The sequence below is a fragment of the Nicotiana tabacum genome, chromosome 22, assembly GCF_000715075.1.
Source record: "Nicotiana tabacum cultivar K326 chromosome 22, ASM71507v2, whole genome shotgun sequence".
NCBI lineage: Eukaryota > Viridiplantae > Streptophyta > Magnoliopsida > Solanales > Solanaceae > Nicotiana > Nicotiana tabacum.
The window spans coordinates 54,517,106-54,589,194 of NC_134101.1; the positions used below are offsets into that span (position 1 = coordinate 54,517,106).

Here is a 72,089-nt window from a genome sequence, read left to right on the forward strand (position 1 = left end):
CAGCAGTTTCATGGTTCCAAAATGCGTCGATCCTGATCTGAATTACACCCGAGCCCTCGGGGTTCCAAACCATATATGCACACCAGTCCAAAAACTTAATATGAATTCGCTCGCGCAATCAAAACACCAAAATAACACCTAGAACTACGAATCGGACCCCAAATCAAATGAAATTTTTAAGAAAATTTTAGAATTTTTATTTTTACAACCGAACGTCCGAATCACGACAAATCAACTATATTTCTCACCAAATTTGATAGACAAGTCATAAATGACATAACAGACCTATGAAAATTTTCAGAACTCGAATTCAACTCCGATATCAATAAAAGTCAATTTGTGGTCAATCTTTGAAATCTTTAAGTCTTTAGGCTTCTAGTTTTTGCCAACTGGCGATAATTCAAGTTAGGGACCTCTAAATTAAATTTCGGGCATACGTTCAAGTTTCAAATCATGATACGGGCCTACTGATCCGAGTCCGTTTGCTCAAAATATTGACCAAAGTCAACTCAGTTGAGTTTTAAGGCTCTATTTCACATTTTAATCAATTTTTTAAATAAAAACTTTCCGAAAAATTATAGGGACTGCGCACGCAAGTCGAGAAATGATGAATAGTACTTTTCGAGGTCTTAGAATACAGAAATAATTATTAAATTTAAAGATAACTTTTTGGGTCATCATAGAATGTTGGTTCGCCCCAATGGCCACATGTGAATTAATATCAATTGGATCTACGACCCGAGTTCCAACGGGGTCAACGAGTAGCCTTTTATCCCCGGGCGTCAGGTTGTTATTCTCACCTTGATGGCCAGCTTCGTTATCGATAGGTAGGGCCATTAATTGAGGGTTCGTCATTTTTAACCTGAAATCAAAGATATTTCCAAGATCAAGTGTAAAATAGTGCGTTTTGCAGGGATTCATACCAAATAACCACTATTATCCTTAGCCCCACGGTGGGCGCTAAACTCTTTACCCGAAAAATAAATAGAGTTGAATTTATACGTAGTTTTAAGGATACGTGATATAAATTGATATAAATCGCGAAAGATATATAAATAAATATCGAAATTAGTTATTAAAAAAATGAATACAAACCGAATGAACTAGTTGGCCTAAGCCTTCAAGTTTTATCACCTCCAAATTGAGTGAAGAACGATTGATAAAAAAAATAATATGACTATATATCAAAAGTCAAAAAGAATAATATTTGATCTCTTTGCTATGTATCTCAGAAAGAATAATGTCTAAATGAATAAATGAATGAATATGTGTCTCAACTCCACCTATTACAAATGATAACCACTCTTAATATAGTGGGGGAATCCCATTTTGGATATAATTAAAAATACATAGTGGAGATCCCATGATAGATTAATTAATTAGCTTTTCCTTGATTCAAGTCGTGATTTCCGTCGAGATTCTCTCCCCAAATGCGGCTATAACGGCTTTTTTGTTTCTTGGCTCGATCTCAATCTTGGCCGATCTCAACCTTGACCGGTCTCTGGATCTCGAGCTCAACCTTGATTCGATCTCGATCTTGGCCGATCTCGGTATTGATCGGTCTCTGAGTCTCGAGATCGATCTTGACTTGATCTCGATATTGATCGGTCTTTAGGGTTCGAGCTCGACAACCGAACTTCGTATAATGGCTCGATATTACAATGAGGAACATTGGACCATCATGTTCCAATCTCGATTAGTCATACGAAGGGCAGACTCAGTTTTAACCGTATACAGATAGTAATACGTTAATGTTTTTGACAAAAAGTTTGCTGGAATATTTGATAGCTGTTTAGGTCCATTTCGGATGATATTTATGGGGTAGAGAAACACAAGGGGCATGTAAATGATAGTGATCAGGCCTTTATCAAGAAGGGAAAGTTTGTGCCATTTTTTAGTAGATGGGGTAGGAGAGAAGGGTTTGATGATTTTCTTGGAAATTGCTTATGGCATTCTTGATGCACTCGACATTTCAAGATTAATAACCCTTTCTCATCGGTTCTTTACCTCTAAGCTAGCTATATCATACTTATATTACAGGCACAGGCACGAAAGGTGTTATCGAAATATCGTTCGTTTTTTTTTATTCTTAAAATGTTATTTTCGTACAAGGCAAAAAAGTCATTTGAATTATTTATCTAATATTTAGGAATATACATTAATTATTTTCAAATATCTATGTTTCGCAATCAATTAGATTTTGTGTATTATATCCTTCCTAATTTGAACTAATTATATCCTTCATAATTTTGTTGTTGTGATACTAATATTGTCTCCTTTTTGTCCTTTTATCTTTTTTTTTTTTTTGAGCCGAGGGTCTTTCGAAAACAGCATCTCTACTCCTTCGGGGTAGGGGTAGGGTCTGCATACTCACTACCCTCCCCAGACCCCATTAGTAGGATTTTACTGGGTTGTTGTTGTTGTTGTTGTTGTTGTTGTTGTTGTGGTTCTAACATTTTAACAAAAATAATTTGTACTATTTTTTGGAGACTTTAATGAACACAGAATGTTGTGAGAAAAATTACTTTCTTCCCAACTTTTTGTTTATTTCTTTTATTTATTTTGTTACTAATTTAATTATTTTAGACTAAATTATATTAGAAATAAATTTATTAATTAAAAAATAACACAATAATGAACAATAAATATATGAACTTTACATACTAAATATCAATTATTCTTATGCCGTCCTATGCATTTGAATTTGAATCTCCTTTTCCTAATATAAACATGCAAAAACAATGATAATTTTACTTGAGTCACAAAAATAAATCTATAAAAAAAACTTTCTTTTATGTATATTTACCTTTGTCAACTTTCTTCATTAATAAAAGAATAATGTTAAAAAGATTTTAAGAGCCCTTAGTATTTAATTTTTATTATTAGTTTATAAGGTAAAATCTTTCCTACCAAAAACAAAGAAGGTAAAATCTTAACTAGCTTTCACATTTGAAAAAATAGTAATTTAAGCTACTTTGCTAAATTGTAGGAATAGTGATTTAATTATTTTCATAATATTTAAGAACAGTCACATAATTATTTTTCTAATACCTAGGACTTTGATCTGGAAAATTATGTTATTTAATTGGAGTCCTTCATATAAACTACATTTAGATTTAGGGTATTAAATTTCAATCACTTCAGAAGTATCTTTTTTTAATATTAGGCTTACGAGTATCTTTTGTTATAAAATTTTAGTAGTCCTTACTTTCCTTTTCACTTATTTTTTTCCAGGTTTAGGAGTCTTGTTTCAAGGTTTACATGTATTTCTTTTAAATAACAGAATAGTCATTCAATTATTTTTCTTATATTTAAAATTTTTATATTAACTAAATTTTTTGTTAATAATTCATGCATGGGAGTAAAAACAAATATCTAGCAATAACAAACATAGTAATCTCAAAAGTTTATTAATTCTATTTTTTTTAAATTCGAGTATCAAGCTTAACTAAGAAAATATTTTAATTTTAAGAATATAAAAGAAAGAGAAGTGTTGGTAAGATTCAGTAACACTAATGGTTATACTAACATAAAAATTCATAAGTGATATGTCATAGAGATTTTCTTATTACTCTTAACATAAAATTCTTATTGGATAAAAATTATAATTATATTTAAATATTTAAAACTTGGGATGAGCTAATATTAAGAATTGAATCAACAAAAATAAATTATTCTCTTTAACGTGAAGAACAAAAAATTAAGCTCTTAAATTAATTAACCAAAGGAAATCTGTAAATTAACTAATTTGCAAAAAAATCAAGTCGTTCTTTTCGACATTCATCATATAATCAGTTATAATATAGTATTAAGAATCAAATTGTAAAAGTACAAATGTTAAATTATAAGGATGAAATATTGGAAGACAAAAAATATTTTACATGAGTTGACATTAATTATTTTAATTTATTTTGATATTCATTTAAACAAATGACAATTCCTTTTTTTATATACTTAGTTATTTATTTTATCTAAAATGACACTTATTACGGAAGAAAAATATAATGCTAAAACCTAAAGTGACATAAATTGTTGGGCAATTTAATTTTGGTTTTCTCGAAATACCTTTTTGTATTATAATTACGAATTTATCCAACATAAATTGTCCTTACACAGGGTAAAAAAAGGTGAACGACATTTAGCTAAGAGTTCGTGTTTTTAATATAGTATAAATATAGATAGATAGATTAAGTGTTGTAAGAGTATTGTGAATAAATTCATAACTTGGGGATGTAGCTCAAATGGTAGAGCGCTCGCTTTGCATGCGAGAGGCACGGGGTTCGATCCCCCGCATCTCCACTTTTTAATCTAATCTTTCGAATATTATTTTTTAATTAATTAATCCAAATTGGTATTATTAGGACTTGGAAATTTTGTGTTCCTTTCCTAGTAACTTATTGTACTGTGCTTCTTTTTTATAAAAAAAAAAAACTTTTTATTGAAGTTTGGAAAGAAAAAAAACTGATTGAATTCAAAAAAAGAGTATTTTGGAAGTGAATTTTCTTTTATAGTTAGAAATTGCTACTAAAGTTCTCAGCAAATTATATAGTGAAGATAATGGTATTGAATGGTGGAACATCAGATAAATGTTATTTTCTTACGGTGATAATAAATTCTAATCTAAATATATTTTGAATTTTGATTATTTGAAGCACTTTATTTTGCCAAAGAGATGAATCATACATTTGATTGAAAATTTGTTTTAACGAGAAATTAAGACACCAGATTGGAAGTTGGGATGAGGAGATTGTATAAATAACAAGGAGGGCTACCAGCAAAATAAGAGGTGATATGCTAGTGTTTTTATTTCACCTGGACAGAGAAAACCACAAGAGATTTCAAGGAAAGATGACTGTCTGCACTTAGAGGATTAAAGACATTATATTAGATAGGGTGTAACTCTAGAGTCCAATTGAGCTAGCGGTTGTAAATACTTATACTTGTTAAATAAAATTTTGGACAGTTCAAAAAAAAAAGAGAAATTATCGGTATTCTCATTTAAATACCGAAGTTTATTTATCAAATAACTTGCATGCACCGAAGGAGAAACGGGAAATGGCGCTCGACAAGAATCCAACGTTCAGGAACCGCCCGATCAGATCCCATCCAACGCTCCTCATTTCAGAGGTAAAAAAAAATGAAAATAAGACCGTTAAAGTAAGCGGCATGTTAAGCTACTATAAAACTCAGACGAATCACCTCAATTAACCCCTCTCTTTGCATTCACAATCTGTGAAAAAACCCAAAATTCGTAGAGCAAAAAAGATTATTAGAAATAGATAAGCAAGAAAACTAAAAAAGAATCAAGAATTGAAGAAAGACATTGAAATGGCTAACAGAGACGCAGTTCCAAAAACTTTACCCAAAGGTGAGTGAAAATAGTCTTTTTCGTCATCCCCTTTCTTCTATTGATGCATGCTCCATTGGGTATTTTTCTTGCATGAGGTTTCTTTATTGTCAATTTTTTTTTCATGTGAAATCTATATTTCCAATTAATTGTCTGTTGTTGTTCTTGTTGTTTCTTTTTCTGGGATTCGTAATGAAAAATTTTATTTGTTTTTTGTTATTGCAAATAGTCATTTTTGAATATTTCACTGTTCACACAAAATTTTGACGTGTTGATTGATCATAATTATGAGTATCAATATTTCTTGCGCGTTTTTAGTTTGGTACCTATTGATATGAGTAGTAATTGTTTAAATGATCACTGGTAACGAAATTTTAAGAATTGTGAAAACTGACTGTCCTTTTATTTATGATACATGTAAATCTTCGTTTTATTTTCTTGTTCCCAGAATTTGCTTTTGGGCCAAAGAACTCATTATCTTGGTCAAGGTTTAGTTTCCTTGAGTTGCATATTATTAGTGAGTTTATAATCTTTACTAATATGTGAGTTTGAGATATTTAGTAGTTGGAGAGGGAGAATGTAAGAAGAAGAATGTACAAGCAGATGGAAGAAATAGGCGTGCTTTGGGAGATATTGGGAACCTTGTCACTGTTCCTGCTGTTGGAGCAAAGCCTCAAACTAAGATTTCTCGCCCCATCACGAGGTAGAACTAAGAATTTTATGCATTTTGGTTTCTTCTTTTATAGCCGACCCAATTCGTTTGAGATTGAGGCGTAGTTATTGTGTCTTGTTGTTGGTTTTCTCTTGTATAAGGCCGTGTAACGTAAATGAAAACATTCACTATTCAGGAGGTTTGCTGCAGACTTAATAGTTAAGGGACAAGCACCAGTGGAGAAGAATAAGGTAGTTTACATCATTATAGTGCGGATAATAGTTCTTGTAAAAGTTTTGAAGGATAGCGCTTAGATGGTTTATTATCGTCTTGGTTTGTTTGTAGAAGAAGCCTCCAGTAGAAGTTACCAAAGGAGTTCCAGCAACGAAAGCTGGTGTTCCGACAAAAGCAGAAGCGTCTAAAAAGGTTTCTGTCAAAGCAAAAGCTGAAATATTTACTGTTAAACGCCGTGATGAGGATGTGAAAACCATTGAAGAGGACATCCCCTTGAATAGAAGAAAAGTAAAGAAGAGTGGAAAGACTCTAACTTCTGTTCTAACTTCAAGAAGCAAGGTTGTTCTTTTACCTCTTCTTCCCTTAGCTGAAAAAATGTACTAAGCAAGATCTGTATACAGTAAAATTGACCAATTTTTATCTTTCAGGCTGCATGTGGACTCCCCACCAAACCAAAGATACAGATTGTTGATATTGATGCTGCTGATGTTGATAATCACTTGGCTGTTGTGGAATATGTTGACGATATTTACAAATTTTACAAGCTTACAGAGGTATGGTGAATATCATCTGTCTTTATGTTAACGTTCGTGTGACTTTACCATTATAGTGGGTAAAATTCAGTTACTTTAATTTGAAAATTAGTTTTGTGACTTTATTGTTGTAATGGATAAAATTCACTAATCATACGTGAAATATATCCTGTTATTTTGACGATTTGGCTGATTCAGGACGAGGGGCGACCATGTGATTACATGGATTTACAACCAGAGATCAATTTCAGTGTGAGAGCAGTTGTTGTGGATTGGCTGATAGAAGCACACAAAAGGTTTGAGCTGAGTCCTGAAAGCCTATACCTCACAGTTAACATAATGGACCGTTTCTTTTCAAAGGAGACTGTCTTTAGAAGGGAACTTCAGTTACTTTGCATCAGCTCAATGCTTATTGCCTGCAAATATGAAGAGATTTGGCCTCCTGAGGTATAATATGAAGTATATTCTGAAAATGTGATTAATATGTTCATTCAAATTTATCATAATCTCGGATTCTATGCTATTTATGTACCTGCAGGTTAATGACTTCCTAACAATAACAGACAATGGTTATATCAGGGACCAGATACTTGTAATGGAGAAAGCAATCTTGGAAAAGCTGGAGTGGTATTTAACTGTTCCAACAGCATACGTCTTTCTGGTTCGATACATTAAAGCTTCATTTCCATCTGATCAGAAGGAGGTATTGATCTATTCTCAATGTGAATTGTGCTACTTAAGCAAATAAAGACAGCCCGGTTTAGCTGATATAAGTGTTTTCCTTTTTTGTTTAAAAGATGGAGAATATGACATTTTTCTTGGCTGAGCTCGGGCTGATGAACTACAAGACCGTGATATCTTACTGCCCGTCAAAGCTTGCTGCTTCTGCTGTTTATGTTGCTCGTGCTACTCTCAACAAGAGTCCTAGATGGACCGACACACTGAAGCACCACACCGGCTACTCAGAGGACCAGCTGATGTAAGAAAATAGTTTAAACAATTCCCATTCGGGATTGGTAACTCCCTACAGATTTAAGCACTAATTGGGTTTGTATTGTTTGAAACAGGGAATGTGCAATGGAATTAGTTAGGTTCCACTCAGGTGCTGCTGAAAACAAGCTGGGTGCAGTTTATAGGAAGTTTTCAAGTCCAAATAGAGGTGCTGTTGCCCTCCTTCCCCCCTGCAAGAGATCTTCTCTGGAAGTAAGATTGTGAATGTGTGAGATCATGTCAGCTATCTGATCTCTCTGTTTTGAAACCTGAAAAATTCATACTACTTTTATATGATTACTTACTAGTAAAGTCATGTGCCCTTTTAACATGTATAGTTCTGTGGATATTGAATTTTATTGCTTGGTTTCAATAATACCACTTTTATTCTTTGGTCTTTCTGTGTGTAAAATATCCACTTTTATAAGCGGGTAGCCTCTTTAAACTCCACGATAAATATTCTTGACGAAAAGTCCGCCTAATCATGATAGCACACAGAAGCTACCCGGTATATATTGCAACCTAACAGAAACTTTGGGTCGGCAACAGTGGTTCGCTGACATCAAAGAATATATTGAACATCAAAAGTGTATAAGCTCCTTCTCCAGAATTATTTGTTCATCACTTGCATCAAGTATTGTTGAGAGCCTCCATTAATTTCTCTTAATTAAAAAAAAAGGAGGTCCTGAACATGAGCAGGGTTAGGAAATCGGAGAAGGTTGTTGCCTTGCTCAAAAATGGACATGTATTCTTTATTTTGCAGGTTGACAAGCACTTGCATTCCACCATCAGGTGCTGCACTCATTGACACAAACAGCTTGCCGTATGGAGCACTTGCAAGGCTTACTCTACTAGGCTTCCCCCATCCAAAATCTAAATCTTGGAATGGTAAGTTACACATGCTACTAGAGTATTAATCACAATTCCTTTGGTGAAAGGGCTGCTCATCTCTTGTACTTTATGCATTTAGAATCTCCAAAACTCGCTCACTTTCTTTGAGAGTCTCTGCTGTAGAGATTTTGTTTGGACTTTCCTTAAACCAGCTACTAACTTTGGCAACCTAAGATCTCCTTCGTTGTTAATGTATTGGTGTGGGAAAGGTTGTGACCATATTCCCAATGGAGCTAGGTGGTAGTGGTGGTGAAATTACATTTCGTAGTAGGACCAACTAAGATGGCACTGCAATCAGTAGCTTAGCCAGGAATCTCGCCAAGGGTATTCAAACTTTAAAGAAGTCAGTAAAAACTTTTTCGATGAATGGGTGCACCAAAATTTCTGAATCGAACTACTCTACATTTAGCTAAATAATAAAAACACTTGTAATAATCTTATAAATCAAAACTAATTTACTGATAAAAGTAAGCATAAAACCAAAGGAAGAGAGTGGAGATATTTTTGCATTTTGATTTCAAGTTGGTGCAGACCATGATAGCATCCTAGGAAGCTCAAATCTATTCAAGGACAAGAATAAAGCTTTGGAATCTCAAATAGAGCCTTTAACAAGATGTCAAGCTAAAGAGTTGCAAAACAAGGTCATTAAACTTCAAGTGCAAATAAAGAAGTTGTTAATTAGGATGGAGAGCTCAAGGATAAAGGATATAAGTTGTCTAGGTATTATAATTATTTTATGGTCCAAATTTATGTCCAAGAAAAGGTGGATAAGATCCCAAAAGACATCCTCCGAACAAAGGTCCAGATCAGGCCACTATTGGACCTATTTGGAACCTAAAAATGTGTCCAAACTTGCAGCCCAATAAGTCCTACATGAAGCCACGTTTTTATAACATAAAAAAGACTTACTTTCTACCCAAGAAAGGCTCAATAGGCGTGATAGAAGTTGGGTACAAGTTGGTGCCAAGTTTCTTGCAAGTTGCCTTCAAGATTTTCAAGATCCTATTCATTATTGGTTTGGGACTTTCAAGATTCTATCCAAGATTGGTTTTAACTTATTTTCATATATTTTGGTACTAGATTTATTGCTTTCCTAGGTAATTAAGGTTATGTTTTCCTTTTCCTAAGATTGTTGGAGTTACTTTCCAAGATTGACTTGGTTTTTGTTTCCTAGTGTTTTTCCTTTTCCTAAGGTATTTGGACTTGTTGTCCAAAGTAGTTTAGGACTTTATTTCCTTGTTTTTAGGTAGGAATTTCGTGACCCCCTCTCTATATAAAGGGGTGTCATCTTTGTTTTTAGATTTTAGATTATTATAGACAATATCAATAAAAATTGTGAGATTTTTCTTGCACTCTTGTGTGTGGCTACTCTTGGATTTATTCTTCAACCTTCAAGACTCAACTTAAGGTGGTAAGATTAAACTCTTTCGAAATCTTAGATCACTTCTAGGTATTCAAGAAAGGTGATAAGTTTAGGCTTATTGTTGTTCTTGTTATTCTAAAGGGTCGGGTTTCACAATCTATCTCTTGTTTTTAATTCTCTACCAAAGGTGATTGTTAGGATTCAACTTCAAGAATAGACTTCTTGTTCAAGAAACTCTTTCTTGAATTCAATCTATCTTTAATTTTTCATTTTTTTTTTGTTTCTTTATTTTCTTTTAGCTTCCGCACGTTTCTTGATTTTCTTTAGTAATTCTTGGACCCCTATCATGTTGTTATAAGACCAATCTCTCAAAAAATAGTAAGCACTGCATGCATCTCCCACTGTGTGTGACAAACAGACAGTAAGTGCTATTCCTCCGCATTAAAAACGGCTGAGTTGAGCGACCATCAATCACCTTGATTATTACTCCAGGATATACAACATTGCCCAACACTGTCCATTGGAGAGTCAATTTGAACTTCCAACAACTCTGTCCCCTTATCATCACACTCAATAGTACCGTTACCTTTTAGACATCCAGCCCATGGATAGTAACAAGTTAAACAATGGGATCGTTGTTTAGGTCGGTCTGGGAATATGGTTTCTAGTAGCTGTTTGGAGTAGAAAAACACAAAGGGCATATAGACGTTACAGCTTGTTTGGGTAATTGTTATCTATTGTATTTGTTAGGATCGGAAACCCGAGTAGTGCGGAATATAGCCAAACAACGGTATAATGGCAATAACAAAGACAATGAAAGTTGATAACAACGACAATTAAAGTAGATAAAGAAGACACAAATTTAACGTGGTTCGGTCAAAGTGACCTACGTCCACAAGCGGAGAGGGGCAATTTCACTATAACAATAAGAGTACAAAAGAGAGTACAAAATTAGAGTAAATACTCTAATTAATCCCAAATACCCTAAGGGAATAATCTCACAAGATCACTCCAAAGAAAGGGTTCACACAAGCGCTTCCCAACACAAACTCTCATACAAAACACTCTTAATAAAGGAAGAAAGGAAGAAACAAGAAATGAATACTCAAGTCTTGTTGGTGTGTTTCCAAATGAGTAGAGAGTCCTCATTATATAGGAAGAGAAGAAAGAAATGCTTGGCCAACAATTGGTCACATCCTCTCAAAATACAAGGCCATTTATTTGGCCAACAAGGCCTTAAATAAAAGGCTCCAAATGTGCCAACAAGGCTCACAAATAAAAAGCCTAAAAATAAGGCCACCTTTTAGAAATCTCCACGCCTAATTTTGGCTGATATAGTAAATTTGCTTCACCTTCTCCGCAAAAGCCCTAATGGGCATATGTCAAAATTTAATGCCATCAAAATCAGACAAGTTGTCTGATACCGAAACTGCAGTAGGGCCTATAACAGTGGAGCCCAATAAAGTATACAACGAACCAGATCTGTGTGCTTTCATGACTACAATAGCATCTTCAAAAACTTTTAAAACTCCACCTTCACTAGTGAATTTACACCCAAGGGATTCTAAAGTGTCCAAAGATATGAGATTTTTCTTCAACTCAGGAACATATCTAACATTGGTGAGAGTTCTCACCACATCATCATGTATTCTGAACCGAATTGTACCTTTGCCAATAACGTTGCAAGTAACATTGTTACCCAGTTGGACAACTCCACCTGCAACTGAATCATATGTAAAAAATAAGTCCCTGCTAGGACACATATGATATGAACAACCGGAATTTAAAATCCACTCATTGTCTAATCTGAAACTAGTTTCAGTTGCTAAAAATATAGTTCTCTCAATCTCATCAGTTGCTACACTAGCTTCGGCGGTGTCAGTATTTTTGTGCTCATTTTTTCTTTCTTTATGCTTTTCTTTATTTTTCAGTTTATAACATTCAGAGATATTGTGACCTTTCTTATGACAATAGCGACGCTGTAAATTATTGTATCTAGATATGGAGTCGGATTTACCCCTAACAAACAAGCCAACTTCCACTTGAGTTCCACTAGCTTCCCCAGTAATATCATTATCTATCTGTTCTTTAGATTTTAAGATAGATTTAATATCCTTATAAGAGATATTATCCTTTGCATAAAGCATAGTATCTCTTATATGCTTAAAAGATGGGGGTAGAGAACAAAGCAGTAACACGGCTTGATCCTCATCTTTAATTTCAGCATCTATATTACTCAAATCCATAAGAATGGAATCAAAGGTGTCAAGATGAGAGAAAATAGAAGTACCTTCACCCATACGAATTGTATAAAGCTTCTGCTTCACGTAAAGTCTATTTTTCACCATATTCTTCATATATAAGGTTTTCAATTTTTCCCACATGCCTTTGGCTGTGGTTTCTACAGAAATTTCACGTAAAACCTCATTTGAGAGATTTAAAATAATACCTACTTTTGCCCTTTTATCTATGACTGCAAACTCCTCATACGTCATTTTATCCGGCTTCTTCTCCTTTCCTTGTAAAGTCAAGTCTATGCCATCCTGAATTAGGATAGCTTTCATCTTTAATTGCCACATTTCGAAGTTTGCACTTCGATCAAATTTCTCAACATAGGTCTTTGTTAGAGTCATTTTGGCTATTGAAACTAACCCGGTTAGATCCGGTTCTGATACCAATTTGTTAGGATCGGGAACCCGGGTAGTGCGGAATATAGCCAAACAACGGTATAATGGCAATAACAAAGACAATGGAAGTTGATAACAACGACAATTAAAGTAGATAAAGAAGACACAAATTTAACGTGGTTTGGTCAAAGTGACCTACGTCAACAAGCGGAGAGGGGCAATTTCACTATAGCAATAAGAGTACAAAAGAGAGTACAAAATTAGAGTAAATACTCTAATTAATCCCAAATACCCTAAGGGAATAACCTCACAAGATCACTCCAAAGAAAGGGTTCACACAAGTGCTTCCCAACACTAACTCTCATACAAAACACTCTTAATAAAGGAAGAAAGGAAGAAACAAGAAATGAATACTCAAGTCTTGTTGGTGTGTTTCCAAATGAGTAGAGAGTCCTCATTATATAGGAAGAGAAGAAAGAAATACTTGGCCAACAATTGGCCACATCCTCTCAAAATACAAGGTTATTTATTTGGCCAACAAGGCCTTAAATAAAAGGCTCCAAATGTGCCAACAAGGCTCACAAATAAAAAGCCTAAAAATAAGGTCACCTTTTACAGTATTGTATCGTATTATTACTTTAAATACAATGCTTATTTTAATTGTTACTTAAATTTTGTTTTATTGGATCGTTAAATTCGTCGTTACATAACGACGAAAAGTGTCACTTTGTGAAACGACGGATTTAGTGTGGTGGCGTCGTTACCTTGCCTTTTTCTCTCATCTTGCCCTCCCTTATTATTAAATAATCATATTTTATCTTTTATCCTATTTTTTTATGTAATAATTCTACTATGTATTCTATTTTTTCTTAGTAATGTTACAAATTTACTCTTCATATTGTTGGTGTGTGACATCATGAAACGACGGCAAATGACACAATCTATCCAAACGTTGTATTCATCAAACAATATGGTATAATACAGTACAATACAATACGATATATTATGAAACGACATGTAACAACAATCCAAACAAGTTGTTACAGATGCCTTGATCAAGAAGGGAAAGTTTGTGCCATCTTTGAGTAGATGGGGTTGGAATGGAGGGTTTGATAATTTTCTTGGAAATAACTATTGATGCTAGCCTTGATGATGAAGTCGACATATTTAGAACAACTTTACCGATAACACTTTGATCTGTCTTTGACAATACTTACGTAGCCAGATATACATAGGGGTGTTCGTCGGTCGGTATGGTATGGTATTTAGATATTTCGGTTCGATATTTTCGGTATTAGGTTCCGTAAAATGCTATACCAATATTGTACCTAATTAAATGTTCGGTTTTTCTTATTTCGGTTTCGGTTTATTCTGTTCGGTAACTTTGGTTTATTCGGTTTGAATACTAACTAGTGCATAGAATCATAGACGGTAGTATTCTTAATTAAAGTATTCAAAAATACAAAACTAAAAACGTTTGTTGATAGAAGTTTTGTCCAAAACCATCAAATACCAACCTAGATAGAGAAAACTTAGAGAAATATCTTGTTACTTGCTTAGAGTTAATTGATGAACTTAGAGAATAAAGGAAAGTAAAATTTTAGATTTCTTATATTTATGTTATAATTAATAAAATGCGTATTGTGTAATATAATATATATTTCGGTACGGTATCAGTATTTCGATATTTTATTTTAAAATATCAAATACCATACTTAATACCAATTCTTTTTTAAAACTTAAACCAAATACCATACCAAATACCAAAATATCGAATACCGAATACCAAAATTTTCGATTTCGATACGGTAATTCAGTATTTACCAAATTATGCACGGCCCTAGATATATATACATACCGAATACCAAAATATCAAATATCGAATACCGAAAGCTCTTTATTCTCTTCCACGGACATATGCAGTAGCCTCGAACAGCAAATTATATATTAAGCTCTTTACACGTGGTGCCATTATGATAAAACAAAAAGCAGTCAAACGTATTCTAAACATGAAACGGAAAATGATAGGAGGTAGGCAATCCAATTCGTTAAGCGGGGATGAGATTCGCCAAGCTGGGGCTGCCTTCTACGTCTTGTACGTTATTCATACAATCATGTACTTTGAAGCTTTGCGAAACAGTAACTTCATTATGTTTCCTAAAGATACATTGAGAAGCCAAACAGATCTAGCTTGAACCTGCTGCTACTACATGATAAGGCATTTGCCTTAATTAGGGTAAGTTGTGTACGTCACACCCTGAAGTTTGTGGCCCTTCCCCAACCCTGCGTACATGCGGCGGAATACTTTCTTTATCGAGCTGCCCCTTTGAATGAACAACAAATCTGAGAATACCGTAATAAAAAAAGAAAAAGAAAAAGATTTATCTGAACAATATAATTTTCCTATAATTACGTTTCCTCATGTTAAAGAGGAGATTGACATTAAAATCTAAGTTTGAGAAACACGACTAATATTTCATTGATTTCGCAAGAAAGCAAAGGGGCACAATACAGTTACATTGCATATCCACAATCCACATTAGATGCACAATTTGTACAAATTCACTCCCTTGGTTTTTAGCTCATATAATAGAAGTATCTTAAACTATATTAAGTGTAAAGTTATATGGTAGAAGCTTTTCTTTTCCTCGTCATATTATTAACTAAAATATCATACTGTTAACAATGGCTTGGCTCTATACATAAGCCTTCTAAAAGCAAATAAATTGGACAAGAACATTCTATAGTCTTAGTAAGAGGGGAAAGGGTTAAGGATTTACCTGGGATGAGATATCACATTGTTCAAGGAACCCCAGATGCTGTCGGAGTAAAGGATGTCAACAAGGGCGTTCTAGTGCGTTGTAGATTATTATCCAAGACTTTTATCATTTGAGCTTAATATATGAATTTCTCGATGAACTGCTATTGTTGTGTCATGGAAGATGGGGGAGAAAACTCGACAACTAAAATTAGAGAACATAGAGAATGATTTGTCAATAACATAAGTGGAAACTGATATAGAGGACATTGAGAATGATTTAGCAATATGTACATACTAAGAAAGACACAAGATTACTTTTACACCACAAAATGAAAGTTATATCCGAAGACAGATGATCTATAATTGCTGTTCACTCTAGCATCATGTTGTTAACTGGGGAAAAAAAGGGGAAAAAACTCGAGAAACTGATTTGGAGGACATTACGAATGATTTGGCTGCACAACATTAGTCCGTCTTCAAATGCGGGAAGGATGCACATTCAGTTCAATGAGGTCAGGTTCCTACACATTAGTTTGAATTGATTGATTGGCAAATCCTCTTTTCGTCTTGCATAGTAATAGTAGAGGCTCTAGTAGCGAATGAAATGAATAACTTCGATTTGGCAAGGATCTTATCCCCCCCCCCCTACTGATTTGAGGACATTATGAATGATTTGGCTATAAACACATACAATAACTTTTGTGGAAAAGAAGACTGAAAATGATTTTTACACCACCAAAATGACAGCAATGATGACAGATTATCTAAAGTTGTCCTGCAGTATGGCATGTTATTGTGTCATGAAAAATAGAGAAGATCTTGGGAGAACTGATTTTGAAAGACAATATTGAGAATGATTAAGCTACAAATGAGCAAATTTGTGGAGGTAGAGGCATAAGCAAGCATTAATATTTGTCGAGTTAAATGAAAGCACATTGTAGTATGTAAACTGCCTTATGTTATGATCTGAGCATTTCATAGTTGGTATTACACACATAACAAAAACCTGTCACATGAGAGCAAGAGAGGAAAAGGAAATTGGAAGAAGAATGAATTACCATTTCTTTTTTTCCGGTTTCATTGAGAAGTGACGGTGTTTGAACGAAATACAACATGTGCTTCAGAACTAGCTACAAGAATCTGAAGTTTCATCATTGACTTTAACCTTTGTCCCACAGCAACTCTTTCTCTCATGTGCCTCCACTTTCTTTTTAGCAGAGCAAGTGCCGGCTTGATCATGTGATGTCTTCCCAAGATCTGGGATCCTCTCTATAAACTCTTTATTCTCTTTCCACACTTCTCCATTTGTATATACCTCCTTCTTCCATATCGGAACTGATGCTTTAAGCTCGTCAATCAGAAACTTACAAGCATCCAATGCATCCGCTCGATGGACAGCCGAGATTGCAACAAATACACTAGTCTCTCCGACAGGAACAGTACCCAAGCAGTGGGCAACTGCAATCGAGTGTATATCCCACGATGCTCGGGCAGAAGAACATAGGGTTTTTAAACAACGTATCGCCATTGGAACATATGCTTCGTATTTTAACTCTAAGACTTCCTTGCCCTCAAAGGTGTCACGCGTTGTACCTTCAAACGTTGCTATAGCTCCGCATTTGGGAGAACGAACATAACGAGTATATTTGTTGGTGTCTATTGGGTTATTCTCTTCCAAGATCTCAATTAGATCTCTCTCCTCATCAGCCATTTGAATCAGACCTATAATTCCAAACAACAGCTCAAAAACTTCACTTTTGCTTCTAAGAATTATAATCCACTCTAGAAATATTTCTTCAACTAGCTTTCCGCCTCTCTTTTTTTATTCTTTGTATTTGATAGAAAGTATATCGCATCAAATTTAATTAAGAATGTAAAAATCAAATTAAACAGGGAAGGTATTAACCAGGACCGCACCAGCAGTTTGAGTTTCATAAGAGTTTTATCTATTACATTAGGCTAATTATCCAACTATACTTCTAATCAGGGGCAAAGCTATCATTAAAAATTACATTGTATATTAGATAAATATTAGTTTTTAGAGGTATATAACATATATTGAGCACCCTTTTTCAAGGAATTTTTTCACTTCTTCCCAGTTTGAACACCCTTGGAAAAATTTATGGCTTCGCCATGGCCTCTAATCAATCAACTTCAGCTAATGATCTTGGATTATAATTATCAAAAAGACTGCTTCATTAACTCTTATACAAATTGAGGTCCACTCTCTAATCATTAAGAGAATAATGTTAGTACACAGAATAATTACTCATTAGTTATTTGAGATGTTAATATCTTTAACAAATTAGCCTCAAGTCAAATGAAGGCCAACAGGTCGAGATTTTAGGAATATCTTAGTTTACTTGATTTCAAGTGCAAGTATTTGGGATGGTTAGAAATAAATATTCCATTTTTTTCATTTATTTAATTATAGAACAGAACTCTTTACCCTTTAACGGATTCACGAAAAAGATTGAATTTTTGAGAACTTACCAGTAGAAGAGAAGATTTAGGAAGTGGCTGGTTGTTGAAACCGCAGTGTTGGAGCATATATTTCTGATCCAGAGAAGAGGATTTGCAATTTTTGGCATATGCTGAGTTTATTTATATGTTTGACTTCGGGTCAGGTTCGTGTATGCACTTATGGGTTGGGTTCTCGGTTCTCACCCACTTTTCCTAATTCCTATTTCCCCCACCTCACCTTTTTTTTCCTTTTTTTGTTTTTGTTTTTCATCTTGTATCTTGTTTGGGGCCGATTAATTTGTATTTAACTTTGACAATAAATTGCTACCGCAACCCTATTCTCTAGGCTCTAACATTCAAATTAGTGACGATATAGTTCAAATTGTGTGTCATATAACTCTATTCACTAAATTATTATATATAATATATGTCACTCTTAATATTCTAGCAAGTTACAAATCAATAAAAAGTTAAGTAAGAAATGGTAAAGTGCGAGAGTTTTTTGTTTCAATTCCTTTGAAAAGGACCATAGGAAGAAGAGTAGCTTCTTAGCTAACTTATTATATTATGGTTACATTAGATTTGAAAGGAAAGTTTAACTAGATAAGAGATAGGTAGAAGTGCATTTTGATGCAAAATGTTCAGATCCAATATGTTGCATGGATATCGAATATAATTCATTGAATTTATAACAACGCCCACGAATGTTTAATGCTTAAAGAATATGTCTCGTTAAAATTTTATTAAAAAATCAGTTAAAAATCCTATTGAAAGAAAGATAGTATGTAAGTCTTCATAGAATATGCTCTCTTCAGTAAAAAATTTACCAAAAATATTAATAGAGAAAAAAAAAACTTGGTAAAAGAAAAAAATGGTTTAATGTACATACACTTTGCAAACATATCAATTTTGATCTATTAGCCTCTACATTCAATTTCTTATACAAATTTCTAAAACTTGCATCCAAAAATGTTTGTTTGAATATATAAGTAAGGTTGTCACTTGCGCCAGATTTGATAAACATCGATCTCGCCATCATTTAAAGATAATGAGTAAAAGAACTTTTGTGAAATCATTTTTTTTTATTTTTGTAATCCAGGAAAATTCGCAGTCACTACAGTCTCTGCGACAGCCGCTACTGTGTAATAGCCTGCAAAACATACAAGGAATGTAAACCGCACTAGGCAAGCCCTGTGCGACATACGCGACCCAGAAAACATTGAGGGGATCGATCCCAAGTCATCTATATGAATGACCGCCCTCCAAACCAACTGACCATCTCCGAAGGGACTGTGAAATCAATTTTGTTCCATTTCTTTTAATGAACTTTTTCTATAACTGATTTATGTATGTAACATTATCTTCACATAAATATAGATATTCTTTTTTGATAGGTAAACCATATTTACTTTAGATATCTACAATAAAACTATGAAAAATATCTTTGGTATTATCACATAAATATGTTTTTGACATTAAATAAGGATGAGTGTTTAACACCTAACTCATACAAAAGTGTATATTCGGACATAAATATAGCATTCACTGTTCACTGCTCCTATAGCTTTACTCCCAAATATCTATTGTCTTTTTCTTTTTCCTGGTTTTGAGATTCCATAATACTCTTTCTTGAATTTAAAGTCAATCCACCACTTTCCATATATTCCCTTAATTCCCAATTCCTGATTTGATCTTCCTTTAATTTAATCAAAACCCTAGTATTCTTCTATAGCTGAAATCATTGGGGATTTTGGAGGAATTGGATCCGAAAAAGTTATTTTAAATGGCGATAGCTGCACCGGAACAGCTGAACCTTACGGAAGCTCCAACATGGGGATCTCGGACCGTTGATTGTTTCGAGAAATTGGAACAGATTGGTGAAGGCACTTACGGGTCAGTTCTTCTATTTTGATCTATTTCTTCAACATAATTGTATATATATGTTAAAGTTATAGATTTTTTTCTGGGTTTAAGACACATTGTTTAGTATTGGAGTGAAATGGTTAAGAACAGAAAGGAACGAATATATAGGATTTATATAGTAGCCTCCAACTAGTTTAGTATTGAAGTGTAGTTGATTAATTGATTGTACATATTTAAAATTTCATCAACTGTACTAGAGAATTTGTGGATTAGGGCTCTGCTTGCCGCAACTTTTAGTCTTGGGCTCCTTTTGGTCTTTGTGGGTAGGGATAGAGATGAGGAATTGGAAGAGAAGGATAATTGGTGTATTCCTTTTATCCAGAATCAATTGCAAATTAGTAACTCTATTGTGAGAAACGTAGATATTCAGCAATATCCAGAATCAATTGCAAATTAGTAACTCTATTGTGAGAAACGTAGATATTCAGCAAATTAAAGACATCTGGTGTTTGTGAGCTCAAAGGTTAGTAAAGCAGTATTTTAGCTAATAGTGAAAATCAGCTAAAGGTCTCAGCTTTTTTGCATTTAGCGTCGCCGACAAAAAAAAAAATTCAGCTCGAAGTTCCAAGCTTTTTCTGTCTCATCGAAAGAGTAGACCTTTTCTTTTCATTTTTTTATTGATATATGTAGCAAAACTTGTATTGATCTCAATCTGCACCAAGTTGGTGCAGTATGGTACATCAGGAACCTTACAAAACCTCAGCTCCCGACTAGTCTAGCTCGTGAGGTCTCAGAAACTCTATTAAGCTATCTACGTCATGTCCATTTTTTCAGCTTACACCAAAATGCTAAAAAAAGAGACTGTTATACTTCAATATAGGTACCTTAAAAAAAGAAGAAAAAAAAAACACTTCAATTTAGGTGCTCTCCTTTCTGCTTTCAAAACATCTCTAATTCCTTCATTTCCATACTAACCACCATATACAGGGCGGGATGGTATCCCAAATCCCCTTCTTGCCTTTTCCAACTCCTTTTCTTGTCCAACGAAATAAGATTCCTTCACTGATCTTTACATAACCCCCTTCTTATAAAAAATGGCATCTGCCATAACCGATCAATTAGGAAGAGACACTGTGCATCTTCTGTCTCCCTTTCACATATGTAGACCCCCAAAGGCATTCAATTCTAGTGTTCATATCTTTGGCAACATCATGCTAGATGGCATATTCAATTAACACTATCTCGACCACAAAAAGAAAAGACAGAGTTAAATTAGTAAATTTTTTAGTTAAATCGATTTGCACCATCTTAACAAGAAAGAGCAGACTCTTTTCCTGTTCTATTTTAACACTAAAAGGTATAATCAAGGATAGATGGTGAGAAACCTTTTTCCAGCTCCTTATCTTGTTGCCCATTTGTCTCACTAATGTAATATATCCTTAATAAGGAGTAGGGAGTATGAAATATCGCATGCGCTTCATGGAAACTCTGAGATTGCCTCACACCACGCTCTTATAACCCAAGAATGGAAGGTTTCAGCTATATCCAACTGGTTTTAACATTCACTTACCAAAAGACTACCTATGAGAACATTCAAAACCAAATATGAAGAATATTAGGTAATCAGTCAGATTAGGGGTACCAACAGTTAGCATGCCTGTTCAAGTTTTTGGTCTAATCATGAGTCGAATGAATTCTATCAGGATCGATATTTTATAGATGAAAATAATTTACATATTCAAAATATAAATGGAGAATTTTCAATATTAATATATTCAAATTTATCTAACTGAGACTTATGCTCTCTGTCCTATTAGGTCTGTGGAATTTAAGTTTCTACTTTCCTACACCTCTGTCCCACCCACGCTATATTGAGTTCCTCTATAAATTTGCATAGTTATTAAGAGTACGATTAGTATATGCTGTTTATGTCAATAGGGAAACATGTATGGGTCATAAGTTTTTCTTTTGAATGTTGTGGAATAAGAGACAGAGAAGTTTGTTATTGACAAGTTTACTGGTGGGAACATGTAATTTTGATGCCCTATACTGTATTTCTGGAAGTGGATTTGATTTTAATACAAATCAAAAGGCAAAAGTGGTTGTTAGATCGAAAGGGAGGGAGTAGTTAGTTATCCATTCTTTAGTTTGATCATTGTATGTACAACTGTTAATGGTGCATATCTTTTACCTTGCAGTCAAGTGTACATGGCTAAAGAAATTAGAACAGGGGAAATTGTTGCGTTGAAGAAGATACGCATGGACAACGAAAGAGAAGGGGTGAGCTTATTTTAGTATGATTTGCGTTTGCCTAATTCCTTTCAAGTTCAAACTCTTGTCTCACTGATTATTCAAGGGTGTAAGGTTATCTTTTGAGAATACGTTGTTCTGAAGTGTTTCTTAATGTTCTTATGCAGTTTCCAATAACTGCTATACGTGAAATCAAAATCTTGAAGAAGCTGCACCATGAAAATGTGATTAATCTGAAAGAGATTGTAACATCTCCAGGTAAGATATAAATAATGTACATGCTTTCATCTTGTGTTCTTTTACTGTTTACTACCTTCCCTTAGTTACCTGTACTTGAAAGCAACATACAAAAGTTATATGTCCTTTTTTTTCCACTAATAAAGAACCAATACAAAAGTTTCTGCGCTTGCAATTGCATTGCCAGCAAGTATTTATTTACCTTATTAAATATTTCTTATATTTTCCGCAGCTAATGCATTAAGTTTTGCCTGCATTGACTGTGGTCTTCGCCAATATCCAACTGTATTCAATTACGGGACGAAACTGAATTGCAAAATACGTCCTTTTGATATCAGATTTGACATTATACAAAGGCCCTAATAGTTTAATGATGTTTTAGTGAGTATGAGTCTTTTCTTTTGTTATTGTTCTTTATCTTGTGATGAACAGTCATGTGAAAGTATCAAATTTTTAATTGTTGCAGGTCCTGAGAAGGATGAGCAAGGGAGGCCAGGCAAGTGTTTTTAAATTCAGTTTTAGTTTCATATGGTGCTTTTGCGTCCCCCCCTCCCCCAAACCCCACAACTGCCGGTCCTGATATCACTTCTTTAATTGAGTTTGTCATATTTGAAGTAACAATATGACTTCATTTGCAGATGGTAACAAGTATAAAGGTGGAATCTACATGGTCTTTGAGTACATGGACCATGATTTGACTGGGCTTGCTGATCGTCCTGGAATGAGATTTTCAGTTCCGCAGATTAAGGTAGCGTAATTTGTCTTGAACATGTTTGGTACCATTTCCGAGCAATTAGATGGCGAGTGGGATGTTGATTTTCATTCTCTCTTTTGCAGTGTTACATGAAACAGCTTTTGACTGGACTTCACTATTGTCATGTGAATCAAGTGCTTCATCGTGATATTAAAGGTTTGATTTAGGAAATTCATGCTGATTTTCTAATTTCAATCTCTCTAAATGTGGTGATAAAGGCTACTCTTTTTCCCTGTAGGTTCCAATCTTCTGATTGACAACAAAGGCAATTTGAAGCTTGCCGATTTTGGGCTTGCTCGATCCTTCTCAAATGATCACAATGCAAATCTTACAAATCGTGTAATTACTTTATGGTACAGGTATGATTTGTGACACTGATCCTTTGGGGTAAGCTGGATTTCATTTTAAATTCTCTTCTCGCGTGAGTGGTGACTTGTGGTATATCAAACAGACCACCTGAGCTGCTTCTTGGGACCACAAAGTATGGTCCAGCCGTTGATATGTGGTCGGTTGGTTGCATCTTCGCTGAGCTACTTCATGGAAAACCAATCTTTCCAGGGAAGGATGAGGTAGCTGATGTTTTCTATTGGTTAAATGTCCTAAATCTTACAAAAGTAGTGAAGATGTAAGTTTTTAGTCTAACTAAAATGCACTTCCTTCAGTATTCTCGGCCTGACAAAGACTCGGTTAAAGTCTTAGGAAAAATAATAACAGCTTCCGCTTGAAAAGAATTGTGTTGTGTTGATATTTGCCCAATGTGTACTTCCTTTGTTTTTTTGTTTTTTTTTAAAATAAGTATGTATGTGTCTGGTGTTCCTTTACGTCTGACTTCTGGTTGGCTGATGGTATGCCTGATTAATCATCGAGTCTCAAGTCTGTTCAAGACAGCTGATTGCTTCTACACTTAATTTGTTGCATCTTTAAATATTCACCGTTAAGAGTTCTTTTATATTTGAGCTGGTGCACCAGCTTATGACAAGATTTGAAGATCTTCATTCTACACTTGTTTGCCAAGGATTTAAAAAACAGAAGCTGCAGTATCTGCATAAATCCAAATTAATTAGTACTTTCAAACTACTTGTCAATATGGAGCTTAAAAGCTGTGTGATATTTTGTGCAATGACAATTTTCTTTTTTCCTGAACAACCTGCTAAAAGTCACTACCATGTCTGAATGTGACTTTGGGCTGTGTCGGATTTCTAGGTGAATAACCCTCTTTAACAATGATTTCAGCCGGAGCAGTTGAATAAGATTTTTGAGCTGTGTGGTGCTCCAGACGAGGTTAACTGGCCTGGAGTTTCCAAGATTCCATGGTATAACAATTTCAAACCATCAAGGCCATTGAAAAGACGTCTAAGGGAGGTTTTCAGACAGTAAGTAAACTATATATGGTGTGCTATATTTGCTGTAGTTCCACAGCATAGTTATTTGTGTTAAATAGATCTTGTTCATGTATTTATATCATTGTGTCTGTGGCTTTAGCTTTGATCGACATGCTTTGGAGTTGCTTGACAAGATGCTGACCCTGGACCCATCTCAGGTATCAGTTTCTCTGGCATGCATGTCACTATTTTGCTTGTTTTAAGTAATGGAGTACAAGACAATGTTGAAACATATATTTGACATGGTGCTTTTAGACCAAAGCTAGCCTACGAATCCCATGTCCAAGCTCATCATATTTTCTACTTATGTTGTTACTTCTTTCAGGCCTTATTTTGTGGTGGTGGTGGGGGGAGGAAGACAAATAAATAAAATACGACATGTATTCTTTTGCTTGTATAGTTCATTGCAATTTTCCAATGAACTTAACAGTTTACTTCCTGTACAAGAAATTTCATAGAATAACCAGATTTTTGGGAGAATTCAGTTCGGTGATAATTCATATTATTTCTTAAAGGTATGATCTTTTTGGGATGTTTGATCTAAGTTAATTAGGTGCCTAAACCATCTTATATTTGAAATCTGGCCACGCGGAATTGCTATTGATTCTTGTAAGAATTGGGCTTTCAGTGCACTGATGATGCTAGTAATTTGACTGACTCTCGTAGTGAACATTCCCTCCAATATCCTCTCCCCCACTGAGGGACCAAAGAGATGCAGAATCTGCCTGTGCAATTTGCACCTGCTAACCAGCTGAAGTGTGAATATCTGCAATAGTCTCATTGCATGAGCAAACACTATCTTTGTGCACTAAAAATGTGTGCCATTAGATTCCACTCCCAATTCTACGTTAAGGATCTGTTCTTATGATGTGAATGTCCTGACTGACTTGCTTTTCTACTTTTTATCTTGTGAAGAGAATTTCAGCCAAGGATGCACTTGATGCCGAGTATTTCTGGACTGATCCATTACCATGCGATCCAAAGAGGTATTTCTTTCTAGATAATCCTTTTTCCTTAAAAATATCAAAAAAGAGATTCTCTTTTCTTTATTACAAAGAATCACTTTATGAATTCCCTATATGTTCTTCTAGCGAGCAATTCTTTTAATTAGGAATTATTTGCTTGAGCAGTTTGCCAACCTATGAAGCTTCACATGAGTTCCAGACAAAGAAAAAGCGTCAGCAGCAAAGGCAGCACGAAGAAGCAGCTAAACGCCAAAAACTGCATCACCAGCAGCAGCATGGTCGGCTTCCACCGGTTCAGCAGTCAGGGCAGGGACATCCTCAAATGAGACCAGGCCCAAATCCCCCATTGCATGCATCCCAACCTCAGGTTGCTGGCGGACCGAGCCACCACTACGGGAAGCCGCATGGACCTCCAGCAGGGCCAAGCAGATATCCAGCTGGAGCAAATCCTTCTGGAGGATATGGTCACCCTACTCGTGGCCAAGGTGGAGCTTATGGCAGTGGTCGCTATCCACCTCAAGGAAGGGGTTCCCAATATGGTTCAGGAGGAATGCCTGCTGCTGGTCCCCGGGGAGGTGGAGGTAGCAGTTATGGTGCCGGAGGCTCAAATTATCCTCCATATGGAGCTTCTGGCACTGGACGTGGCTCAAATGTGAATCGCAACCAACAACAATACAATTGGCAGCAGTAAAATGTGCAATGTGAAATATAGGAAGCGAAGTGTGGATTGGATATTCCCGCTTTCTTGGTTCTCTGATCCACCTTATGCATGGCAAAGAAAAGCAGGCAATGTGTGGCAGGGCATCGGCGGAACCTGTTTATATGAAAACCTGTTACACTGAAGGTTACGTAAAGTATATATAATGTTCTATGGACATTGTCTTATGTTCTCTATCCACGCCCAAATTTACTTGTAAACAGAACCACCATAAATTTACGTACTTGGCTAGGGAGGACTTCTATTTTCATCCGTTTTCGATGAATATCTTCCTGTTGTTTAAATACTGAATTTTACTTTTATTAATCGTGGTCGAGATTAAAATGTGTATTAGCTCCTTTGATTAGTCATATATTTGCGAGGATGAGCCACATCAACTCTTATTAGAGCTCTTCTGATTGGCCATTTCTTTGTGAAGATTAGAAGGGGCCTTCTCTACACTTTATAGTTGTATCTTATTACATTGCCAATCTCAGCTAATTAAATGGACCAACTTCCATGCTATTCTATCAACTACGAACAATTAGGTATAACATCAAATAAGGATGCTCTGTTTGGAAATTTTTCCCTTTTTAGAATGGGTGTCGTCTACCTTGAAATACAAAAATCCAAAATCTCTAAGAAAATGAAAGAATAGTTTTGACATCTTTGCCCCCCTTTTCTGTTTTATTAAAATTATTTTGATTATTTTCTTAGCTTTCCTTTGTTACTAGAAATTATTACTCCCTTTCTTCCACCTTATGTGACATTATCTCCTTTTTAGTCTACTCCATAAAGAATGATCGGCTCTTTAAATTTGGAAATAATTTGTCTTTGAACTTCTCATTTCACTCTTACTGACAAGCTTTTGTAGTCATGTAAATATTATGATATGTTTAAGGTCACAAGTTTCAAAAGTATCTTCTTTTTTTGCTTCTTGAATGAGCAGAAGAATGTTGTCTAAACTCTGAACAAAGTTGCACAATAATTTTCCAGCCATAGTGCAGCAGATTTCAGTACACGAAGCTCACCAATGAGAAGGCATTGAGCCATTTGTCTCCGCAGATCATGTTTTCCAACCATACAGAGAGTAGTGGGCAGCTCCAATGACTTAATAGATGCATTATATTCTTCTATTAGCTCATTGATTTTTGAGTGCAAAAACTGATGTGCTTCAATCTCTCTGCTCTTGTCCTTGAGTGGACGCCGAGCCAATCGACCATCATTTTCTGCTGCTTCCACAGCCAAATCATTCATCTCTAGTGGAGAAGTGCAGCACACAACACGAGCAAACGCACGAATTGACTGTGGAATTCCCCTACCTTGACCGTCAAGAGCATACCCCCTAACCTCCTTGAGCGCGAACGAGTTCTCAGAAGAGCTTAATCCATTGACATCTTTAAGAATTGGCATCTTATGTCTGCTCAAAAGCTCCAACTTCAACTGACGGAGGTTGTCCTCATAAGGTATAGTCAGCTCAACTTGAACCTGTTCATACTTATTACAAGGAAGAGTAAATCCAAAATCCAAAAGGAGTCTTGCATTTGAAAACTTTCCATATCTTATGAGCACCTCATCACCAGGAGCATAACTGTAATCCGCAATAACCTCTGAGAGCTGTTCCTCTTCATTACTCAATACAATCGTGTCCGAAAGGTCACTGTGATTTACAAAATCTGCAAAAGGAATCATAGATACACCCCGAGAGCTTTCCCATGCTCGCGATGTAACTAAAGAGAATGCATATTTAAAGTCCTCTAACGTTAACACATCTCGGATAAAATCAGCCTTCTTAATTGTTGGAAATTCTTGTTCAACAAACAGCTTATGCATAATTGTTTGATGATATAATGAACTTGGTTGAATCATCTGTAGCTCATTGTCATTCCAGAATATAGTGTTATGCATATGTTCAAGCCGGGGAAGACGAGTAATGTAAGGGGCCCATTCAGATTTCTGGCCCAACTTCTGCTCATATAGAATGAGTAAGGCAACTTTAGCGGCATTGCTTACATTATCTCCCAATAAAGTATCGATACCTTTTGGGAGATTATCAGGGGCCAATTGCACATTGTAAGGAACCTTCAACAAGCAATCGCCTGGTTTTATAGGGTGACGAGCAACGAGTGATTTTCCATGAGCGGAGTTTCCAATTGAAAGCAAGGAAGATATCTCCAACCCAGCCTTGTGTTCCAACCACGGCAAAACGTCATTGCACTCTGAACAACTAGTGGAGAAGGTGAATTGGCAGCGGAGCCGACGGATGACAGTGAGGACTGAGCATGGTGGTCGCCAGGTGTTTGATAATTTGACTCTGTGGGAGATTACCATTTTTTAAGATAATAATCAAAATGCAAATTTTCGCGCATTGGTTTATAAGGTGCGGTTACAATGTTATATTGTAACGAGGAAGGGACACCATTCACTAATTCAGTATTTGACAAAGTTAAAATAAGTTAAAAACTGTTTAAAAGAAGTTAAAAATAATAAGTTGGGCAGCTTCAACTTATTATTTTTTGGTTTATTTTTGCTGAAAAGCCACTTTTTTTAAGCCAATACAAACATGTATTTATTCCAGAATTGTATCCTAATTGGCTCCAAAAAGTTTCCTTTCTTAAATTCAGTCTCTTTTTCTTTCTTAAATTCAGTGTCTCATTCTATTTTGAACTTCATCTCCAGCTAAATTGGGTCACATAAATGAAAAGAAGGGACTAATGTTATTTCTGACTTGAAAGGGTTTACAATTGTCATCCCAAAGATAGTTTAACGTTAGGAATCGGAGTACGCTAAAAATAAGGTAAAAATAACGCAAACAAACTCCCTTGCCCATTGGAAGGACTTAAGTGAAGTCCTATATTGCCAAGGGCTTAGCAAAAGTATTCTGAGTTGCCTTCTTTTAAACCTTTTCTCCTTTCTACATATTTGATTGAAAAGGAAAAAAGAGGAACATAATATCCGAATTGTTTGACCAAAAAGTATAACTTTCGGTTGAAACTATTATATTTATGTAATAACGGGTTAAACCTAATTAATGACAATATCTCTAGATGCGAATCTTGAAAACGCGTATAAGGTGGGACAAATCCAATAAGGGGTTGACAATAACCAGCATTAAATAGTCATAAAGTATGAGCAATAATGGAAGGGTAACTGATAATAAATAGCAATAAACGACATTTAAGTAAATAAGAGGAGTGATTCACCCTAAAGAATGGAATGGATGATTGTTTCCCCGTGACAATAATGAGTGACAGACAAATCCAAGATAGTTCGAACTATTCTCGGATCTAATGGAAAAGTATGGAATAATATAAACAAAAATCTTGATAAAAAGGTGATGCTTATCTTTTCTAGAGAGAGAGAATCTTTGTTTTTAACCCAATGTTCTCATCAGATCAATATTACATAAAGCCTTGTCCTTATCTTTTTCCTCTTTATATGGGACACAACTCCAGTAAACCCTGATAGTACATGTGCAGAGAATATTCTTTCTTCTATTGTCCTATTCTAAAAACTAGCCGTTACGATTCCATCCGCGGACTTTGTCCTCGACTGTTATAAGCATCCCGACCACGAGCTTCGCCATCTCCTGATCGACCTCGGCTAATTTTTCCTTAATGCTTTCTTGCCCTAAATGTTCCGCGGTAGATTTTGACCTATACACAAATATCTTATTCCCGATACATGTGTGTGTATATATTTACCTAATGAAATTGAAAAGGTACCAATCAACTTCGGGAAATCACAAATTTTGATGGTTTTCATTGTTCGACCTTCTGATACATTATTACTTTGATTGGAAAAAACTTTCAATTATTTGAAAAATAAAATGGTGATTTCATCTTCAGAATTTTTAGGATTATATATTCTTTCGAAGCCGTGAATTCGAGCGACGAAGGATCCTTCTATTAATAATTGGTCGTTGTGATCTTTTGAAGCAGCCTAGATGTATTTAGGTTGGTTTCACTTCCCAATTTATATTCTCTCAATCACATATTAGTTGGGTCCAATTATATGAATCCTCTGTATCCATTATGCTCTATTTATCCTATCCTATTACAAATTAAAAGGCAAATTACCGTAAAAGTAGAAGTTCTCTCCAATTAATTTGCAGAGAAAGGGAGTATAAGAAAAAGCAATACAGTAACTTGTCCCTCCCAGCACAAAGGAGATACGTCGCATTTGTGGTCAACACAACGGAATTAGAAGGCAGGCAATTCAATGCCACATACAAGAAGTGTCATTTGTTTCAATCTCAAACACTCTCCACAGCTCAACACAATCTAACATGCAGAAGTCATTATCAGTTTATCGAAAAATATTACATTGTCTTCTATTGTCATTTAACAGCTGAGACAATCAAAGTTTGTATCGTAAAGATGTTTGCAAAGCATAAAAGTACCATAATCTTGCTGAGCTTATTGACTGGATGGTAGACATGGCATCCCCTGTGCAAGAGCCATGTCCACAAACTTTACCTGATGGTTTAACCACCGATATAATCATCAAAAAGACCGGAGCCAAATGCATCTTTCAGCGCCAAATGGTTCTTACATAGTTCTGCATAGGACTGAAACAATTGGAGTCAAGCAAGTAGTCTGGCCTGGAAAAGATCGGGTTTGAGGCGTCATCCTTCCCATCATACGGCCCGAAATCAAACTTCTCCTGCTTAACCTTGCAACCTTCACAACCACAAAACAATCAAATTACATAAAATTCATGCTTTCAACTGTTAACACATGAATATTACAATCACTCTCACCTGGCATTGTCACTAACTGGGGCTCCTCTGATGAGCTTCCACTAGTAGGGGTGTATTCACTAAACACAGATGCAGCAGAATGACCTAAAGGAGAGATTGGATCACCATATGTTTCCCACCCAGTCTCATGGAGATCTGGACATGAATTATCCACCACATCACCAGAACTTTCCTGGTGCAAGTTATTCTTTGAAGCTCTCATAGTTTGTGCTTCATAAAGTACAGCGTCCAACAGACCGCTGTTCCTAGGTGACAGATTGCATGACTCAGTCTGGTCAGTTGGAGGGGACTGAATCAAAGTATCAACGGACTCGAGTGAAGGAAGAGGGGAAGAAGATAAGCCCCAACTTGCCATCTGACTTTGGAGTGAAGGGAGCTCGAGCTTCTTTGCCCGTGAGGGCTCTGAAGAAGAGGAGTTGCCATTTAAATGGGCATGGCTGCCAGGAATTACACCCAAGGATGTCGGGTGATGATCAGATGTTAGATTTCGATAATATGAAGATGAAAACCCCAAGGACTGAGCAAGCAAAAAACCATCATTCTGATATTGATGGTAGCTTGGGAAAGAATCATCATTTTTTAATGGAGAAGAATCATCATTTAAACCAGAGAACTCAGACTCGGAGCCTCGCATACGCTTGGTTGGATGCACCGTTGAGAAGAATGACCGACTGTAATAGGCAGAATTAAGACCCTGTGCCAACAGGCTTCTCGCAGGAATATCAAGTAAGCTACCGGAGGGAATATCAAGAAGTGGTGGTGGACACAACTGCTGATTGAATTCCAAATTTTTGAACTCCACTGCTGGAATCTCATAATTGTTCATTGGTAAGAAATCAGGATATTGTGCATCCGTAGAGGAGAATGCACCCAACTCCTCGTTTTGCTTGTTTTCACTAATCGCCTGAAAACAAATATCTGGAGGGTAAACTGGCAAGCCTGCACGCTGTCGTCTCTTTATTCTGGTATTCCAGTAGTTCTTTATCTCATTATCTGTGCGCCCAGGCAACTGAAAAAGTAGAATAGGGGCATCAAATGTTAAACTGGAATAACGAATGATATACCACAAGATTTCCAATTTGAGAACATGGTGAGGTCACAGTTTTTGTTATTTTGTAGAAAGTCATATCAAATAATGGAAGTTACAGAGCTAAATGTACTGATAGAAGAGGGGAAAATCCACATTTCCAGACTACAAAGAACATTATCCAAATATATCCATACAGGTTTTACCAAGCACAAAGCACTATTCATATCTGGTGACACACATTGCACGAAACCACCTAAAGAAAAATCATGTGCACTATATGATAAAATAATGAACTTGGAACATCACAAAAGAGTCGCAAAAGAGTGAAAAGAAATTTATCACGTGAGTTAGGCGCTCCCAACAATGTGGCATTCACTATGAGTACTTTCCCTTTCTCCCTAGAATACCTTACTTTTCTTACTCACCAGAATCAAGACTCCTATCCAAGTCAAAAGATTATTACCAAGTGTGCAAAAGAATTATAAAATTATTGATAAATATGTCAAGGCAGATAAGACCCTTGTAATATGTTGAATCCCAATGACCCAGACACTTCTACATTTGGTTTCTAAAAACTTTTTAAGATAAAAGATTGTTAGACTATAAATTCATATCACAACACTTCCCACCATGCCACGATTAGTCACATTTTGACACTCCTCAGTGCTAAGAACAGCAAGAAAACGAAGAACAAAGGAGAAGGAAAAGAATACTATAGCTGAGGAGAGCTAATCCGAAAGTACTAGCATTACTTCCAAAAAACAGCAACAAGGCCAGCACATGATAGGGCTATAAACTACAAGTGTGCACTTCAATTGAACAATGAACTCCTTAAATGGATAATCTGAATAAATTTCAGAGTACTGTTAATTTGATAACCTGATCAGGATCTAAAACAAAACCCACATCTGTCATTAAATATAATATATCAAGAAAAAGAGAGATTTCACAACATATCATATGCTGCACATATATTCGCAATATCTAGAAATATATAGCACCTAAACTATCAACAGAAGTTAGGGATAACTGCACAAGGAGGTCGGTAAGTTGAGACAATGATAAGGATAACTTTGTACCCAATCCCACCCCAACACCTCTTTTCGGTTAATTGCGGAAGTATTGATTGACCCTCATTATTATGGATTGAGGTGTAGTTGAATGACTAATGCAAAAGTAAAAAGAAAATATTCACATATTTTGCACATGTTATATACAGAAAAATAAGGAAACAAATGAGCACATAAATGGCCAACACCTAAAAAGTGTTGCCTTGGAACATTTCATTCAGTCGCACGAGAGAGGGGTAGGAGGATGTGCATGTATCTTCTGCTTAACATATAGAGCAATAACGACTGAGAAAGGGTTTATATTTACTAAATGATGGAGCAAGAGGTTAATAAGAGCCAGACGAGGATCAAACCGATCTGAGCCAAGTCACCAGTTTTGAATCAATAATCAGGCAAACGGCATTCAATTTCTAGGACCAACCAGATGGAACAACCATCCAGGTCAGTTTCTATAAGGCAAAAAAAGGTACAGTTGATCAGCTTGTTTCCTCCTCCCTTCAAAAGATGATGTTAATAGTTTTACCAGACCACACTCTTACACCTTAATATCATTGAGGATCAGACATTAACTTCATATCAACTACCCAATAATTGACAACAAATAGAAAAACAAAAGATAAGTTCAGAGAGCTTAACAACAAACAGGGGAGTACAAAAAGAAAAGATAAGACTATTTTAATGATAAAAACTTGCAATGAGCAAGATTTCTAAACATTGCACTTGAAAACTTGAAGACAAGCAGATAACACATTATTAAATAAACATATTGAAAGAACGCTACTTTTTTATATAAAGGTAAAATCTGAGAACACTAGTTGCTTCTCCCAAAAGCAGAATGCTTATCAAGGACTATTAACATTGTTTGGAAAGTGTTATGGTGATTATCAATCTAATAATAGATTTTGTCAATTAATGCCAGGTATAACATCCAGCTAAGAAAAAGAATTAAGCAAAATCAAATAGAAACTTAAAAGTGAAAGGATGAGCAGTCATTTCCCAAGTACTATGATTATAAGCTGGTGATTAAATTATTTAAGGGGCAGATACGGCTTTTAAACCAGCTCAACCCACCAACTTAAGAAAAGAAATTTTACTGCCCCACTAGATAATATAGTAGTGCATCACATCAACTGAAAACAAGGATTTTCTTTAAGTAAAACAAATTTCACATATGATTCTGTTTTCATTCCTATTTTTTTTTTAAAGAACATGACTTAAAAGTTTTCAATACAATGATTTGGGTATATGAAATGTGATCATGTAAATAACGCAGAAAGGTAAACATGAAAAAAATTGCTGTTTTTACCAAAAGTTCTCTTGAACTGTCAGTTTAACCAAATTCTAGAAAATAATTTAGCTAAAATAATGATATCTGATCGCATTTATGGATTTTATTATCAGAGATAAGATTTGAAAAGAAGTAAGCCATTAGCAATATAGACTGCAAAAAAAGAAGCAGATTGAGAGAAGTTACGAACATCAGCAGCCATTCGTGCCCATTTGTTTCCCATCTTAGCATGCAGTTCAATTATGCGGCGCTCTTCCTCGGGAGTGAAAGCACCTTTCTTTAAATCTGGTCTCAGGTGATTGGCCCACCGCAAACGACAACTTTTACCACATCGAGCAAGTCCTGAGTGCTTCTGGACGGCATTCCAGTTCCCCTCACCGTGTTTCGTGACGTAATCCACTAAAATTGCATCTTCTGCAGAAGTCCAGGGGCCTTTTTTTAGTGGTAGACCTCCTCCGGTATTTCCTCCACCACAGGCTTCTTCGACAGATGGCGAATCCACACCAACATTTGATGTCATCCTGTCATCGCTTTCACTTGTCATACTCATATCCTAAAAAAAGGTTGAAGAAGTAAGCAATAGTGACGGCGAATGTAAGGGATATAAAATTGTTTGTTACTAGGTCAAGGGAGTAATAAGGAACACATCCAAAAGGAGTGACATCATTCATGACAAACCAGTTGCGCTTACTATAAAAATGAATGACAATAAAGAAACTGCCAACTTTTAAAAAGCAAGATTGAGATTTTTAAATAATAGTAACAAAGATGGAAAAAGGTTCATGACGAAAAACGAATAACCTATTCTGAATTATCCCAGTCCAAACTTCTGAAAACCCATCTGATCAACTTATCACGACTAACTACCAATTAATGTGACATAACCAAAAATTGGTACACTTGTAAGGATACAGACATAATGAATAGCATCTTTGTGCTCCTTTTGTTTCAATAAAATGTTGACTTACCTATTAAAAAAATGTGAGATAATCACTTATTGGGATAAAATGAAGGAAACATGGGGAGAAAAAGGGTTTAACTTATTTATCGACAAATCAACTATACCTCAATCCCATACTTGAAAAAAGAAAATGCTGAGCTCAACATCCAGGTGAGCAAAAAAGGGAATGTTTTGACAAAACTCAAATAAAAATAACTTGTAAACCTAAAGAAACAGCCAAGAATATTGACCAATCATATAGCTTCTAACCAGCCAACGAACTCAACGATTTTGCTGATAAGGAATTCAATTTGTACATAGGAGAACCTCTTACACCATATTAAGCATTTGTCGGTTCCATCATAACTTTTATCAGATTTTTTTTTTTTAATAAGGAAAATAATTTTTTTGATGATTGGAAAAGAAAACTCCCTGATATACAAGTTGTATACTAAAAAATAGAAAATCTACAAACAGATATGATTCTCTACAAAAGACACCCAATATTCAATTACTAATTATCATTAAACAAACATTTAGAATGAAAAAGTTCAAATTCCCCGTTTATCAGCCTCAAAAGGTTGAAATGTCAAATATAATAAAGACCCCGACTCTCAACTCCATAAAAAGATTTTATCATTTAGAGACCATTCAAATATCGTGATACGCTTAAATTATTTCCAAATAATTAACCTATTCTTAAATTCCTTAACACATAATTCAGGGCACCAAACTTCTAAAAACCCATCACATCACCTTATCACATCCAACTACCAAATACTGTGACATAATAACTTCTTGAAATAAAATGAAGGAAACACGGCGAAGAGAGGCTTTAAGTTCTTTATCTACAAATTAATCGATCAACTACCACTTAATCCCATACTCATAAAAAGAAAAAACTCAGCTCAACGTCCAGCTGTAACCAAAAAGTAATGATTTGTCCAAAACTCAAGTAAGTATATTTTGTAAACCTAATAGCAGCTGAACAACATAAAGAAACCGCCAAGAATATCGACCAATCATTTAGCTTCAAATCAGCTAATAAACTCAAATGATTTTGCTGAAACGCAAATCAATCGTGCATATGTGAACCTCTTCCACCATTGGGTGTTTGTTAATAAAAATATCATTTATGAGTAAACAAGCATTATAATAAATAAATAAATAAATAAATAAATAGATACATAGATAGATAAAAAAATATCAAATTTCACAATTAATTAGATCACTGGCATAACTTCAGCATCAAAATACTAATTTTGTCAAATCTAACACCTACAATACGTGAAATACCTCAAATTAATGCATATTAACAATTCAGAAACTTCAGCAACACCAATAAAGAATCCCCAACCCTCAAAGGCTAAAGTCAATAAAACCTCTATAACTTAAAGACCAATCAAATTCATAACACATTACCAAAAGCATAAGAAAGTATCAAAATAGATAAATGCTGAACAATTAACAGCCCTATAATGACTGAAAAAAGAAAAACAATAACATACCACAAGCTGAAACTGATATTAAAGATAGTTAAATAAATTACTATTATAACTTAAATAAATTACTATTATAACATCATTTGTGAATTTTTATTTTTACCTGAATGAAGAAAGCTGATGAAGTTGCCACAAGGACTCTTTGGAGTAAGTGGAGCACCTTCAAAGCAGTAAATAGTATTCAATCTAATTGAACACCCAGTCCCTTAAACCACCTCAATATTACCCAAAAAAAACCTTCAAATGAAAATCCAAACCCTAAATATGGATCATGCAAATATGAACCTTCAAATTCATCACCTAAAATCCCAGAACCTAGAAGCTAAAATGTGAATCCGAAAATGTCCAACTTTTGAAGAAAAAAAAAGTTTTTTTTTTTGAAACCCTGATAAGGGGTCGGTGAGAAAAGAAATGGATAGCAGCAAGATCCACTTATTTTTCAAGATTTTTTTTTTTGAGATAGAGAGAGAAATAAAAGGTGTCAGCTGATTATGGAATTTTGAAAAAGAGAAAAAAAAGAAGGAAAAAAAAAAAAGGGTAAATGTGAAATGGGGAGAGAGAAAATAGAGATGGCAAAAGAAGAGGGGAAATAGAAGAGAAATATGAGGAATGGCTAACACAACATCATTAGATTAAAAAGAATGAACTAAAGAAAGTTTCTTCTTTTTGCAATCATTTTTTGCTTGTTTTATTGGCATCTTTTTCTTCTTTCTTTTTCACCATTTTTTTCTCTCCCTATTTTTCTCTCTTCTCAACTACTACGCGTAGCAGGGAAGATGGAGATTGACATTTATAGGGGTGAAGCTTCTAGAGAGAGAAAATCTTGGACCGAAGAAAAAATTATGGGACTTTTAACATGTGGGAGTTTTGTTATTAAATTATTTGTTGAGAATTCCTTTTTTTATAGCATGATGGGGATTTAATCATTTCTATTAATGATTAGTGTATTAATTAAGATATTAATTTCCTCCGTTCACTTTTATTTTTCATTAAACTGAAATATATATTTTCACTTTTATTTATCCATTTAAGTAAATCAACATAAAATAATTTTCTCTTTTTTACTCTTATCATTAACTACTTATTTTTTAAATTATTTGGCAAGATATTTTGAAATGCTATTATTATTATAGGTATTATGTAAAATATATGTTATATTTATTATTTTTTAGGAGGTGTGTAAAGTTTTGTATGGACAAGTAAAAATGAAAGGAGAGAGTTACTCTCTCCGCCTCAAATTGACTCAAATTATCTATTGTGTTTCTCTTCTACACATCCCTTAAAAAATATATTAAATAGGAAAGGTTTTTGACTATTTTACCCTTGTTATATCTTAAGATATAATCTGTATTCATTTAATACTTACTCATAATTAAGGTATTTGTAGTCTTCAAGAAGAATTAATATTAAGGGTAGAATAGAAAAAAATAATTAATTTGCTCTTGAATTTTTAAAATGACAAATAATTTAAGATAACTATATTAAAAACCACGAAAAATAATTTAAGACGGAGGGAGTATTATTTCTTTATTTATAGTATGCATGGGTTTAATCATTTATTAATGACTAAATGATTAAGCTACTGGAAGTAATTATGAGGCCCCACAGCATGACAATAAAGAATTATCTTTCATTTATTGAAAATTGCACAATTCAAGAATTTCGTCTCTACTATACAGAACCACATGGAGTCTTGTGTCGTTTATGAGATTTTTTATTTCTTCTTCTTCGATTGGAGAGAGGATAAACAGTATCTCCACTTATCTTTCACACAATTTGAATATTTATTTAATTAATTACAAAAAAATCGATATTTAAATTAATATGTTATAAAATAAAGACCGTAAAGTAAAGACAAGTATAGAGAGAAACTGATATATTATTCAACTTCAAATTCATGTACATAATGAACTGAAAACTCCTCTATTTATAGAAGAAAGGAAGCAGCTGCAAGTCTTTTCAGGAAGCAGCTGCAAGGCTTTTCTTTAGCTGCTTGTAAGCTGTCTGCATGAGCTGCTTGCAACCTCTCTGTTTAATAAGAAACTGCTGCAAATTATTTCATTGAGCTGCTTGCAACCTGCCTACATCAGCTGCTTGTAGATAAACTTCAACAGAGTACTAAATGAATAATCTTCTTCAGGAAGATTATCTATAGCGGAGTAATAAATGAACATCCACAATATAATTATTTTCATAATACTCCCCCTTGGATGTTCATTAAAAGGTATTGTGCCTCGTTAAAACCTTACTAGGAAAAACCCAGTAGAAAAAATTCTAGTGAAGGAAAAAGAGTACACATATTTAGTAATACGCATTTCTAGATGCCTCATTAAAAACCTTATAAGGAAAACCCTATGGGAAAAAACCTTAGTAAGGAAAAAAGAGTACATCGCGTATTTTACTCCCCCTGATGAAAACCTTGTTACAAATATTTGAGTCTCCGCATTCCAATCTTGTATACCATCTTCTCAAAAGTTGAAGTTGGCAAAGATTTAGTGAATAAATCTGCCGGATTGTCACTTGAACGGATTTGCTGCACATCAATGTCACCATTTTTCTGAAGATCGTGTGTGTAGAATAATTTTGGTAAAATATGCTTCGCTCTATCTCCTTTTATAAATCCTCCCTTCAATTGGGCTATGCATGCAGCATTGTCTTCGTATAAAATTGTGGATCTTTTATCACACTCCAAACTACATTTTTCTTGAATAAAATGAATCATTGATCTCAACCATACGCATTCCCTACTTGCTTCATGAATAGCTATTATCTCAGCATGATTTGAAGAAGTAGCAACAATTGACTGCTTTATGGAGCGCCATGATATGACAGTACCTCCACATGTAAACACGTACCCGGTTTGAGATCGAGCTTTATGGGGATCAGATAAATAACCTGCATCTGCATAACCAACAAGATCTGCACTATCTTTGTTAGCATAAAACAAACCCATATCAAGAGTTTCCTTTAAATATTGCAATATATGCTTAATTCCGTTCTAATTTCTCCGTGTAGGAGAAGAGCTATATCTTGCTAGTAAATTAACAGAAAATGCTATGTCAGGCATTGTAGCATTAGCAAGATACATAAGTGCACCAATTGCACTGAGATAGGGTGTTTCAGGACCCAGGAGTTCCTCATCCTCTTCTGGAGGTCGGAACGGGTCCTTATTCACTTCAAGTGATCGAACAACCATTGGTGTACTCAATGGGTGCGCTTTGTCCATGTAAAAGCGTTTTAAGACCCTTTCTGTATAGGCAGATTGATACATAAAGATCCCATTTGCTAAATATTCAATTTGCAGTCCAAGACAAAGTTTTGTCTTTCCAAGATCTTTCATCTCAAATTCTTTCTTAAGATATTCAATTGCCTTTTGGAGCTCTTCTAGAGTTCCAACAAGATTTATGTCATCAACATAAACAGTAAGTATAACAAATTCTAATGCCATTTTTTTTATAAAAATATATGGACAAATAACATCATTTATGTAACCCTCTTTCAACAAATATTCACTGAGGCGATTATGCCACATGCGCCCAGATTGTTTTAAACCGTACAAAGATCTTTGTAATCTGATTGAGTACATTTCCCGAGATTTTGAATATGCTTCAGGCATTTTAAATCCTTCAGGGATTTTCATGTAAATCTCATTATCAAGTGACCCGTACAGATAAGCTGTAACCACATCCATCATATATATTTCAAGCCTTTCACATAAGGCTAAACTGATGAGATATCGAAATGTTATGGCATCCATAACGGGTGAATATGTTTCTTCATAATCGACTCCAGGTCGTTGTGAGAATCCTTGTGCGACAAGGCGAGCCTTGTATCTTTCAACTTCATTTTGCTCATTCCTTTTTCACACAAAAACTCATTTATGACCAACTGGTTTTATACTAGCAGGTGTTTGGACTACTGGTCCAAAGACCTCTCTTTTAGCAAGTGCGTTCAATTCTGATTGAATTGCCCCTTGCCATTTTGGCCAATCAGATCTTTGTTGACATTCTTCGACAGATCGGGGTTCAAAATCCTCACTATCTTGCATAATGTTAAGTGCAATATTATATGCAAAAATATTATCCACTACTATTTTAGATCGATTTAAATTAATCCCATCACCAGTAGAACTTATTAAAAGTTCCTCGCTCACTTGAGCCTCGGGTTTATTGATTTCTTCAGGAATCTCATAACTAATCAAATCTTGGGTCTCTTCAGGAGATCCCTTCATAATATCATTTTGATCATTTGTCGATTTTCTTTTTCTAGGATTTCGATCCTTAGAACCCATAGGCCTACCACGCTTCAGGCGTGCTTTAGGTTCACTAGCTCTCATGCTAATAGATGGTCCTGCTGGGACATCAATTCGGATAGGCACATTCTCTGTAGGGATATGTGACTTAGTTATTCTTTTCAAATCAGTAAATGCGTCTGGCATTTGATTTGCTATATTCTGTAAATGGATGATCTTCTGGACCTTCTGATTACATATAGGGGTACGTGGATCAAAGTGAGATAATGATAAAACTTTTCACACAATTTCTCTTTTGATTTCCTTTTTCTCTCCCCCTAATTGTGGAAAATTTGTTTCATCAAATCGACAATCTGCAAATCGAGCAGTAAATAAATCTCCCGTCAATGGTTCAAGATAGCGAATAATAGAGGGTGATTCAAATCCAATATATATTCCTAACCTTCTTTGGGAGCCCATCTTACTGCGCTGTGGTGGTGCTACTGGCACATATACAACACATCCAAAAATTCGTAGATGGGCAATATTTGGTTCATGACCAAAAACTAATTGTGACGGAGACTATTTATTATAATGTGTTGGTCTGAGACGGATAAGTGATACTGCGTGCAAGATAGCATGGCCCCAAACAGTAGTGGGCAATTTTGTTTTCATAAGTAGTGGTCTTACTATCAATTGCAGTCGTTTAATAAATGACTCTACAAGGCCATTTTGAGTATGAACATAAGCTACCGGATGTTCAACTTTTATCTCAACTGATAGACAGTAATCATCAAAAGCTTGAGATGAGAATTCTCCAGCATATTATAGGATAATCTGAGAATTGTGCCCTTAATCGAATTATTTGGGCTAATAACTTTGCAAACGCCAGGTTGCGAGATGATAATAGGCACACACGAGACCATCTTGAAGATGCATCTATTAGGACCATAAAATATCTAAACAGCCCACTTGGTGGATGAATAGGTCCACATATATCCCCATGTATACGTTCTAAGAAGGTAGGGGACTCAATGCCAACCTTCATTGGTGATGGTCTAGTAATCATTTTGTCTTGATAACAAGTATCACAAGAAAATTCATTATTTGTAAGAATCTTCAGGTTCTTTAATGGATGCCCACTCGAATTTTCAGTAATTCGTCTCATCATTATTGATCCAGGATGGCCCAAACGGCCATGCCAAAGCACAAAAGTATTTGAATCAGTAAACTTCTGGTTTACGATAGAGTGTGATTCAACTGTACTAATCTTTGAATAATATAAGCCAGAAGATAAAGTTGGTAACTTTTCTACAATGCATTTTTGGCTAGAAATATTCTTTGTAATACAAAGATATTCCACATTCATTTCATCTATTGTCTCAACATGATATCCATTTCGGCGGATATCTATAAAACTCAACAAGTTTCTTCGGGACTTGGAGGAGTACAATGCATTGTCGATAATAAGTTTTGTTCCCTTAGACAGAAATACAATAGCTCTTTCGGAGCCTTCAATCAAACTTATATTACCAAAAATTGTAGAAATATTTGCTTTTTCCTTATTCAAATAAGAAAAGTATTTCTGATCTTTGAATATGGCATGAGTTGTTCCACTATCAACTATACAAATATCTTCATGATTGGTCTTTGATCCAAACATAATTTGAGGATTATCCATATTCTTCAAAATGACATAAACAAAATAAATATGATAGTAAACATTATAACTTTTATTTATGTACAACAATTACATAACTATACTATCTACTACAAATAACAGAAATTAAAATATTTACATCTCTACAGATTCACTACCGATCACATGACTTGTTTTTCCTTCCGGGAGTGCAAAGTAATCAGCTACATCCAAATGCATGAAGTCTAAATTATCTTCAGAAATAAAATTTGCTTCAGCATTTTTCTCTGTCTTCTTCAGGGAAGCTTGATATAGCTCAACCAGGTGCTTTGGCGTACGACATGTACGTGACCAGTGCCCTTTTCCTCCACATCTATAGCATGCATTTTCTGGCTTTGCTGCTTGCACCGCTTCATGCTTTTGTTCCTTTCTTTTTCACTGCTGGTGGTGAGGAGGGTTCTTTGGTGCATTATTATTACTATGATTAGAGTTTCTTCCCCAACCACGGCCATGACCACGACTGGGGCCACCTCCTCTTCCACGTTTAGCTTGGTGGAAGTTCGTCTCATTCACTTCTGGAAATGGACAAAAACCAGTAGGTCGGTTTTCATGGTTTTTCATTAATAGCCCATTATGTTGCTCGGCTACAAGAAGATGTGAGATAAGTTCAGAATACTTTTTGAATCCCATCTCTCGATATTGTTGCTGCAGGAGCATATTCGAGGCATGAAAAGTGGTGAAAGTTTTCTCCAACATATCATGATCAGTAATATTATCACCACATAGTTTCAATTGGGAAATAATTCTAAACATAGCAGAATTATACTCACTGATAGATTTAAAATCTTGTAGCCTTAGATGAGTCCAATCATAACGTGCCTGTGGAAGAATGACCATCTTCAGGTGGTCATATCTATCTTTCAAATTACTCCACAGTATGACTGGATCTTTAACAGTAAGATATTCCATTTTCAGGCCCTCATCAAGGTGATGGCGTAGGAATATCATTGCTTTGGCACGGTCTTGGTTTGATGCCTGATTTTTATCTTTGATGGTGTCTGCCAGACCCATCGCATCAAGATGAATTTCGGCATCAAGCACCCAAGACATGTAGCTTTTGCCCGATATATCTAGGGCTACAAATTCAAGTTTAGAAAGATTTGATATTATTTAGAAAAAGAAAGTTTGTACCTCTGAAACTTTCAAAGTATTTTCTCGAGATGGCAGAGTCTCGTGCTGATAATGTGTTATAAAATAAAGACTGTAAAGTAAAGACAAGTATAGAGAGAAACTGATATATTATTCAACTTCAAATTCATATACATAATGAACTAAAAACTCCTCTATTTATAGAAGAAAGGAAGCAGCTGCAAGGCTTTTCAGGAAGCAGCTGCAAGGCTTTTCTTTAGCTGCTTGTAAGCTGTCTGCATGAGCTGCTTGCAACCTGCCTGTTTAATAAGAAGCTGTTGCAAATCATTTCATTGAGCTGCTTGCAACCCGCCTGCATCAGCTGCTTGTAGATAAACTTCAACAAAGTACTAAATAGATAATCTTCTTCAGGAAGATTATCTATAGCGGAGTAATAAATGAACATCCACAATATAATTATTTTCGTAACAAAATATTGATAGTCGAATTTGCCGAATTATCTTTCACACAGCTTAAACTTCCTAACTTATTAATGGGTGGTAGAAGTGTCTAATAGTAGAGTAAACTTCACTTATCGGTTATTTATGGAGTATATTTAATAATTTGTAACTGATCACAAGATGAAAATTTATTTTTGATAATAAAAATATTATTACAAAGGTATAAGAAAATGATAAGTTTGCAAAATAACAGTTAATATTAACCTTCAGAAAAATAAAATGAAATTTTCTACATTAAGCATGAAAGAGAACTTAATATTGTCAGTGTTATTGAAAGTAAAAACTTTAACGAAAGTATCTGTTTAATTATTTTTGGAATGTTTGATAGGGTCATAAGGGGGTGAGTGGTTAGTTTAACTTAGTACTGTATTAATTAGGAGAGGTGCTTAGAAAGATAGAATTAATTAATACGAGGAATGAGTTTGATTAAGCAATTATTACTATTAAAAGAGGAATTTAGGTGAGGAGTGTGTTTGATATTAAAAGGAAAGTTTAATAATCCCTTTAGTTACACCAGTCTTAGTCCACCTGGGGAACATAGTCAGAGGAATAAAATTAATTAATTAATTAAAAAGTGCAGTTTTAAGTCTCTTACATTAATTAATAAGTGTCTTTTTCTATAGTTGTAGTATTTCCCCACATATATTTTACTATTGTTGCTAGGGGGTTGGTACTGGTCTAAATAAGGCCAGACCAGAAGAAATTATATTATTTTTCTTTTTTATCAGTGGGTAAAAATTGGGTGTCTTTCTTTTTCTATTTTTAGAAGAGTTTTTATTCCTTTCATCATCTCAAATAAATATCACCTATTTCTTACTTTGGCATCCTAGAAATGATAATTCATTTGACAAAATAAATTTCTTTTAAATGCAAAAAAACAATTTAAGAGGGACCTATAGCAGATTCAATATCAGCTTCCCTTTTATTTGGTAGTCCAAATAGATGTCTAACTATTTTGAAAATTATTATGCATTATGCAAAATAGAAAATTGTAGGGACCCTTTTTACTTTTTCTAGATATTATTCTTTTCTATTCTATCCTAAAACCAGAAGTTAGTAGTCTTTAGATACTTCCCTTTACAGGAACAAATTTTGAAATACTTTTTTTTATGATTATTAAGTCAAAAACAAAAAAGAAATTCAATGTGAAATGAACAGAATAGTATGGTCATTTTACGTGAAAGACAATTTGGAGTGAGTATAGAAGACAATTTATTTTCTAAAGAAAAGGAGTCTAAGGAAAAGAAAAGTTCTTGAGGTCACCTTTGGCAACTATTTGCAAATTCATGGGATAAGACTTTTTATGTGAATTATGATCCCCCAACTTTACCCTAAAAATTAAACACCTCCTCCAACATTAAACAATAGATATTCTATTCCTGCTATAATATGCATTATCTATTTTGCCCTTGATATTTTCAATTCTTCCTCCGTGCACATATATAAAATATACTTCATCTTTACCCATTTAAATATCTTATTATTAGTTATATAATTAAGTTCATTAATATTTAACTAGAATAATACTTTTATGAGTTTGTAACAAAATTTCTTTTTGCTTTTTATGATTATTGTTTTAATATTACCCATTAAGTATTACTTTCTCTTTTATTTTTTATTATGTATATATATGTTTGAATTTTATTGTCATTAACGAAATATTTCTAAATTATAAATTAGAGAACATTTAGGGTATAAGTATCCAATCTCTAGGAATTTATTACTATAAAATTTATCTCTATTTTTAATTGCTATTTCTTTTATATTACTGCACTAAGTATATCTTTATGAGGTTCTCACTAATTTTCATTCTCGATATGCATAAGGAATTTTTTGAGTTTTAATTGATATTAATAACATCTTTTACTCTAATATTTTAATGGAGCTCACTTATTTTATTATTCAATTTCAATAAATTATATATGATTGATAACTATTTTTCACTTTTTTATTTTTTAAAATTTTTGTTATATAGGTAAATCCATAATATAGATCAAGAAAAATATTGTGATATTAAAAAAAGTAAAAATAAATAAATAGAGAAAGACCGATAAGCTGAGGGTAAATAGGTATTTTAAAAATGCAATTGAGTTTGGAGAAGCAGAATGTCTATTATTTAATGTTAGAGGAGTTTGATTTTTAAGGTAAACATAAGGATTCAAAATAATTTTCACCCTATAGATATCCCCTTGAGACGTCTATTAAAGGGAGACACTACTTTTGGAGGCAAAAACGTGCTAGGAGTAAAGACGGGTAGATTCGGCGAAGAGTTTTCATTCTTCTTCCTATATCTCTTGTTAGTTATGAATTTTAGTATTATATATTTACATACTATTATGAGTAGCTAAATTCTTATTTAGGGTTTTGATGGAACCAATTATTGAATGATTGAGGAATTCAGAAACCATTATTGTTTAGTGGCTATTAATTTCCTATAGCTACCACATACATAATTACTTCCTATAGTTATTATTCAGTTGTTAAAGTAGTGTATTCATTGTATTCACGCTACTGTATTCATGAATACATTATTCATGAATACAGTAGCAAAAGTCGCTTAAAAAATAGGGGGTTGCATCTGTACGCGACTGTATTTACATGTATTCGCGTCATGTATTCATGAATACAGTCACCTTAAAAGTAGGTCTGTCAGATGTCTAATAACGGAAATAGGATCAATTAGCGTGATGCACTCCTAATATAACTCAACAAAATCAATTCTAACACGCCTCATTATCAACCCAATTAATTAGAATGATTTTTCAGTTGTATATAATTATTGTATTTAAATATTATATTTAGTGTGTTTCAATATTTATTTTTTACTGCTGCATTCATTAGATTCATGTTTGTATTTACCGTATTCACTATTTTGTATTCAGTGTATTCAAATAAATTTGTATTAACAGTATTTTAGTATACTTCGTTGGTTGTGTTCATTGTATTTCTATTTGTATTTGGTGTATTTTACTGTATTTTAAAATTAAATATATTAACTGTTTATATTATATTCTATTTCAATATTTGTATCATGTATTCATGCATACTGTATGTACATTATGCATAAATACAGGTGTATTTTAGCTGTATTAAAAAATACATACCTTCGAAATACATAAATACATGCAAAAAATATATTTATACAAAAATACAATGTGTTTGAGTGAATTTGTACAAAATACAATGTATTTATATCACTGTATGTGACTAAATAGCAAAGAAGAGAAGAAAGTCCGTCGAAGATGGCGTTTTTCGGCTAAGCAAAATACTGTATACAATTAAAACTAAAAATGGAGACAAACAAAAACCCCAACCCTCAAATCTTTTCCGTCGTAGAAAATATTGCAGTATCCGTCGTTCATGTTACAGTACCCATGCTCTACTAGGATTATTCGGACATCGTTTTTGCTCCTCGCGCAGTGGCCCTAGCCTCAGAGCGATGAGCCCCTCCTTGCTATGGAGGAATCTGATTTTGAAGAAAAGGTCTGTCTACATCAATTTTGCTCCCCGCGCAGTGGCCCTGGCCTTCGAGCAAGCGAGCCCCTTCTTGCTATGGAGGAATCTGATTTTGAAGAAAATGAAGGGTTCTGCCATATTAGAAGGAAGTATTTTGCTCGAAGAGAGAGAAGAAAGAGGGAGAGATTGAATAAAACTTTTGCTGAGATTTTGAGAAAGAATCGTATGTTAACTGAAAGAAAGAGAGACAAAAAAAACATAAATAATATATCTCACGCCTCAATGATAGGATATACCATAAATACCTATTTTGCTATAAAATATAAAAAGTAGTTATAGAAAATAATATTTTAAAATAATTTTAATTTATAATAAATAAGGTATATACATTTACTATAAAAAATAAAATTTCCTTTTTTTACTGTGCTTATATATAATTAAGTCGTTTTTACGATAAAAAAAATTAATACGGATACCCTCTACCTCTTTTTATTCATTTTCTTCACATCTACCTTAATCTAAAATTACTAATAGATTTGCTATTTGCGTGTCTTCCTTAATCAGATACTATCATTCTGTCTCTATGTATATTTGCTATATATAGAAAAAGCTAGCGTGTGCTTTCATGGATGTGATCGGCCTTTTCGGTTATATATTCATAGCTATATATAGTACTCCCTCGATTTCAATTTAAGTGAACCCATTTGATTGGGCACAAAATTTAAGAAAAGAGAAAATACTTTTAAATTTGTGTTATAAAATGATGCACATATATTTTGTGTGACTATAAATCATTGTATAAAGGTAAATTGTTTCTAAATAAGAAAATAGGTCATTCTTTTTTACACGGATTAAAAAGAAAATAGGTTCACATAAATTAAAATGGAGGGAAGTACTATTTTTAGAAATGACCAAACCCTTAAACTGTCCAAAAATTAAGTAGGCGTTTGGACATAAGAATTGTAAAATTCGGGAAAATGGTGAAAATGGTATTTGAAATTTAGAGTTGTGTTTAGACATAAATTTCAGTTTGGGTTGTTTTTAAAGTTTTGTGAGTGATTTGAGTGAAAATTTTGAAAAACAGTTTTTTTGAGTTTTTTAAATTTCCGAAAATTTTCAAAATGTATCTTCAAGTGAAAATTGAAAATTTTATGAACAAACACTGATTTCGAAAAAAAATAATTTTTTTTGGGAAAAAACTTCCATCAAATTTTATGTCCAAACAGGCTCTAATACTCCTACTAGCGATTAATCCCCAGTAAATCCGACAATACACAAGTTAGAAAAATCCCAAGTAAAGTACCTGAAATCCTGATTTTGTAACACATATCTGCACGGGGAGTTTAGACTATCGGGTATGAGTTTTTTGTTTTTCTTATGGGGTAGGAATTCAAACGTTGAAAGTGAAAGAATAATGAGTAATTAATAATGACTTTTTTTTAATATAATAATAATGATTGGCTAAATATAAGAACTCATAGTCTGTTGACCCTGTTTCGATGTCTTTGGAACAAATGATCTCATGTGATCAATTACAATTAAAATAATCCTAAGAAGTATTTCTTGTGTTTATAAATTTCATGTCATATTTTACGAATTTCTTATTGAAAATGATCGTATAACTCTAAAACATTTGTAATATTTTGCAAAACCAATCTCCTGTATTATATTTTGGTGAATTTTATAATTTTTTATCCGTATGTACTACATTAGAAACTTTTTTACTCTCACTGTTTAGGTTTTAATTTAATTACAAGTTGATATATAATTTATTAATTATATACAAATTAATATTAATGAGCACCCTTTATATTAGGAATTAAATAGGGAATGACAGTTATTCCCTCTTTCCTCTCTCTCTTTGATATTTCTCTTCGTCTCTCTCTATCTCACATTCTATGTTCTTTCGCCAACCCTATTTTTATCTTTTTTCTATCTGGGAATTTATCAATAGATATCAATCGTTTTACTATAGAGTTTTAACTTAGCAATTGTTGCACAATTGATGTTCGAATTGAAATTATCAATCAATAAATTTGAAGGTGTTTGACTCTCCACCATTGACAGCCATTAAAATGTTTCGAAGCTTTGAATTGGTGTTCAAAAAATATTATTTGTTTGGATAGAATATTGGACGTTGTTGCGAACAATTGGGAATATTCTTTGGAGTTTATATCTCAATTTTGCGGGTGTTTGGTGAATATTGAAACTCGAGAAAGAAGAACAAGAAGAACACATGGTATTCAATATACATACAAAATTGTATCATAGTTGTATGCAAATTGTATTTAAGTTGAATTCTGTTGTAGGTTATATATTTTTTTATTTGAATGTTGTATGAAAGTTGAAAATAGTTGTAAATGTATGAATCGTTGGATGAAATTTGTATTTAAATTATAAATATTATCTTTTTACATAAAAGTTATTGATATGTATCAACATTGTATTTAGAGAGGAAGTTTTGATTAAAATTTCAGAGAGAGAGAAGATTAACACAACACATACAATATATATACAAATCATATATAAAATACATACAAAAGACATATTTGTAAAAATTAAATTTGTATGAAAATTATATTTAAGTTGTATGATGTCGTAGTTGTATTTAACTGGATAAAAATAATGTATGAAAGAAGTAGATAAGTTGTATACTGTATAATCAGTTGTATAAAATTTATTTTTAGTTTATATGTTGTTGTAGACATATCAAATTTTATTTTTAATTTGTAAGCATCAGAGAATAGGGAAAGAGGAGAGGAGAGAAAAAAGAAAAATGATGTAACTGAATTCCCTAATTTAATGCACTAATAATAGATTATATATGGAGAGAGGCGGCAGAAAATAGGGAAAGAGGAGAGGAGAAAAAAAGAAAAAGGGAGTAACTGAATCTCCTAATTTAAGACACTAATAATGGATTGTATATAAATTGTAAGAAAAATATATTTAGGACGAGTAATATACAAATTTAGGACAATTTAATAAATAAGTTTCAAGTATTGTATATGAACGAAAAAATCCAATCTAATATGATATACAAGGTAAAAGTTATGAAGTCTTACTCCAATATTATACGCAAAGCAACAAGCTAAGAGGGTGTTTGGCTAAGCTTATAAGCTGGTCGAACTGGCTTATAAACACATTTTGGCTTATCTACGTGTTTGGTAAACACTCAAAGTGCTTATAAGCCAAGTGCTTATAAGCTAAAATCAGCCATAAGTCATAAGACGGTCACCTCCAACTTATGGCTTTTCAGCTTATAAACACTTTTAGTTTGACCAACACTTTTACTAGTTTATCCTTAATAATATTTTCTAATTCATAAAATACTTGTTCCAAAATAAATTTCTTGACTTTCTCTTCATTCCATATTCGTTATTAATTCTTTTCTTTACAAAGAAATTTATAATTTATAATTTTTTGAAAAACATTCAAGGGTATTTTAGTCATTTTAACAAAAATAGCTTATCAGCACTTTTTAATCAAACACATCAACTGCTTATTATCAATTTCAGCACTTCTATCCAAACACGTAAATGCTTATTTTAAAAATCAGTTTCAGTACTTAAAAAAATTTTTAGCACTACAAGTTTATCAGCTATTTACAATCAGCTAATCCAAACGGGCTCTAAATATCTAATCGAAACGTGGGTTAAGTATATTGATGGTAACTTTTCACTTTGTTGTATGTATTAAAGTTATTAAACTATTTTTAAAAACAATAAGTCATTCAATTTAACTAAGTATCATGAAAGTCATAAACCTATAAAATAGCACTCAATTCTGACTTATAGGAGTAATACTTAGCAAAAATAAGTGCATTTTGGTTACAACATACTTACTGCTGTTTAGAGACAATGTTGAGCGATTTTCTCATTATAAAATATTGTGCCCGAGGATATGATCGGTAAAAACTTACTCACACCGAGTGTTTTACACCCAACTTACTTAAGTTAATTATAGGAAACAAACTAAAGTATATGATGAGTCTTAATTTAAATTTAAAAAAATTCAGAAAAGATAATAGATAATAGTGTCATATACTTACCGCTTGTTTGGATGGTTGTTACATATTGTATCGTATCGTATTGTTACTTTAAATACAATATTTATATTGATTGTTACTTAAATTTTATTGTATCGTATCGTTAAATCCATCGTTATATAACGACTAAAAGTGACACTTTATGAAACGACAGATTTGGTGTGGTGGCATTGTTTTCTTGCTTTTTTCTCTCATCTTACCCTTACTTATTATTAAATAATCATATTTTATTATTTATCCTACTTTTTTATATAATAATTCTACTCCGTATTCTAATTTTTTTTTAGTAATATTACAAGATTATTCTTCACATTGTTAGTGCGTGACATCATGAAACGACGGCAAACGATACAATCTATCCAAATATTATATTTATCAAACAATACAATACAATGCAGAACAATACAATACGATACATTATGAAATGACCGGTAACAACAATCCAAACAAGCTATAAAGTAACTAACGTCTGAAACATTAGGGTTGCCGTCACGTCCTTAGCATCTTTTAATTTGCGGCAATATTGTGTTTTTCGTTCTTTCATTTCTCCACTGCAAATCAAAAGAGTAATTTTGAAGCTACAACGTGGTTGGGGAGTACAAACTAAGAGCAACAGATTCGAGCATATATGGTGGATGTTAGGAAAGAAACTTTTGCTTCAATGTATAGTACAGATGAGTAGAACCCAGTAGAGTCTATATTTGGTTGGTAAAGATTAAAATGTGCGTAGTGGCCGGAGATGCCTAGCGGGCATCTGAAAGCTACCGATGGTACACCAATTGGCGGAGGTAATCAAGGAAGCCTTGTGTATTCGGTCGAAGTCGAGCTTGACTTTAACTTGGTAGATTAGGTTCGGAACATGGTGACCACGGACTGAAGATCGACCTCGAGTCTCAGCGAGTTAGAACCCGAAGTCGGAAAACCTGCCTTCGAGGAAAATTAAGTCCAGTGTCGACCTTAGCCTCGAACGAGCTCGAGGATAACTAACAGAAGACCGAAATATTCGCGACCGGACGTATATTATGGCGAGAATCTCGGCACGTATCAGCAAGGAACCGGTAATCAGCAAATCAAGAGATTTTTACCTTTTATAAAAATGTACCTAGAATAGGACTCCTCTACTATATAAAGAGGGTCTGATAATTCATTCAAAACACTGTAACACGCATCACAAAGCAATATATTATTATTTCTAGTTCTCAATATCTTGTCATTCTGTTCTAGCATCGATAAAAGCATTTTTGACTCGAGCGTGACTAATCTTCAAGGTTAAGATTATTCAACTTGTGTAGTTTGCATTTATTTTTTCATTGCTTATTTTAATATTAATCTGATTTCCCGTTTTGTATCAAGTTAGATCACGTATCCTTAAAACCACGTACAAATTCAATTGTTATCCGATTTTGAGGGTAAACAGTTTGGCAGGGCTAAGGATAATAGTGGTTATTTGATATGAATCTTCATAACACATACTACTTTACATTTGATCTTTGAAGTGTCTTTGATTCCAGGCTAAAATACAAAATGTCAAACTCTCAATCAGCACCCATACATGTTGACAACGAGTTCGGTCATCAAGGTGAAAACAACAACATAGCGCCTGGTAACGAGGTACCACCTGCTGATCCCGTTGGAATTCCGATCACATATCCAATCAACGTCAATTCACATGGGGCTATAGATGCAAACTTGCCTACCGACCCCGAAAATAGCGTTTGTGGTGGAGCCCGATCGAAAACTCGAAACACACAAAATATTGAAGGAGACGGGATCAATCTATGAGTGATCTTTGAAATGCTGCAGGCTCAACATGCGACGATAACTTAGTTGCAGAACCAGGGTCGTGCACCAAGCGGGGTTGAGCCCGATCCGCCCCGGGAAATCACCAGCATGGATGAACTGGTCATAGAAAGGACAAATGAACTCGAATCGGGGCTAACCCCGAGATCATAAAAATGCTCGATGAGCTGACGAAATGGGTAGAATCAGGGAAAAAGAAAATCGAAGCTAATGACAAAAAGGTGGAGACCTACAACTCCATGGTAGACCAAAACCCAGGAGCGCCTCCAATATTGAAAGGCCTGGATTCCAGAAAGTTCATACAAAAACCTTTTCCTCCGAGCGCGGCTCCGAAGCCGATCCCCAAGAAATTCCGTATGCCTGAGATACCTAAGTATAACGGAACAACCGACCCAAATGAGTATGTGACCTCTTATACATATGCCATCAAAGGGAACGATTTGGAGGACGATGAAACCGAGTCTGTTATGCTGAAAAGATTTGGGAGGCCTTGTCAAAGGGAGCTATAATATGGTACCACAATTTGCCTCCTAATTCTATTGACTCATTTGCTATGCTTGCAGACTCTTTCGTAAAATCACACGCCAGTGCCATCAAGGTCGAGACTAGGAAATCAGACCTTTTCAAAGTCAAACAGAAGGAAAACGAGATACTCAGAGAGTTCGTGTCCCCGTTTTAAATGGAACGAATAGATCTGCCATCGGTCGCTGATAATTAGGTGCTCAAGCTTTCACTTAGGGACTCAATATTCGAAGCTCGGTGGCTTCACAGCAGCTAAAGCAGAACATGATAGAATACCCGGCCGTTACCTGGGCCGATGTGCATAACTGGTATCAATCGAAAATCAGAGTCGAAGACGATCAGCTTGGGCCCCTCTCGGGGTCTGTTTATCCTTTCAGAACCCTTGACAGAATCAAGAGAGACATCGATCATGAACCGAGACCAAATAGGGATCGGTATCAGCCATATAATGGAGATCAGAGAAGCAGTGGGTCCGGGCGGAACTCCATAAGAAACTAAAGAAGGAATGGCCGAGGACAAAGCAACCGGGGAATCATGACCAAAAATAACTTCGATAGACCCATCGGGCCTAAAGAAGTGTCGAGGCTATCAGAATACAACTTTAATATTGATGCTCCGCCATTGTATCAGATATCGGGCACATCAAAGATACCAAATGGCCCGGACCTATACAATCTGATCCAACCCAAAGGGATCCTAACCAGATGTGCAAATATCATGGCACTCAAGGTCACAGAACGGAGGGTTGTCGATAGCTGAGGGAGGAAGTTGCCCGACTATTCAACAATGGACACCTTCAAGAATTCTTGAGCGACCGAGCCAAGAATCATTTCAGGAATATGGATTCTAACAAACAGGAAGAACAAGAAGAACCTCAGTACTTCATTAACATGATCATCGGTGAGGTCGATATCCCACAGGGGCCGATGTTGAAACGCACCAAAGTATCCATCACTAGGGAGAAACGAACTCGTGATTACATACCGGAAGTAACTTCATCTTTCAGCGATGAGGATGCGGAAGGAATCATACAATCCCACAATGATGCAATCGTAATATCTGTACTCGTAAATAAAATTTGGGTTAAACGTGTGTTAATTGATCTAGGTAGCTCAGCCAACATCATTCGATGAAGAGTCGTGGAGCAACTCGGTCTACAAGACCAAATCATTCCTGCAGTTCGAGTTCTAAACGGATTCAACATGGCATGTGAGACCACTAAGGGCGAAATAACATTACCAGTAAATACCGCCGGGACCATCCAAGAGACCAAATTTTATGTGATCGAAGGGGACATGAGGTACAACGCTTTATTCGGGAGGCCACGGATCCACAACATGAGGGCGGTGCCCTCGACACTACACCAGACACTAAAATTCCCAACACCTGGCGGAGTCAAAATAGTCTACGATGAACAACCGGCTGTAAAGGAAATGTTCGCGGTCGAGGAGGTGATACTGGCATCTGCAATCTCGACATCGAAGGATCCGAACCAGATGGTCAAAAACGGAGCCAAATAGAAATCACTGATACTATCCTCGGCAGATTCAGACAAACAAATGGAATTCGAGGATGATGATTATAGGGTTCCCAGATTTTTTATAGCCCTCGATGATTCCAACGCCACTAAATCGACGGTCGAAGAGCTGGAACAAGTAATGTTGCGAGAATGCTTGCCCGATCGAAAGGTATATCCGGGCACGGGGTTAAGCTCCGAGCTCAGGGAAAAACTCATTCAATTTCTTATAACTAACAAAGATTGTTTCGCTTGGTCCCACCTTGACATGAGAGGGATCCCGCCGGAGATAACCACTCACAAGATAAGCCTGGACCCGAAGTTCCACCCAGTCAAACAGAAGATGAGACCCTAGTCCGAGATTAAGCATGCTTTTCATCAAGGACGAGGTATCTAAACTTCTTAAAATAGGGTATATTCGGGAGGTTAAATACCAGGATTGGTTAGCAAATGTAGTGGTAGTCCCTAAAAAGGGAATAAACTAAGAATGTGTTTAGACTACAAAGATTTGAACAAGGCATGTCCCAAAGACTACTTTCCTTTGCCCAACATCGACCGTATGATAGATGCCACGGCCGGACACAAGTTCCTCAGTTTTCTCGATGCCTATTCCGGGTACAATCAAATACGGATGGACCCGGGTGATCAGGAAAAAAATTCCTTCATCACTAAATACGGCACATACTATTATAACGTAAAGTCGTTTGGATTAAAAAATGCTGGTGGCACATACCAACGCCTAGTAAATCGGATGTTCGAGAAAAAAAATAGGAAAATCAATGGAAGTTTATATTGACGACATGTTAGTTAAGTCCTTACGAGCAGAGGACCATTTAAAACATTTGCAGGAAACTTTCAGCATACTGAAGCGATACAATATGAAGCTGAACCCGTTAAAATGTGCGTTTGGAGTTTGGTCGAGTAAGTTCCTCGGATTCATGGTATCCAATCGGGGAATCGAGATCAATCCCTATAAGATCAAAGCCATCAAATATATCACGGTCGTGGACAACGTGAAGGTCGTGCAAAGGTTAACCGGGCACATAGCCGCCCTGGGGCGATTTATTTTGAGGTCATCCGACAAGAGTTACCGATTCTTCGCACTATTGAAGAGGAAGAATAACTTCTCGTGGACCCCGGAATACCAACGAGCTTTGGGGGAACTCAATAGGTACTTATTGAGCCCACCACTGCTTCACACATCAAAGTCAGATGAACAATTGTACTTGTACTTGGCGGTCTCGGAGATAGCGGTAAGTGGAGTCCTAGTTCGGGAAGAGAAAGGTACCTAATTTCCAATTTACTATGTTAGCAGAACTTTAGGTGAGGACGAAACTAGGTACCCTCACCTAGAAAAACTGGCGCTCGCTCTGCTAAGCGCCTCTAGGAAGCTAAAACCGTACTTCCAGTGTCACCCCATATGTGTCGTAACTACTTACCCGTTGAGAAATGTTATGTATAAGCCGAAGTCTCGGGTCGTTTGGCCAAGTGGGCCATAGAAATAAGTGGGTACGATATTGAGTACCGACCTCGGACCGCCATCAAGTCTCAAATTTTGGCAGACTTTGTGGCTGACTTTATGTCGGCCCTAAAACCTGAGGTCGAAAGAGAGCTATTGATTAACTCAGGAACTTCCTCGGGGATTTGGACCCTCTTTACGGATGGCACCTCAAACGCAAAAGGGTCCGGATTTGGCATCGTACTAAAGCAGCCAACAGGTAATATAATTAGACAATCTATTAAGATTGTGAAATTGACTAACAACGAGGCCGAATATGAGGCCATAATTACAGGCCTTAAACTAGCCAAAAGATTGGGGCAGAGGTGATCGAATCCAAGTGCGACTCCCTCCTCATGGTAAACCAAGTAAATGGAACATTCGAGGTCAGAGAAGAACAAATGCAAAGATACTTGGACAAGTTATAGGTGACATTACATCAGTTCAAAGAATGGACTCTGCAACATGTACCTCGGGATCAAAATAGCGAGGCCGATGCCCTCGCTAACTAGGGGTCATCGGTTGAAGACGAATTCAACTCGGGAGAAGTCGTACAACTTATGAGATTGGTGGTGGAAGAAGGCCACGCCGAGATTAACTCAACGAGCCTAACTTGGGACTGGAGGAATAAGTACGTGGAATATCTTAGGACCGGTAAACTGCCCTCGGATCCAAAAGAATCGAGGGCCCTGCATACAAAGGCAGCCCGATTTAGCTTGTCCGAAGACGAAACCCTCTTCAGAAGAACATTCGATGGCCCACTTGCAATATGTCTAGGGTCGGGGGATACTGAGTACGTTCTGAGGGAAATCCACGAAGGTACATATGGAAGTCATTCGGGCACCGAATCGCTTGTTTGAAAAACAATCAGAGTCGATTACTACTGGATCGACATGGAAAAAGATGCAAAGGAATTCATTCGAAAATGTGATGAATTCCAAAGACACGCTCTGATGATTCATCAACCCGGGGAGCTGTTGCATTCGGTTTTGTCACCATGGCCATTCATGAAATGGGGAATGGACATCGTTGGCTCCCTTCCATGGGCATCCGGTAAGGCTCAATTTATATTGTTTATGACTGACTATTTTTTAAATGGGTGGAAGCCCAGGCGTACGAGAAGTTCAGGGAGAAGGAAGTCTTCAATTTCATTTGGGACCACATAATATGTTGATTCGGAATGCCGTCTGAGAATGTATGCGACAATGGGAAATAATTCATCGGAAGCAAAGTAGCTAAATTCCTTGAAGACCATAAGATCAAAAGGATCTTATCAACACCCTACCACCCCATTGGAAATGGACAAGCCAAATCTACCAACAAAACCATACTCCAAAACCTTAGAAAGAGGTTAACCGATGCCAAAGAAAGATGTAAGGAAATACTACCCGAAGTCCTATGGGCATACCGTACGACCTCGAAGTCCAGTACTGGGGCTACCCCATTTTCTTTAGTTTATGGCATCGAAGCTCTGATTCCGGTCGAAGTCGGAGAACCAAGTATTAGATTCTGATATGCAATGAAGGAATCAAACAACGAGGCTATGAGTACGATCCTGGAGCTATTAGATGAAAGGTGCGAAGTCGCCCTTGTCCGATTGGCCGCCCAAAAACAGCGGATCGAAAGGTATTACAATCGAAGGGCCAACCTTCGACACTTCAACACCAGGGACTTGGTACTAAGGAAGGTCACACTGAGCATCTAAAACCCGAACGAAGGAAAATTGGGACCAAATTGGGAAGGACCGTACCAAATTATCGAGATCACCAGAAAAGGATCCTACAAACTCGAAACAATGAATGATGAGCAACTACCGAACAACTGGAATATAACTCACTTGAAATGATATTACTGCTAAGGTACGGCCCCGTTCTTTCTTTTATTTACATTTTAAACTAACGCTTACAGGTAACCAACACGGGATGATACGAGATTTTAGGTCTGAAAGCACGCGTTGCACTCTTTTTCCCTTGAACCAGTTTTGTCCCAAATGGGTTTTTCGGCAAGGTTTTTAATAAGGAAACCAGTAAATCGTGCTAACTTAGAGTTAAATACCGGCTACGAGCCAGTGATGATGATCACAACAATATTCAAGGCTTCTCTTCGATCAACCTCGAACATTGGGGGGCATTACCCTCAGATATCGACTTTAGCATGGAAAGAGACTTCAAGATTGAAGGGTATCGATTGATAGAATTCATTGTAAGGGCCAAACGGTCAAATGAACCATGCCCACATAGACTGCTCGGACCATGGCACAAAGCATGTATACATGTGTAACTATTATGCACAAAAATAAAAAGAAGTCTCTTCCTTGAGCATAAACATCTTGTCCTTTAAAATTTTTCTTACATTTCTCAAAGAATTTCTACATACGATCCCCTAAAGGTATCGAGCCCAAGGGCCACCTTAATTTGAGTTTGAAAAATCGCTTTCACTCGGGGACTACCTCCCGAAAAAAAACTCGGACGGTCCGAGTTATCAAACCTCGGGGGCATAAGCTTATTTGGCATTGTCCGAACTAAAAGGCTACGACCATTCCGGGATAACAAAACCCGAGGGCACAAAGCTTATATGGCTTTGCCCAAATTAAAAGTCTACGGCCATTCCGAGATAACAAAACCCGAGGGCGCAAAGCTTATTTGTTATTGCCCAAATTCCAAAAGATTGCGATTATATTAAAAAAAGGCTCGGAGAAGAACGTAGCCCGTAACAAAAGGTACCTTTGGCAAAATTATAATCTAAGGAATTATAAGTACTTTGGGAAAAATTTTCGGTCATACCGAAAATTCCTGCATCGCCTTAAGAATAATCAAAGGCAAGGCTTGTTGAAAACCCGGAACAGGACCTAACTATTTAGTGCTAAGGCATTTCAATCTTTGCAAAACATAAAGAGAAAGGAAAAACTCAAAGAATTATCGAAAAACTTATATTATATATATAATCTTTACAAAGGCACACCAAGCCTTGACAAAAGTACAAAATGCAAAGAAGAAGAAAAAACAAAGTCAAACAGAAGCCGCATAATCTTTTTCGGGAGTCACATCATCACGTTCGGGGTCTCCGCCACTTCGGACTCACCCAAATCTTCAGACCTCTCGAAATCTTTCTCCTCGGGATAAGACAACTTCCTGGCTTTGGCTTCGAATACCTTGGCATTCTCGATTTTAGCCAACAAGTCAAAACTCCGGGCATGAACTCCTTCGAGGGTCTCCCTTCAAAATTGCCATTTCGTATGCTCCACCATATTTCTCACTTGGTCCTAAGCTGCCTTGACATCGGCCTTGTGTTGGGCCACCTTCTCAATGGCCTCGTCCTTGACCACAGTGATCTCTGACTTGGCCGCCTCAAGATCCTTGGCAAGATTTGCTTGACCGTAGACCACCGAGCTCAGCTGAGACTGGATCTCCTTGACCTTTTTGGCCTGTACCAAGACCTTTTCCTTTGCATCCCGGAGCTGGACCTCAGCCAGAGCCAATTGTGCCCGGGCAGTCTCTATTTCCGAGGCCAAGCAGTCCATGTTTCTTTTCCATTCTTCGGCCTCAGCTTTCACCGTGTCCACCTGCTGCTCGATCTCGTCAACTTTCTTTTGAACCTGCGGGTTCGGACCGTTAGTCATTGTGTCTGACTTATCGTCACTAACTTCAAATACTCTTCTTACCTGCTCGACCAGGCCGACATGATCCTTCTGAACCGCTTCTAGCTCGGCCTAGAGTTTCTCACTGAGAAGCTTGTAAGCATCCCTCTTCTCATTGAGCTCTCGAATCTCGGCCTCATGATGGTTTAACTCTTCTCGATATAGGAGAAAAGTCTCATGATGAAGCACTGAGGCCTGCAAGCACAAAGAAAAAAGTTACGATTGTTTGCAAATTAACCTAAGTACGTAATAAAGAGGCATTCAAAATTACCCGATTCAACGCCTGACGTGCTTCGTTGAAAAGGCAGGGCGCTTCCACCTCGTCCATCTTAACTTTTTCCTCTTCGGTCACCAGGAACCGAAGATAACTAACTGGAAACCCCTACGGGGGCAGAGAGAATCCGGACATCCTCCGGAATGGACATGATCATCGACCGCTTCTGGTCAGGATCTACACTCGGAGCTGGAAACCTATTTACTAATCTCAGACTTGTAGAAGGCACGCTGGCTCCCGAAGACGGTCTCTTCTTTGGTACTGGTAAGTCGCCCAACCCAGTGACGTCCTCCGATGCTGTAGAATCTAAGCCATCAAAGAAATTGTTAAAGTCTGCTACCCCTTGGGGCCCTTCGTCGAGGTGACCTTTCAGCGTTTGGGCCTCGCTGATCATAGAGTCGGTAAACGAAGGCGACTCAGAGAGATCTATCACTCTAAGTGCGTCCTTCAGGGCATTGTCCTCTACCCGAGAAACATCGATTGCGGCCTCCTTATCGGACTCCTTAACTTTAGGCAAAATGACCTCGCCCCTCTCTGGTTCCGAGGCCTCGTCCACTGCCTCTCCACCGACCCCCTGGTTCGGGGTGATTCGGTGCCGCCCCTCTATGATTCGGGGCCCTTTCGTCCCTCGAACAGCGGTCGCACACGGATCACCAGTTTAGAAACTTCTTCTTCTTTGGACTCATCCCTCAACTGATAGAGTGAGTCCAATGGGAGCTCTTGAGCGCTGGTACTTTCATTCGATTTGCGTGCCAGCCTCCTCCTCGATTTCTTCTTCTCGGAGCTCGGAGAACTCGGAGCCCATTTTCTTTTCTTCTCTTTATCCTGCCTCGAAGAAAATGGTTCGGGGAGGATATCTTCATCACCGTATAGGGGCCTTATTGCAAGGTCCTTGGGAAGACCTTCAAAGAAAAGAAAAATTAGTAAATGCTCGGCAACACGGAGGAAACATAAGTGTTATTTAGTCGAGAGCGGAATCTTACTGTGAGAACGGGCCTCCCGCCGGCCCTTTGCAAGTTCGCGCCATGTGCGCTCAGAATATGGTTTCTAGGGCACGATGCCCTCAACCCACTCCTTGAGATGAGGAACTGTATCCGGCATCTGAGCGACAGCTGCACCACTATGAAAAATCGGTGAGAAGGGAAGAAAAAAAAGGTGATAAATGAAATCTTGAAGGCAAGGTTATACTTACGTATCATGTTCCATTTCTCGGGAAATAGCATATCCTCGGCCGAGATTAAATCTGAGGTCTTCACTCGAACGAATCGGTCTAACCAGCTTCGATCCCGATCCTCATCGATGCTCGAGAATGGAGCATTACTTGCCCGATGAGCAAGTTTTATTAGCCCCCCTGGATATAGTCGGGGACTGTACAGACGCATGAGATGATCGATGGTGAAAGGATACCCTTTGATTTTCTTTACGAAAAAGTGGAGGAGAATTACTATTCTCCAGAAAGAGGGATGAATGTGACCGAGGGTCACCTCGTACCTCTTACAGAATGCGATGATGACCGGATCCAAGGGGCCCAACGTGAAGGGATAAGTGTAAACACTAAAAAAACTCTCCACATGGGTAGTAATCGCTTCCTCGGGCTAAGGAACCACCGTGTGATTATCAACCTAGTTGCAGTCTTCCTTGACCTTGGAGAGGAAGCTATCGGTGACCGAGTATATATATCTCGAGACTGGTCCACACCGACCCGGTACCGCGGATGTTTTCTCGACCTTGAAATAGGCATCGGTTGGGCACCCCGTAGGAACGAACATCTTCAGAGGAGGTTCCGGTGTTGGTTCCTCAGTAGCAACAGATGAAACGTTTTCCTCTACAGCCTGTTACGAAGAAGATGGAGTTTCTTTTTAGGGAACGAACTTTGAAGTCTTCGCCATTTCTTTGATAGGTGAAGGAAAGAGAAGAAATTTAAAGATTAAGTTTGATGGTAAAAACAAATCTTAAGTTCTTGTGAAAAGATTTCATAATAGCCAAAGATTTAATAGTGGAAGAGTGTTGAAATTTCTACGAAACAAGAGTGGAGAAGATTTGGATGTAAAAAGTTTGAATGAATGAAAAAGGGGATATTAATAGTTTCCAAATGACGGTTCAAAGCCGTAAGTGGCCGATCAGCGGCTGACAAGCATTTAATGCCATGAAGATGTGACTGGCGAGATGTTTCATTCAATTTGTCATTTCTGTCGATGAACACCGAGGGGAGATATCAGAGGCTCATATCGTTTCTCGTAGATTATTCTCCGAAAAACGAGGGGACTATATGTATATGATCGAAGTTGAGCTCGACTTCAACTTGGTAGATTAGGTTCGGAACATGGCGACCACGGACTGAAGATCGACCTCGAGTCTCACCTAGCTAGAACCCAAGGTCGAAAAACCTGTCTTTGAGGAAAATTGAGTACGGTGTCGACCTTAGCCTCGAAAGAGCTCGAGGATAACTAATAGAAGACTAAAATATTCGCGACCGGACGGATATCACAGAGAGATTCTCGGCACGTGTCAGCAAGAAACCGGTAATCAGCAAATTAAGAGATTTTTAATTTTTATAGAAATGTACCTAGAATAGGACTCCTCTACTATATAAAGAGGGTATGATAATTCATTCAAAACATTGTAACACGCATGACGAAGAAATATATTATTATTTCTAGTTTTCATTATCTTGTCATTCTGTTCCGGCATCGATAAAAGCATTTCTGACTCGAGCGTGACTAATCTTCAAGGCTAAGATTGTTTAACTTGTGTGGTTTGCATTTATTTTTTCATTGCTTATTTCAATATTAAGCTGATTTTCCGTTTTGTATCAAGTTAGATCACGTATCCTTAAAACCACGTACAAATTTAATTGTTATTCGATTTTGAGGGTAAACACTTTGGGAGTTCGTAGCATGGAGAAATTGGAGAACATTAACGCCCAATGATACACCAATTGGTGGGATACGAATTGCAGAGCCGGTGACTCAACAAGAAAGGATTATGTTACCACGCACACCACCTGCAGATGAAGGAGTGGTAAACTAAGGAAAACCCCTAAGCAATCAGCTACTGACGAGCGCAAATCACAATATGAAATTGATGCTCGCTAGCCAAAGATAATATAGTTTAATTATCGTCTCCACAGGGATTGGATTTAGTTAATTCTCAATTAATTTCTAGCTGAACGCTATTCAGGATAATCAACACTTGATTTCGAGTGATTACTACTATAATTAACTACTAAATTAAGATTACTAATAATTAGACTGGATCACAGAGAAGGAGAGTTGAACTAACATGTTATAAGCAATATGAGGATTAAGGTTACGACATGATAGGTGTAAGATAGCTATTCGGGATCTAACTCTGTTTAAATTCACTTCTAATACGCGAATTCACTCGATAATTAGTTTAAACGTAAGGTCAAGATTCCTCTCTCGATTAAATCTGAACTCTACAAAATAAACTAATATGCAGCACTGTGAAGATACGAAAGAACACGTTAATGGGCTAGTCTTTAGAAAAATATCTCTCGAATATTCTCCTAACTTGATTTAATCAATAATTCAAGAAGCTCTCTCGATTACTAAGAAGAATCACTAAATTAAACCAAACCAAAAAATGCAAAAATAATCACCAAAATATTTCTCTTTCTATTAAATAAACCGGTGAATAATTTCGCAATCAATTCAAAACTCCATAAACATATTCAAACAATTAAACTAGATTTAAATATACAAACAACACTTAAAACACCATATCCGTCAAAACCCTAGGGAAGAACTACTCCATAGATATGGAGAAAATTATCACAAATAAGTTTAAGAACATAGAAAATATCAGACAACTTTACGATACAAACTCTCGTATTACACCGATTGTTGGCAAGGGAATTGATGAATTCTTGTGTCTTCAAGCCGTGGTAGCTCTCCAAAACTCTCCTAGGTCGAATCCCCTTCAAAAATTATGTTTACAGTGTATTTATATGTAACGACCCGACCGGTCATTTTGAAAATAAATGTCCTGTTCGATGGCTTAAGGTCTAGAGATGCTTCGTATTATGTGTTATGACTGGCGTGTGCGGTCGAGTTCAGTTTCAGATGGTTTGGGATCAATTTGGAAAAAAGGATTCTTGTTTTAGAAGTTGAAGCGGTAAGAATTGATCGGAATTTGACTTTTATGTAGACAACTCCGAAATGGCATTTTAGTGATTCCAATAGCTTCTTATGGTTATTTTGGACTTAGGCATGCGTCCGAATTTGGATTTGGAGGTTTGCAGGATAATTTGAAGCATTTCTGCGAAAATTGAAAAGATGAAGTTTTGGAAGTTTGAGAGGTTTGACCGAGAGTTGACTTTGGTGATATCGGGGTCGGAATGCGATTCTGAGAGTTGGATTAGCTTCATTATGTCATTTGTAACTTGCATGCGAAATTTGACGTCATTTCGGGTTGATTTGATATGTTTCGGCGCGAGTTTTAGAAGCTGGAAGATTTGGAAATTCATGAGTTCGATTGAAGGTGCGATTTGTAGTTTTGGTATTATTTGATGTAATTTGAGGCCTAGACTAAGTTCGTATCGTATTTTAGGATGTGTTGGTATACTTGGTTGAGGTCCCGGGGGCCTCGGGTGTGTTTCGGATGGACTACGGGCCATTTCTTCATGCTTTTGAGTTGATGGTTTCTAGTGTTATTGTTGCTCTTCGCGATCGCGAAGATGAAGCTGCGATCACGAAGTGATTCTGGGAAACTCAGCATTTTTGCTCATCGCAGACGCGACAGTGGGCATGCATTCGCGAAGGTTCAGCTGGTTGATGTCCGCATTCGCGTAGGGTGTTTCGCATTCGCATAAGGGGATTGGAGACTGGTGGAATGTTACTCGTCGCGAGATTTGGTATGCGTTCGCGATGGTAGGTCAATCTGTACATCGCATTCGCGAGGTGTTTTCCGCGAATGCGTAGCTCATTTCCTTGAGCAGTGATTTTTTGTGTTCCGCGATGGCAAGGTGTGTTCCGCGATCACATAAGAGGAATGCCTGGACAGAGTTATAAGAACTCTATTTCGAGGGTTATGCCATTTTTATCATATTTTAAGTTATAGGTCTCGGATTTGAGAGATGTTTGAGGGATTCTTCACGTCTTGGCTTGGGGTAAGTGTTCTTTAGCGGATTTGATTTTATTTCATGATTCCATCTTTATTTTTATCATTAAATTAGTGATTTGAGTTGGAGAAAATGAGAATTGTTTAGAAAATCTTTCAAAATATAAAAAAGCCGATTTGAAGGGCGAATTGATATCGAATTTTGATAATTCTTGTATGGTTGGACTCCTTATCAAATGTGTATTCATATTTTATAATTTTGTCGGGTTTTGAGATGCGGGCTCGGGGGTTGACTTTTGCGTTGACTTTTTTTAATTCTTGTTAAAGATTGAAGCTTTATTATCCGAAATTATTTTCTATGAGTTTTATTTATGATTTGAAGTTATTTTGGCTAGATTTGAGCCTTCCAGAGGTTGTTTCAGTCAAGAAGGTCGTTTTAGAATTTAGGTCTAGCTTTTTTGAGGTAAGTATCTTGCCTAACTTTGTGTGGGGGAACTACTCCTTAGGATTTAAGTCATTTGTGCTAATTGTGTCATGCGCGAGGTGACGAGTACGTGCTCGGGCTTATTTGTAAAAATTTGACCGTTTAGGGCTTTTAGGTTCTGATGTCCATTAAATATGATGATGTTTTGTCATGTTAAATTCCCATTTACTAAATTCACCCTTACGTGTATTAATTGGAATTAATTGATTCATGTTCTAACCTTATTACCGATTAAACTCTTACGTGTCTTAACTGAAGTTGTTGCCCCTTTTTATCGTCATGCTATCCTTTCCATAATTGCTTAACCTTAATTGAAATCATTATTATCTCTTCTGTAATTGCTTAGCCTTAATTGAAGATTGTTATCCCTTTCATTATTGACGTATTCTTATTTGGGATCATTGATTCATGTTATCTCTCTTGTTGTCGAATTGTACTTTCGTGGAATCATTATTACATATTGATACGCATTCGGTGGTATAAGGTGTGGGTGTTAAAAACGAATGCGGTAAGATAAGGTGGGCTTGAAACCCGTGGCTAGTAGGGGAACTACTAGAAGCCAACGGTGTGATAAGGTGGGCTAAAATGCGGGATGTTATTTCGAAAAAATAATTTTCAAAACTAAATATAAAGGCTCCCGCGGTGATATAAGGAAAGTTGTGATTCATTTTTATGATTTGAGACTACGAGGCGGTACCATGGGAGGGCTCTTATTGTCATTTCCCATTTTCTGTGCACTTGTCTTTGATTGCTGTATTCCTTAGCATACTACTAATTGTTTTCCTCCATGATGCACTTTTTGCTCAGTTCTATGTATCTAACCTTGTTGTGCTGGTCGTTGCTTCAAACTTCATTGCTGCTTTAATTATACTGTATATTTCGTGGTGATCATTTCTTATGTGTCATTCATTGTCTCTACTCCTATTTGTTGACTGGAATTATGGTGGAATACTTGCACAAGCATTCACGTAGTTAAATTACCCATATCGGTTTCAAAAGGTGAATCCTGACGTCATTAACCATTATACGTACTCTTGTCTACTTGCCTTCTGTGTGAGGAATATTTTATTGGCATGTGAGTCGTCCGTGCGGATATGAGTCGTAATGTGGGCACACGATGCCAAGTGATTAGGGTTCAAGAATTGGAACCCGTGAGCTGTGATTATGAGGTTCGGTACCTCGTGGAAATGCTTGAACAAATCTGATGTGACAACGGTTATTCTTATTGAGTTGTTGCTGGTTTTTCCTTTATTTTGATTTCACCGTACTTAGACTGCGTCCAACTTACTCTACGACATTATTACCTGACTGCTTCCTGTTAAATATTGTTGTTATTGGTGTCTCGTTGCAAGTATTGCTTGGTATTTCTTCTCCTGCTTAGTTGTATATTAATATTATTTTTCTTTGTTCGTTCACTTTCACACTTGTTCAGGTTGTTTAGTCTGGTAGTTGTCTTGACTATTCCTCGTCGCTACTCCACCGAGGTTAGTCTTGATACTTACTGGGTACCGTTGTGGTGTATTCATATTACGCTTCTGCATATTTTTTGTACAGATCCAGGTGCCATGGTTGTTGTTGACTATTAGCTGGCTGGTCGAGCTGTGGAGACTCAAGGTAAACCTGCCGTCGTGTTCGCAGGCCTCGGAGTCACCTTCAAATATTTTCATTGTACTGTTTAATTCTGTCTCGAATAGTTACATTTAGGAATTTTTCTAGCAAACTCAGTAGAGCTTATGACATGTATTACCGATTTTAGGAGTTGTAATTGTGTATAAAATTTTTATCTCGTATTTATCATTTGATGGTTGAATTCTTCTATTTATTTAGCAAGTGTTAGGCTTACCTAGTGTTAGAGAATATGTGCCGTCATGATATCCCGCGGAGAAAAATTAGGATCGTGACATTATACCGAGTAAGGGCGGACCTGGACTAAAATACCTTCTTTGAGCCGAAACAGGATTAACTGGGCAAAATATTACACTAGTGCGCCACCCAACGCGATGCACTGCGCGCCGCGTTAATGTCACATTTCAGAGTCTTAACAAAAAGATTGATGGATGCCTAACTCTTGCATTTTGATGACATAACGTGAGACACACTTTGGAAAATTAGTAGAATTGCACTTTAGCTTTTGTTTGAACTTGCATAACCACCAGGTGCTTCAAGTTGGGGCACGTGTCCTCCTTAATTAATTCCTTGACATTTTTTTCTTCTTTTATCTTTCCTATGTATACTTAGTCCTTGCACCTCAAACTCGATTCCGATTTAACTCACGAACTTCTACTCAAACTTCGAAGATCTCTTTTATTCAATTTAGCGCCAAAAAACTCGTCTTAGCCTTAAGTCTCAACCTACACAATGGAAAATGCATAATGAGTATAAATTATCTATATTTTAGCTCAAACACAATTAAAGTGTAGCAAATAATATGTGTAAGTAGTCAAAAAATCGTATTTTTAGCCTACCATCAGCTGTTGATGGTATCTCTAAGGGAGGGACAACCCAAATTGCTATACCCCAAAAGGTGCAGGTTCGAGCAAGAGAAGCCTATTAATCGGAGGAGGAGAAATTGACCGTCTATTGATCCTGAGGGGTTGAAAATTGATGCGAATAAAGCACAACACATGCTTCCTCTTGCACAACCAGGAGAGAAGAGAAAATCGGCAACACTGTTTAATAGGAACAAAATGGCAGCAAGGGGGATGAACCTTACATGTATTGCCCCATCCATACAAGATGGAGAGAAAATTATTGAGCTTAATAAAGAGAAAATTGAGAAAGGCAATGTAAAATGGTGGCAAGCCCTAATCCTATATGTTGTAGGAGAAGAACCGACTATTGGAGCCCTAGAAAGGTTTATTGCTGCCACATGGAACTTTGCCTTAAAACCAAAGATATTTTACCATAATGATGGATATTTTGTAGTTCACTTCAATAGTTTGGAAGACAAAGATGTTGTTTTATGTTCTGGGACATATACGATAAATAACAAACCAATTATCATCAAAGCTTGGACGCATACGTTTAGTTTTCATAGTGAAGTTTTGCAAACAATCCCTCCATGGGTGCATCTGCCGAACTTACCTCTGAGTTGTTGGAAAAGGGAGACCCTAAGCAGAATTGAAAGTGGGCTCGAAGTTTCTATTTATGTTGATGAATGCACCACTAAAGAGGAAAGGATTTCATATGCTCGATTATTAATGGAAATGAATATTACTAGACCCTTACCAAAGACTATCAAGGTTAAGGACTCGACTGGAGATATTTCTGACCAAGAGATAGTCTATGATTGGGTACCTGAGTGTTGTCATACTTGATTACAGGCTAGAAATTCATGCAATCTGACTCAGAATAAGAAACCACTTGTATGGCAACAGAAAGGTGGAGCTACCAAACCAAAATAAGAATGGGCGAGACACACATGAAATAATCAAGGGAATGAGGGGCAGAGTGTTCCATAAATACAAGGGGAAAAGGTAAAAGAGAAACAAATTAAAGGAAATAAAAATGATATAGAAGGAACAAGCAAATAATCCAATACTGAAGCTGATCAAATACAAGGAAGCCAATGGAAAATAGTTCAAAACAAACCAAATACCAAGGGAAGTTATAATACAGGGAAACACAATAACTTTGGTGTAGGGAAAACTCTTTCAGCTGTAATAGATGGGAAAGAAAGGTCTATTGCAGTGGTAAATAGATTTGATCCTCGAAGTAGACCTAATATATTGATAGAAGGAGAAGGAATGATAGATACCACAAGGGTGAGGGGAGGAAGACAGTGGGAGGCTGACAATGAAACACATTTATTTATTCCCACATGAAATTAGCTACATGGAATGTGAGAGGTCTTAATAAAACCTACAAGCAAAAAGAATTAAAGATGTTTATGAAGAATAATAATATAATAATGATAGCAGTAATATAGCATAGAGTCAAAGAAAGCAATGCTACAACAATTCTAAGGAAGATAGTAAAGGGGCGGAGCTGGTGTCACAAATATAATCACAATAGCAGAAGCAAAATTTGGGTAATATGGACCAAAATAATATAAAACTTAATGTTGAGCATACGATAGAATAATTTATTCATAGGAGAGTTATAGTGTGTAGCTTGGGCATGAAATTTTATTTTACAACTGTTTATGGTTTGCACACAATAGAATACATGAGAGGGTTATAGGAAGCTTTAAAGAACATCCAGAACTCACAGCAGGGCCCTTGGCTGGCCATGGGTAATTACAATGCAGTATAATTACATGTTGAAGATAGGAAGTGTGAAAATCCTGTTACCGAGATAGAAACTAAGAATTTTAGTGACTATCTCTTTGATACAGGAGTGACTGAAATGCAATAAGTGGGGATAGAGTATACTTGGACAAATACTCATATCTATAGCAAAATTAACAGAGTACTAGTCAACTCAGAATGACTTATAAAGTATCACTAGAGGTCAATGTCATGGATCCAAATTTTTCAGACCACTCTCCACTATGTATCAAGCTAGAAGAAGAGTTGCATGGAGGACCTAGTCCTTTTCGATTCCTGAACTGTTTAGTTGAACATGAGAGCTTCCTACAGACAGTGGCAACAGCTTGGGATCAAAGAATTAATGGGTGTGGTATGAGTAAAGTCTGGCAGAAGCTGAAAGTAGTTAAGCAGGAGATGAAGAAATTGAATCGAATAGAGTTAATGGGGTAAGAGATAAAGTGAGTCGGTTAAGACAACAATTAGCCAACCTGCAAACTCAAATGAGAGGACATGGGCATACATTATTTGATCAGGAAGGAGCATTAAAATCAGAGCTAGAGAAATGGAGCAATATTGAAGAAAGTATATTCTGTTAGAAAGCTCGAGTACAATGGCTGAAACTAGGAGATTCCAATACTGCTTTCTTCTTTGCTAACATGAAGAATAGATTGGTGCAAAACACGATCAAGAGTTTAATCAATGTTGAGGGGAATATGGCGCAGGATCAAGAAGACATAGAAAAAAGGAAGAATACTGAGTAGAGAACATCAACTAGCCCTCATTAAACCTGTAACTACAAATGAAGTGGTCCAAGCTCTCAAAGATATTGACTATCTTAAAGCACTAGGTTGTGATAACTTTAATGTCTATTTCTTTAAAAAAAACAAAACTGGCCTGTGATGCGGGATGAGATTACTAATGCAGTGCTGGAATTCTTTGATACAGAGTCATATGTAAACCTATCAATTGCACTATCATAACACTGATCCCAAAGGTACAAAATCCATCTAGAATTTTTATGTTTAGGCCCATTTCTTGTTATACTATATTGTACAAACTCATTTCTAAAATATTGACACATAAAATGCAAGCTTTCATGAATGGTGTTGTTGATCTAAGCCAATCAGCCTTTGTTCCTAGGAGAGTGATGATAGAAAATATTATAATGAGTCATGAACTAATAAAGGGATATTGAAGGAAATGGGTGTCACCTAGGTGCATATTGAATATATATATGAGGAAGGCCTACGACTCAGTTGAGTAGTATTTTATAGAACAGATCCTCACTTATCTTCACTATCCTGCTAAATTTTTGCAATGGGTAGTGACATGTATGATCCACGTCCAATCCGCACTCAATAGTGAGTGGAAACGGTCGTTAGAAGAATAGTACCCAACAAGAGTC

At 36.0% G+C, this 72,089-nt stretch overlaps 5 protein-coding genes, 1 non-coding gene and 1 pseudogene across 14 annotated transcripts; 4 read left to right on the plus strand and 3 right to left on the minus strand.

Annotated features, from left to right (window-relative positions):
* The first annotated feature begins 4,226 nt into the window (after positions 1 to 4,226).
* On the plus strand, positions 4,227 to 4,299 carry TRNAA-UGC (transfer RNA alanine (anticodon UGC)). The gene has a single exon. It is a non-coding gene; the product is annotated as a tRNA-Ala (tRNA).
* An 887-nt stretch (positions 4,300 to 5,186) lies between these two features.
* LOC107798897 (G2/mitotic-specific cyclin S13-7-like) lies at positions 5,187 to 9,684 on the plus strand. Its single transcript, XM_016621928.2, has 9 exons — positions 5,187 to 5,368; positions 5,909 to 6,050; positions 6,196 to 6,250; positions 6,345 to 6,572; positions 6,662 to 6,787; positions 6,965 to 7,213; positions 7,305 to 7,469; positions 7,564 to 7,745; positions 7,834 to 9,684. The coding sequence occupies exons 1-9, from the start codon at positions 5,329 to 5,331 to the stop codon at positions 7,979 to 7,981; spliced, it is 1,335 nt and encodes a 444-aa protein (XP_016477414.1). The 5' UTR covers positions 5,187 to 5,328; the 3' UTR covers positions 7,982 to 9,684.
* A 4,825-nt stretch (positions 9,685 to 14,509) lies between these two features.
* Positions 14,510 to 18,044, minus strand: LOC107805143 (molybdopterin synthase catalytic subunit). 9 transcript variants are annotated; one of them, XR_012705310.1, is made up of 4 exons: positions 17,892 to 18,044; positions 16,457 to 17,120; positions 15,418 to 15,600; positions 14,510 to 14,920 (listed from the first exon to the last, which is right to left on the minus strand). XR_012705310.1 is itself a non-coding variant. In XM_016629137.2 (2 exons), exon 2 carries the CDS (start codon positions 17,107 to 17,109, stop codon positions 16,525 to 16,527), a length of 585 nt encoding a protein of 194 aa, XP_016484623.2. In that variant the 5' UTR covers positions 17,110 to 17,120; positions 17,892 to 18,044; the 3' UTR covers positions 16,337 to 16,524. The 9 variants fall into 9 exon arrangements, 1 of the variants encoding a protein (XP_016484623.2); XR_012705308.1 differs by having other exon boundaries at positions 14,510 to 14,955; XR_012705307.1 differs by having other exon boundaries at positions 14,510 to 14,961.
* Positions 18,045 to 19,367: 1,323 nt separating this feature from the next.
* Positions 19,368 to 26,358, plus strand: LOC107805140 (cyclin-dependent kinase C-2). The gene is made up of 12 exons (XM_016629133.2): positions 19,368 to 19,754; positions 21,923 to 22,004; positions 22,142 to 22,232; positions 22,678 to 22,707; positions 22,850 to 22,959; positions 23,049 to 23,121; positions 23,204 to 23,324; positions 23,417 to 23,534; positions 24,199 to 24,338; positions 24,448 to 24,505; positions 25,263 to 25,333; positions 25,478 to 26,358. Exons 1-12 carry the CDS (start codon positions 19,645 to 19,647, stop codon positions 26,001 to 26,003), a joined length of 1,530 nt encoding a protein of 509 aa, XP_016484619.1. The 5' UTR covers positions 19,368 to 19,644; the 3' UTR covers positions 26,004 to 26,358.
* A 507-nt stretch (positions 26,359 to 26,865) lies between these two features.
* Positions 26,866 to 28,795, minus strand: LOC107805139 (fructose-bisphosphate aldolase-lysine N-methyltransferase, chloroplastic). The gene has a single exon (XM_016629132.2). The coding sequence runs from the start codon at positions 28,338 to 28,340 to the stop codon at positions 26,970 to 26,972; it is 1,371 nt and encodes a 456-aa protein (XP_016484618.1). The 5' UTR covers positions 28,341 to 28,795; the 3' UTR covers positions 26,866 to 26,969.
* Positions 28,796 to 30,298: 1,503 nt separating this feature from the next.
* LOC107823996 (transcription factor GAMYB-like) lies at positions 30,299 to 37,476 on the minus strand (annotated as a pseudogene).
* A 31,645-nt stretch (positions 37,477 to 69,121) lies between these two features.
* Positions 69,122 to 69,751, plus strand: LOC142175862 (uncharacterized). Its single transcript, XM_075242864.1, has one exon. The coding sequence runs from the start codon at positions 69,122 to 69,124 to the stop codon at positions 69,749 to 69,751; it is 630 nt and encodes a 209-aa protein (XP_075098965.1).
* Positions 69,752 to 72,089: the final 2,338 nt, after the last annotated feature.

Coding starts and splice junctions, on each gene's coding strand:
- LOC142175862 (XM_075242864.1), top strand. CDS start 69,122: ATGGCAGCAAGGGGGATGAACCTTACATGTATTGCCCCATCCATACAA.
- LOC107805140 (XM_016629133.2), top strand. CDS start 19,645: ATGGCGATAGCTGCACCGGAACAGCTGAACCTTACGGAAGCTCCAACA. Junction 23,122..23,203: donor GCTTCATCGTGATATTAAAG/GTTTGATTTAGG, acceptor TTTTCCCTGTAG/GTTCCAATCTTCTGATTGAC. Junction 23,535..24,198: donor TCTTTCCAGGGAAGGATGAG/GTAGCTGATGTT, acceptor CAATGATTTCAG/CCGGAGCAGTTGAATAAGAT.
- LOC107798897 (XM_016621928.2), top strand. CDS start 5,329: ATGGCTAACAGAGACGCAGTTCCAAAAACTTTACCCAAAG. Junction 6,051..6,195: donor ATTTCTCGCCCCATCACGAG/GTAGAACTAAGA, acceptor TTCACTATTCAG/GAGGTTTGCTGCAGACTTAA. Junction 7,746..7,833: donor TACTCAGAGGACCAGCTGAT/GTAAGAAAATAG, acceptor TGTTTGAAACAG/GGAATGTGCAATGGAATTAG.
- LOC107805139 (XM_016629132.2), bottom strand. CDS start 28,340: ATGGTAATCTCCCACAGAGTCAAATTATCAAACACCTGGCGACCACCA.
- LOC107805143 (XM_016629137.2), bottom strand. CDS start 17,109: ATGGCTGATGAGGAGAGAGATCTAATTGAGATCTTGGAAGAGAATAAC.